Source organism: Chiloscyllium punctatum, chromosome 36, assembly GCF_047496795.1.
Source record: "Chiloscyllium punctatum isolate Juve2018m chromosome 36, sChiPun1.3, whole genome shotgun sequence".
Classification (NCBI taxonomy): domain Eukaryota; kingdom Metazoa; phylum Chordata; class Chondrichthyes; order Orectolobiformes; family Hemiscylliidae; genus Chiloscyllium; species Chiloscyllium punctatum.
The window spans coordinates 45,182,151-45,253,384 of record NC_092774.1 but is presented as its reverse complement, the minus strand read 5'-3'; the positions used below and the strand labels follow the sequence as shown (position 1 = coordinate 45,253,384).

Sequence of the window (71,234 nt, the reverse complement as noted above, 5' to 3'; positions counted from 1 at the left end):
GCCATCTTTCTGCGGGGCAGTGGGCGGAGGGGCGCACGCGCGACCACCACGGTCTCAGGCTCTTGCTCTGGGACTCACGTGGTCAGCATGGAGATCAATGCGTGTCCCCCCCCTCCCCCCCACCTGCTGTCTTCCAAAGGCTCAGGATCCCTCTGTGAGAGAAACATTCCCGGCTCTTCCCACCCTACCTCTTGCAAAAATGCCATCCCGTATTCCCAATTTCTCCGCCTCCGCCGGATCTGTTCCCAGGAGGACCAGTTCCACCATAGGACACACCAGATGGCCTCCTTCTTTAGAGACCGCAATTTCCCTTCCCACGTGGTTAAAGATGCCCTCCAACGCATCTCGTCCACATCCCGCACCTCCGCCCTCAGACCCCACCCCTCCAACCGTAACAAGGACAGAACGCCCCCGGTGCTCACCTTCCACCCTACAAACCTTCGCATCAACCAAATCATCCGCCGACATTTCCGCCACCTCCAAAAAGACCCCACCACCAGGGATATATTTCCCTCCCCACCCCTTTCCACCTTCCGCAAAGACCGTTCCCTCCGTGACTGCCTGGTCAGGTCCACACCCCCCTACGACCCACCCTCCCATTCTGGCACTTTCCCCTGCCACCGCAGGAACTGTAAAACCTGTGCCCACACCTCCTCCCTCACCTCTGTCCAAGGCCCTAAAGGAGCCTTCCACATCCATCAAAGTTTCACCTGCACATCCACCAATATCATTTATTGTATCCGTTGCTTCCGATGTGGTCTCCTCTACATTGGGGAGACTGGACGCCTCCTAGCAGAGCGCTTTAGGTAACATCTCCGAGACACCTGCACCAATCAACCAAACCGCCCCGTGGCCCAACATTTCAACTCCCCCTCCCACTCTGCCGAGGACATGGAGGTCCTGGGCCTCCTTCACTGCCGCTCCCTCACCACCAGACACCTAGGGGAAGAACGCCTCATCTTCCGCCTCGGAACACTTCAACCCCAGGGCATCAATGTGGACTTCAACAGCTTCCTCATTTCCCCTTCCCCCACCTCATCCTAGTTTCAAACTTCCAGCTCAGTAACTGTCTCCTTGACTTGTCCGGACTTGTCCGACCTGCCTATCTCCTTTTCTACCTATCCACTCCACCCTCTCCTCCTTGACCTATCACCTTCATCTCCTCCCCCACTCACCCATTGTACTCTATGCTACTTTCTCCCCACCCCCACCCTCCTCTAGCTTATCTCTCCACGCTTCAGGCTCACTGCCTTTATTCCTGACGAAGGGCTTTTGCCCGAAACGTCGATTTCGCTGCTCGTTGGATGCTGCCTGAACTGCTGTGCTCTTCCTGCACCACTAATCCAGTATTTGGTTTTCAGCATCTGCAGTCATTGTTTTTACCTCACTGACTCAGACAGACGACCTCTTCAAAAAGCATTGACCTCTAGTTTGAGAGTCACGTGAGGCAACATCCTCATCCATCCATGCAGTTTATAAAATCCCTCCAGTGTGGAAACAGGCCCTTTGGCTCAACAAGTCCACACTGACCCTCCAAAGAGTATCCTACCCAGACCCATTTCCTATCCTAATACTCTACCATTTCCCCTGACTAATGCATGTAACCTTCACACCCCTGAGCACTGAACTGGCAATTCAGCATAGCCAATTCACCTAACCTGCACATCTTTGGATGGTGGGAATAAACCGGAGCACCCGGATGAAACCCATGCAAACATGGGAGAATGTGCAAACTACGCACAGATAAGACATCCGAGGCTGGAATTGGACCCAGGTCCTTTGGTGCTGTGAGGTAGCAGTGCTAATCACTGAGCCCCGGTTGCACCATCTCAGGATCTTGTAAATTTCAATCAAACCCCCGTCTCATTCTCTAAATTCCAGTGGATACAAGCTAAAACTATCCAACTTTTCCTCATAAGAAAACCCATCTATTCAAGGGTATTGCTCTCTCTGAATCTCCTCCAAAGGATTTTTAATCCTTAAATAAGAAGTCCAATGCTGTACACAGTATAATGATTTCCTCAGTGCTCTGTATGAATGAAATATAACCTTGCTTTTTTAAAAATGAAGTTTGCCTTGTAATAAACAGTAACATTCTCTTAGTTATTATAGTCACTTACTGCCAAGCAACTTTTTGTAATCTTGCAATTTTTTATTCATCATTTGGCCAATTGATCTTCTGGTGTTTAAATAGTGGATATCCCTGCTCATCCAGTTGTTGGGAGGTGTGGGGGTGAGGTGTGACTTGGGGGTGATGGTGGTTCACATCCACCACCAAGCCCGGTCTTTTAAGGTGGTGAGGGTTGAGGATTTGGGATTTATTGTCAAACTTCCTGCCTCTTTCACCTCTTCCTTTCTCTTTTTCTTTGTCACTTTCCACACAGCCCAAAGTCTTGAGGAGGCTCACAGCAGGTGGCAGCTTCCCTTCCTTGACGAACATTACCAAACCGGACGGATTATTTTGGCAATCTGGAAGCTTTCATGTTAACCTTTTCCTCAGACCCTCAAACGACCAGATCCATTCAGCTGTATCTCACAACTTGCCTTTGATTGGTAGTTGGGAAACCAATCAAACCATGTCGAGGTTTAGGAAGAATCATTTGATCTGAAGCGTTACCTCTGATGTCTCTCCACAGCTGCTGCCAGACTTACTGAGCTTTTCCAGCAATCACTATTTTTTTGCAATCCATGTCGGGTTCGGATGGAGATGTCGTATTTACTATAAACTCGGTATTGTGAAATTTTCAACATGGAAGGAGAAAGCACTCTTCACAGTTGCAAGAAATCGTTCACGTGTTCCTTGTGTGGGCAAGACTTCAACCAACCATCTGACCTATTAGAACATAAATGTAGTGATGATGGGCCGAAACTATGGAAATGTGAGGACTGTGGGAAGGGATTCAAATCCCCATCGACGCTGGAAAGCCATCGGCGCAGTCACAGTGCGGAAAGGCCATTCACTTGTTTCATTTGTGGGAAGGGATTCACTCAGTCATCCCATTTACTTGCACACCAGCCTGCGCACACTGGGGAGGGACCGTTTACCTGCTCAAACTGTGGGAAGGGATTCACTCGGGTATCCAATCTACTGAGACACCAGTGCACTCAGACTAGTGACACGGCGTATAAATGTCCAAACTGCGGGAAGGTCTATAAAAATTCTGGGGAATTGACGCACCATCAGTGTATTCATACTGACGAGAGACCGTTCAAGTGTCCTTATTGTGGGACTAGGTTCAGGCGATCATCTTACCTCACAGTCCACCAGCGAATTCACACAGGGGAGAGGCCGTTCAGCTGCTCTGAGTGTGGTAGGGGTTTCACTCAGCTCGCTCACCTGCTGACGCACCAGCGCGCACATACCGGGGAGAGACCGTTTCCCTGCTCTGACTGTGGGAAGAGGTTCACTCAGCTTTCCAACCTACTGAGACACCAGCGAGTTCACACCGATGAGCGACCGTTTAAATGCCCGGATTGTAGCAAGTTCTTCAAAAGTTCCAGGGAACTGATCTCCCATCAACATACTCACACTGATGAGAGACCGTTCAGATGCTCTCGCTGCGGGACTGGGTTCAGGCGATCATCTCAACTCACTGTGCACCAGCAAATTCACACCGGCGAGAGGCCATTTACCTGTCCTGAGTGTGGGAAAGGATTCAGTGACTCGTCCAACCTGCAGATACACCAGCGGGTTCACACCGGGGAGAGACCTTTTAAATGTCCAGACTGCGCAAAGTGCTTTAAAAGTTCCGGAGAGCTGATGTCCCATAAACATGTTCACACAGACGAGAGGCCATTCAAGTGCTCTCACTGTGGGGCTGGGTTCAAGCACTCCTCTCAACTCACTGTCCACCAGCAAATTCACACGGGGGAGAGGCCATTCACCTGCTCCCTGTGTGGGAAGGGGTTCAGTGATTCATCCAACTTGCTAATACACCAGCGGGTTCACACCGGCGAAAGACCTTTCCAGTGCCCAGAGTGCGGGAAGTGCTATAAGAGTTCGGGGGAACTGAAATCCCATCAACGTGCTCACACGGACGAGAGACCCTTCAGCTGCCCTCGCTGCGGGGTGAAGTTCAAGCGGTCATCGCACCTCACTGTCCACCAGCGGGTTCACACTGGGGAAAAGCCGTTCTCCTGCTTCAAGTGTGGGAAGGGATTCTCTCAATTATCGCATCTCCTGCGACACCAGCAAACTCACAAGTAACTACAGGGACTGGGCTTTGGTGTTTAGTCACGTCCAGAACCGAAGCATATTCGTAGTCGTCTGCTCCTGTTGGTTTTATTGAACTCCAGTTAGACATGTCAAAATTCCAAATATAAGTCAAATAAATTGGCTCAGTATTAAAGACAAAGTGTTGAGTCTTAATCTTTCTAACATGTATGTGGGTCTCTCTTAGCCACTGGAATTGACATAATCTGATAAACTGCCTGTGTTGCTGCTCCCATTCCGCTCACCACTGGGGCCAAGTTGCCTCGAGTGTTCCACTTGCCCGTGCCTTGAACTTCCTCTGAGCATCTTTCTCTGCGATCCCCTGTCATGTGCTCTCAGAACTGATCTTGCCCTTGTGGCCCTATTCTCACACAGCCTCTGACCCTGACTCGGGTACACGTTAGATTAGATTCCCTACAGTGTGGAAACAGGCTCTGCGGCTCAACCAGTCCACACTGACCCTCCGAGGGGTAACCCACCCAGACCTATTTCCCTCTGACTAATGCACCTAACACTATGGGCAATTTTAGCTAGGCCAATTCGCCTGATCTGTACATCTTTGGACTGTGGGAGGAAACCGGAGCACCTGGAGGAAACCCACGCAGACACGGGGAGAATGGGCAAACTCCACACAGACAGTTGCCCGAGGCTGGAATCGAACCTGGGTTCCTGGTGAGGCAGCAGTGCTAATGACTAAGCCACCATGATCTGCAGCTAAAAGTGACCATGGCTGATTATCCAACTCCGTACCCGTTGATCCCTTTGGATTCACTCGGGTATCCAATCTACTGAGACACCAGTGCACTCATACTAGTGACACGGCGTATAAATGTCCAAACTGCGGGAAGTTCTATAAAAATTCTGGGGAATTGACACACCATCAGTGTATTCATACTGACGAGAGACCGTTCAAGTGCCCTTATTGTGGGACTAGGTTCAGGCGATCATCTTACCTCACAGTCCACCAGCGAATTCACACAGGGGAGAGGCCGTTCGGCTGCTCTGAGTGTGGTAGGGGTTTCACTCAGCTCGCTCACCTGCTGACGCACCAGCGCGCACATACCGGGGAGAGACCGTTTCCCTGCTCTGACTGTGGGAAGAGGTTCACTCAGCTTTCCAACCTACTGAGACACCAGCGAGTTCACACCGATGAGAGACCGTTTAAATGCCCAGATTGTAGCAAGTTCTTCAAAAGTTCCAGGGAATTGATCTCCCATCAACATACTCACACTGATGAGAGACCGTTCAGATGCTCTCGCTGCGGGACTGGGTTCAGGCGATCATCTCAACTCACTGTGCACCAGCAAATTCACACCGGCGAGAGACCATTTACCTGTCCTGAGTGTGGGAAAGGATTCAGTGAACCATTGAACCAAGGGGGGAATTTGGATATGATTCAAATTTAAGGCTACTGCTAACTAGTTTGTGCGACTTCAGTTTGCGGATTTATCTCAAATCCACAGTTTCTCTGATTTGGTGGGAGAAATCACATTCGGCTGTGCATATGAGCACTTCTGACTATATACACAAAAGAAAAAGCAGGCACAACAGCTTCAGGCAGTAAGATGTGGACAGTGTTCTGTCTCTCTTCTGTGGCTATGTTTGTGCTCAGGCGTCATTGGCTGAGCATGAGGTGTCCACCGGTGCTCTCAATGTCTTTATGGAGAGGTGTGCCCCAGAGTGGGTACAGTGGTTTATTTCCCCATCCAACTCCATTTTTAATTTAGCCCCTTCCTGTTCTCCCTATCCCCACTCTCCTTTCATTCCCTGTAATTGGCTCTCATGGGTTTTGAGAAGATTTGTAGCTCAGGTAAGGTTCTGGATGTAGGTTTGCTCGCTGTGCTGGAAGGTTCATTTCCAGACGTTTTGTCACCCAACTAGGTAACATCTTCAGTGGGGATGGTTGGGTTGGTGATGTCATTTCCTGTGAAGTCATTTCCCAAAGAAACCCAAACATATAAGTCGAAAGCAGGATTCATGAATGGTGTTTCGCCCAGAGGCCCACTGAAGATGTTACCTAGTAGGGTGACGAAACGTCTGGAAATGAACCTTCCAGCTCCGCGAGCAAACCTACATCTGTAATAGGCTTCGCATGTAAACTTCTAATTGACTGCAGAGGTGATTATTGGTGGTGGTTAATAGGTAAAAATAGTGATTCGTTGGTGGGGAAGTCAATCGGTTGTGAGGGATAACACTTACAGATGTGGGAAAAGAAAGCAGATGCAACCTCCCAATTGACTACAAGGGTGATGGTTAACAGTTAATATCAAAAAGAAAAGTAATGGTGATTTGGTGATGGAAAGGAAGACATGCAGTTGTGTGTATTTCTGGACTGAAAAAATAACATTTCTGGATTTAAAAAAAAAAGCATTATGGATAAGTCGGCAGAATCGTCCATTCCGGGTTGAGACGAGCTCATCTACGCTACAAGTGGTGGCTCTATTTTGGTGTTAACTCTACAGCACGTTCCTTTCCATTAGGCTTCCTAAATTATTACATTTTGGAGTTAGTGGTATGTGAGGTTTGTCTGTGTGAAGATGAAAGAACAATGAGAATTCACAGCCCAGGAACAGGCCCTTCGGCCCTCCTAGCCTGAGCCGATCTAAATCTACTGTCTAAACCTGTCGCCCAATTCCGAAGCATCTGTATCCCTCTGCTCCCCAGCTACTCACGCATCTGTCCAGACGCATCTACTATGCCTGCCTCTACCACCTCTTCTGGCAATGCATTCCAGTTGCCCACCCTCTGCCGCGTGTATCCCCCTTGAACTTTCCACCTCTCACCTTGAAAGCGTGATCTCTCATTATTGAATCCTTCACCCTGGGAAAAAGCTTGTCCCTATCCACCCTGTCTATACCCTTCATGAGTTTGTAAACCTCAATCAGGCTCCCCCCTCAATCTCCTTTTTTCTAATGAACTTGTAAACATTTCTGTAATCGTAACGAATGTTAAAAACAAAACAGCAGAGAATTTTATGAGTGTATAGTGATGTGCCTTTGACTGTATTAGAAGATTTTATGATTTTATTTTGCTTCGGGTAGCACCTAAAGCTTGGAGAAAACCCCTTTGTGTTGGGCAGTTTTCGCAGAAGTCTTGGCTGAAACTGGATGCAAAAAGCTGTCCCCAAAGAAGGAAATGTTCCAGAACTGTTAAGAAATAGTTACATCAATTTAAGAGTTTGGTTTCAATGCTCCAGACCATAAATATTTTGTTAAAACCCTGAACAGGATATTTGAAACTGAGAAAGTCTAAGCTCAGTGAAATGCAGGTTTCCCGAAAGAGTCTGTCAGATCCTGAAGATGGAGAATGAAGGCCACTGTTACATTAAGCCCAACGGGTATGATGGAGAAGGGAATTCTCCCTGGTATGAATGCTGTAAAGGAATGCTGTTGGGATTATATATTATATATATATAAAATTATTGTGACACGGCAGTGAATCCTTCTATTAATTAAATCAAACACACAGAAAAGCTCACTTCATCTCGTAATCAGTTAAAGTAGTGATAGAGAACTCCCAGATTCCACTATTTAAGGAAATCCAACTCTGACTAGATTTGGTTGGGATATCTGGTCAGCATGGACGAGTTGGACCGAAGGGTCCATTTCCGTGCTGTACATCTCTATGACTCTATGAACATGAAACAACAACTATTCACCACTCTGAGCCCCCCCCCCCACCCCCTTTCTCTTAACTGCTTATTACCTGCCTCCAACTCTATAACAGTATGTTGTTCCAATAAGACACTTCTTAAAATTACACCAATTTAATTTCAAAACCACATAGCAACTGTCATTTTCAATGTTTCTTCTTCTGGTTGATGATTTCCCTGGGTCATCATCTTTCTTTTTACTGCGAGTATGTTTCATATGAAAAGGTACCTTTGATAGAGAATGTTTCCTAGTTTCTTGAGTCTCTCTCGAAGGCAATTGCTCACTAAGAACCTTCTCTCCCTTTCTCTCTCTCTCTCTTTCTTTATCTTCTAACTCCATTTGCCTCTATAGCAATTTAAGTTTCTCTAACTCTCCTGCGCTTCTCTGTTTCTCTGATACCCTAAGTGCTTGACCAACGCCATTACAATTTCAGCTTTTCTTTTGACCCTGGTTAAACCTAATTCTAACCTACTTGCTCATTCTAAAAGTATGTCCTTCCTATCTTTCTAAACTTACTTGGCAAATTTGAGCAGCATCTTCAAACCCCAGAACCTCTTTAGCAATGTTAAGAGCCATTTCCCTCACTTTTAATTTAACCAACCACAAGTAACTAAGATGAAACAAATTGTCTCGGAGATCTCGGAGACAAATTGTTAAAGATCTCGGAGACTAGGCGGCAAGTGTCTAAATCTGCTGGGATCTTTTGTAACCCAAATCTGTTCAAATCTCAGACTGGATCTATTTAAACCTATCCAAATGGGTGGCACAGTGGTTAGCACTGCTGCCTCACAGCGCCACAGACCCGGGTTCAATTCCTGCCTCAGGCAACTGTCTGTGGGGTTTCCTCTGGGTGCTCCGCTTTCCTCCCACGGTCCAAAAAATGTGCAGGTTAGGTGAATTGGCTATGCTAAATTGCCCATAGTGTTAGGTGAAGGGGTAAATGTAGGGAAATGGGTCTGCTCTTCGGAGGGTCAGTGTGGATTTGTTGGGCTGAAGGGCCTGTTTCCATACTGTAAGTAATCTTATGGGTGGCACAGTGGTTAGCACTGCTGCCTCACAGCGCCAGGGACCCGGGTTCAATTCCCGCCTCTGGCAACTGTTCGTTGTGGAGTTTGCACATTCTCCCCGTGTCTGTGTGGGTTTCCTCCGGGTGTTCTGGTTTCCTCCCACAGTCCAAAGATGTCCAGGTTAGGTGAATTGGCCATGCTAATTTGCTAGTAGTGTTAGGTGAAGGGGTAAATGTAGGGGAATGGGTCTGGGTGGGTTGTTCTTCAGAGGGTTGGTGTGGACTTGTTGGTCTTTGTCCTATTTTATGTATCATATGAGAGTTGGTACCAGAGGACCAGTAGTGATGCTGTGCCAACGAAATCATCGCTGAAGGTTGGGATGTCAAATGACCCGACTTTCTCATTGTCTTTGTGTTACAGTTGCAAATACTTGTGTCAAGTGGTTGAAAGTCGGGTCATTTGACATCCCAACCTTCAGCGAGTCACAACAGAGAGACAAATCCCCATTCTTTGAATTCGATAATGGCCTTGGGAATGTGACAGGAGTGAAAGTGCAGCTGACATACCCATAAACTAGGCCACCCCCTGATCTCCCAATGTGGCTGGTTAGCCTTCTCAAGTTACTTTCACATGAAGAGGGGGTGGGGGCGGGGCTGACTGGAAACTATCCCTTTGCAATGCACTATTCTATTCTACAGGACTCGAAACCAAACATGGAGGTGTTCAACACAAACTGCCAAGCATAAGACTACCTTTTTGTATTACTGCTCTGAAAAGAGAAAGAGGGAGTGTTGTAAATGAGTCAACTGTATGCAGCATATTATTGAGGGAGAATTCATTCTAAACAAGGACAAGTGTGTCACTGGGGAGAGCTTTGCAAAATCCACATGAAAAGAAAATGTGGATAAGGGTGTGGGTTGGGCGCAAAACTATGAATGCAGTGTAAAAGTAGTTTACAGACATCGAAGGAGTTTGCTGGGAACCATTCACATGGGTTGGTACACACAATTCAATATTTTAATGCTGAAGCCAGGGTAAGTGGGAGGATTTTGGTGATAATTCAGTAAGATTTGAAGTAATGATTGATAAGGACAAAGATAGAGCCAAAAACAAAGGATCTGAACAGAGAAAAGGGCAATTCTAATATGATAGGACAGGATCAGACAAAGGGGATTGGGAGCAGTCACTTGCAGGAAAATCCATACCAGAGCAGTTGGAGAGTCAGACTGCACGGTAAAGGTGAAGGATGGAAATAGAGAACCCTGGATGTCAAGAGATGTATAAAGTTAAAAATCGTACAACACCAGGTTATAGTGCAACAGGTTTATTTGGAAGTACTAGCTTTGAAAGCGCTGCTCCTTCATCAGGTTCCCCTCCCCCCACCTTACCCCAGTTCCGACCTTCCAGCTCAGCCCAGCCCTCATGACCTGTCCATCTTCCTTCCCACCTATCAGCACCACCCTTCCCTCCGACCTATCACCTCCATCCACCTATTGCACTCTCAGCTACCTTCTTCCCAGCCCCACACCCCCATTTATCTTTCCACCCCCAATGCTCCCAGCCTCATTCCTGATGAAGGGCTTTTGCCCGAAACATCGATTTTCCTGCTCCTTGGATGCTGCCTGATCTCCTGTGCTTTTCCAGCACCCTGCTATTGACTTCCAATTAAACCTGTTGGACTATAACCTGGTGTTGTGAGATTTTTAAACTTTGTACACCCCTCTCCCACAATGGCATCTCCAAACTAAGGGATGTGTAGGTTTGGATAAGCAAGAGAAAGTTAAGCTTTAAGGCAGACATCGAGAACTCAGAAAATGGATGCCCTAGAGGAGTATAGAAAGTGTAAGGGGTAATAAAAACCAGGGCAGCAAAGAGGGGACATGATATAAAAAAAAAACTAGGCCACATTAAGGAAAATGCAAAGCCTTTTCCTGTTTAATAATATATTAAGGGCAAGAGAATGATCAGGGAAAGAGAATCCATTAGGGACCAGATTGACAATGTTTGCAGCTAGAGCAGAGATTTTAAATGACTCCCTTGCATCTTCTGACAGAAAAGGATGATTTAAGTATGGAATTCAGAGAAGGTGGGGGTAACTGTGATATATTTGAATCAAGTAACATTGAGAGGGAAGAGCTTTGAGCAACTTTAGCAGGACTGAAAGTCGATAAATCCCCCAGGCCCAGATAAGACAGATCTCAGGCTGGCGTAGGAGGCAAGAGAGGAGTTTGCAGGGGCCCTGAAGTTAATTTTGGCAACAGGAGGTGTGCCAGAGGACTGGGCAACAGTTATTGTGGTAGCACTGTTCAAGGTTGTGATAACCCACGAAATTACAATCGGATCAAAGCAAAATACTGCAGGCGCTGGAGAGCTGAAACAAAACAGAAAAAGCACTGGAGAGAAACAGCTCATGTTTCAAGTTTGGTATAACTTCTTCTGAAACTATCGGAAAAGGTTTTGAGGGACAGAATTAAACAAGGGAGTGCACACTGAATGCGTGTCCTCGGAATCACAGGGACCTTAATGCATAGATCCTTGAGGGCAGATAAATAAGGTGGTTAAGAAGGCACTTGAGAAATACTGTGTGTAATACAAATGATCGTGCTAGAGGAAAGATGTGATTGCACATGAAAGGGTAAGAGATACTTCACCAAGAGGTTGCCTAGGTTGGAGTGATTCAGCTATGAAGACAGACTAGATAGGGGGAGGTTGTTTTCCTGAGAGCAAATGAGGCTGACGGTTTACCTGATTGAAGAGTACGAAGTTCTGAGAGTCATAGGATAGACAGGGGGAAACTTCCCCTTACCAGAAAGGTCAACAGTTCGAAGGCAAGCAGCAGAAAGTTCACAGAGGATCTGACGAAAGATTTATTTTCAGTCAGAGGGAGTGGTGGGAATTCATGGTTTAAAAGAATAAAAGAGGCAGAAACCCTCACATGGAAAAAGTGTTTAGATAGAGTCATAGAGATGTACAGCATGGAAACAGAGTGTATAAGTCCTGCTAAGATTTGCTTTCCCAAAATTTAGCACCTCGCATTTATCTGAATTCAACTCCATCTGCCACTTCTCAGCCCATTGGCCCATCTGGTCCAGATCCTGTTGTAATCTGAGGTAACCCTCTTCGCTGTCCACTACACCTCCAACTTTGGTGTCATCTGCAAACTTACTAACTGTGCTTCTTATGCTCGCATCCAAATCATTTATGTAAATGACAAAAAGTATGAGCACTTGAAAAGCCATAACATACAAAAGTTATGCATCAAGTGCTGGAAAACAGGATGAGAATGGATAGGTGATGATTAGCAGGGAGATGAGGAACTAAAGTGCCTCTTTCAGTGCGGTAAAACCCCTTTCTCTCTCTCTCTACCACTGTTTGAAGCACTTCCAATGCGATATTGTTGTTGTTGGGTTTGTTATACATCAAGCTTTGCTTTTTGCTTCAGTAACACTTCATCTCTGCTCAGTCGGTCTCAAATTAGTTTATCTTGAGTTCTGTCTTTACCAAAATGGGATCATAAGGGATCATATGCAGAAACATCCAAACTTCATCAACATTAACACTGATGTGTATTTAAAATAATATCAGTTGCAGCTGTGAAAAATGTACATCAATAAAAAGTTTCAGTAAGAATTAATCAGCAGTAAGGGTAGATGTTAAATCAGTTTTCAGATATTCAATTGAAGAATTTGTATTGAAAGCTTGCAATTTTATTGCAAATTAGATTCCTGCTATAAGTTCCTTAGTTAATGTGAAAATTCACAGACAGCGAAAAGGGACAGTGCAGCCCTGAAAAATCAATGATATATCCAGAATATTACACTCAACCCATCATAGGATGGGGCTGTGGCAGTCCTGATGAAGGGCTTTTGCCTGAAACATCGATTTTCCTACTCCTAGGATGCTGCCTGACCTGCTGTGCTTTTCCAGCACCACTCTAATCTCTAACATCTGCAGCACCTACTTCTGCCTAGAAACATATTCCAACTGTGGGGACACAAAGTTCAACTATGGATGTGATTAACTGTTGAATCCAAATCTTAGTCACCCGTGTATTCACTGGGTGTCCAGGCAGATTCTTGTGACTGAATGAATCCCTTCCCACACAAGTGTTAGCTTCTTCCCAGTGGAAACTCACTGGTACGTATCAAGGGTGGATAACTGACAGAGACTTTGTTAACGGAAGTGCAGCTCACAACTTCTATTCAGTGTGGCCTCGCTGGCTGGACGAAGTAGCAAATCCCTTCCCACAAGTGAAGCAGGGGAACGTCCTCTCCCTGCTGTGAACACACTGGTGCTTCAACAGGCTGGTTGACAGAATAAATCCCATTCCATAAACGGAGCAGGCAAATGGCTTCTCCCTGGTGTGAACTCGCTTGTGTACGCTGAGATTGAACTGACTTCTTTCCACAGGATATGCAGGGGAGTGGTTGCCCTACAGGGTGGGCCTGCCAGGTTCCGTGCGATTGGATGACTGCCTGAATCTATTGCCACAGAACCTGCAGCGGAAGGGCCTGTCCCCAGTATGAACTCCCTGGCGTGACGCGAGACAGCTTGATTGAGTGAAAGCTTTCCCACACACCGAGCAAGCGAATGGCCTCTCCTCAGTGTGAAGCCGCTGGTGTAACATGAGCCGACCAGACTCAGTGAATCCCTTTCCACACACGGAGCAGGTGAATGGCCTCTCCCCCAATGTGAATGCACTGGTGTTGCGGTGCATTGGATAACCGGGTGAATCCCTTTCCACACACACAGAGCAGGTAAATGGCCTCTCCCCAGTGTGGGGAGCCTGAAACTCTTCCCACAGGAAGGACAGCTGAAAGGCCTCTCTCCAGTATAAATCGCCTGGTGTAACCTGAGGCCGTCTGATTAAGTCAATCCCTTCCCACACAGAGCAAGTGAATGGGCTGTCCCCTGTGAGACTACATCGATGAGTCTCCGGATGGGTAATTGAAATCTTTATCACAGTCTTCACATTTCCATGGTCTCTCCATGGTGCTGTTGTCCTTCTGTGAGTCCAGGCTGGATGATCACTTCGCGTCAAAACTGCACACGCAGCCATGGACATTATCTCTTGCTGCTGTAACTTTTTTCAGTCCGCATAACTAGCATGGAAAATAAAGAACATGAAAGCATGGGAAAGGTTAAAGCATGAAGACCACTGGCAATCTGTGGTCTGTGGAAGGCAGGATGGGATAAGAATAGTGGGATGCTCTGACACCAATTAGCAGAGTAAGGTTAAGGCCGAAAGGTCACTATGGCGAGATGAGATAACACAAGTAATAAAGCAAGTTTCTCTGTTAAGTGTTATTATGACGGGATTGGGGCCATAAATATTTGTGACATGACATTAAAATATCTAATTAATAGTTAGTAGAATCAGGAGACTATTGTAACAGATGGAATAGCTAAATATCTATCATGATAGGTTAGTCTGCAATTGAAGATCACTGTAGCACAGTTAGCAATAAATATCTAACCGTGACATTAGAATAGCATTAAGTAGAATGTCCAACTAAAGAGATAATGGGAACTAACATCACGGGTTTATTGTGTAGCTAGAGTGAGGTACTTTGATTAATATAGTTGGACATGCTGATAAGCTAACAGAAACATGATTAAAAAAATAAAATCCCCACACCGAGGTTTGTGGGCATTCGAGAATCTGCTTTCTCAGTGTCACAGTTTTTTGTTTGCAAATAAAAGACCTACTTTTTGAAGAACTCTTTATGTCTCCTGGTGATTCTCTATATTTTGTCCACAAGCTGAAACTCTTTCCACAATCATTGCACTGGAACACGGTCACTTGATTGTCTTTATCTTGGTGCTGTTCCAGTTACACTGATGTTTGAAACCTTTTCACAGAAACAGGATAGACAAGCATTTCTCTTCCTGCATTCAAACATTGATGATTTCCAGGTCCTGATGAAATCAAAACTTTCACTTAGGACTTGACAAGAAGTTGGTTTTGAACTTCCCATCTGAAAATCCTCCCCTACTAATATCCCTGAAAAAGGGGTTTTTGGATTTACGTAACTCTTTAGTGGAAGCACAGAATAGAAATTCTGAACAGATGAACAGGCTGGGGCTGTTTTCTCAGGAGCGTCGGAGGCTGAGGGGTGCCCTTATAGAGGTTTACAAAATTATGAGGGGCATGGATAGGATAAACAGGCAAAGTCTTTTCCCGGGGGTTGGGGGAGTCCAGACCTAGAGGGAGACCTATGGGACAACTTTATAGAGGGTGGTACGGGTATGGAATGAGCTACCAGAGGAAGTGGTGAGGCTGGAACAATTGCAACATTTAAGAGGCATTTGGATGGGTATATGAATAGGAAGGGTTTGGAGGGATATGGGCCGGGTGCTAGTAGGTGGGACTAGTTTGGGTTGGGATATCTGGTCGGCCTGAATGGGTTGGACCGAAGCTGCAACTTCCTCTGGCAACTCATTCCATACACGTACCACCCTCTGCATGAAAACATTGCCCCTTAGGTCTCTTTTACATCTTTCCCCTCTCACCCTGAACCTATGCCCTCTAGTTCTGGCCTCCACGACCCCAGGGAAAAGACTTTGTCTAGTTATTATGCCACTCAATTTTGTAAACCTCTACAAGATCACCCTTCAGCCTCCAACGCTCCAGGGAAAACAGCCCCAGCCTGTTCAGCCTCTGCCGGTAGCACAGATCCTCCAACCCTGGCAACATCCTTGTAAATCTTTTCTGAACCCTTTCAAGTTTCACAACATCTTTCCGACAGGAAGTAGACCAGAATCGCACGCTATATTCCAGTGGCCTAACCAATGCCCTGTACAGCCGCAACATGACCTAACTCCTGTACTCAGTACACTGACCAATAAAGGAAAGCATACCAAATGCCATCTTCACTATCCTATCTACCTGCGATTCCACTTTCAAGGAGCTATGAACCTGCACTCCAAGGTCTCTTTGTTCAGCTACACTCCCTAGGACCTTATTATTAAGTGTATAAGTCCTGATAAGATTTGCTTTCCCTCGCATTTATCTGAATTAAACTCCATCAGCCACTTCTCAGCTCATTGGCCCATCTGGTCAAGATCCTGTTGTAATCGGAGGTAACCCTCTTCGCTGACACCTCCAATTTTGGTGTCATCTGCAAACTTACTAACTGTACCTCTTATGCTCGCATCCAAATCATTTATGTAAATGACAAAAAGTAGAGGGCCCAACACCGATCCTTGTTGCACTCCACTGGTCACAGATCTCCGGTCTGAAAAACAACCCTCCTCCATCACTACCCTCTGTCTTCTACCTTTGAGCCAGTTCTGTCTCCAAATGGCTAGTTCTCCCTGTATTCCGAGAGATCTAAACTTGCTAATCAGTCTCCCATGGGGAAACTTGTCGAACGCCTTACTGAAGTCCATATAGATCACATCTACTGCTCTGCCCTCATCAATCTCCTTTGGTACTTCTTCATAAAACCCAATCAAGTTTGTGAGACATGATTTCCCATGCACAAAGCCATGTTGACTATCCCGAATCAGTTCTTGCCTTTCCAAATACATGTACATCTTGTCCCTCAGGATTCCCTCCAACAACTTGCCCACCACCGAGGTCAGGCTCACCGGTCTATAGTTCCCTGGCTTGTCTTTACTGCCCTTCTTAAACAGTGGCACCACGTTTTCCAACCTCCAGTCTTCCGGCACCTCAATGTGACTATCGATGATACAAATATCTCAGCAAGAGGCCCAGCAATCAGTTCTCTAGCTTCCCACAGAGTTCTCGGGTACACGTGATCAGGTCCTGGGGATTTATCCACCTTTAACCGTTTCAATTCATCCAGCACTTCCTCTTTTGTAATCTGGACATTTTGCAAGATGATTTAGTTTAGGAAAATAGAAAAAGGTAAAAACCAACAACACCAGGTTATAGTCCAACTGGTTTATTTGGAAGTACTAGCTTTTGGAACGCTGCTCCTTCGTCAGGTGGCGAGTAGGGCAGGATCATAAGAGACAGAAGAATTTACAGCAAAAGATTATAGTATCATGCAACTGACGTAACTTTTTTCAAGTCACATTCCCAAGGTAATTTAAAGGTTTTATTAAAAAAAAAGTGACATCTCTGCTCAGACAATGCACTTTTCCAAAATAAAACCTTAGTTATCTCAGGAATATGACTTGAAAGAAGATCTGCGATTTACATATTAATGAACTGACAACTGCAACCCATTCTAAAAGATGAGACTCAACAGCAATCTAGGTTTGTTGATTATGTCATTTTAATTGCATGACACTATGATCTTGCGCTCTCAGTTCTATGTCTTATGATCCTGCCCCACTGATCCTGCCCCTCCTGACCAAGGAGCAGCACTCATCATAATTTGGGAAAAGCAATGGGACATTCCCCACCACTGCAGCCACCCGCTCCAGCTAACAATCAGTGATTGACAGCAGATTGGCACCAATAGGAAGAGCGGGAGAGCGCTGGAGGACTAGCAGTCCTCCAACCAATCAGCTTGAAGGCTAGCGGCAGGACGCGGCTCCCACTGCGCATGTGTCCTGCCGCGCGCCGCCCTTCGGCGGCTGGTTGATGAGGCCTAAAAATCCGAGCGAAGCCCGTGCAGTAGCAGCAATAGCTGTTGTCGTCGCCGTCTCTGAAAGTCACACTGCCAGGTTTCGAGGTTATATAGAAAAAAAAATCGCTCAGTATATTCACGGAGCCTCAAGGTTCACTACATCGCATGCGCCGGCTCGCTGGAGCAAATGCAATGACGCCAGGTGTCAGTCAAAGACGAAGCACCGAGATGAGCCCGCCTTCTCATTCACTCCCATTGGTTGGAGGACCAACCGCCGCCGCTCTGTCCTCCAGCCCTCCCGCTTTGTTCACTCCCATTGGTTAGAGGGCCATTCGACGCAGCTGTCCTCCAGGCCCGCCCCCTCATTCATTCCCATTGGTTGGAGGACCAGATTCACGCGCTCAGTCTTCCAGTCCCGCCCTCATATTCACACCCATTGGTTGGAGGACCAACCGCCGCCGCTCTGTCCTCCAGCCCTCCCGCTTTATTCACTCCCATTGGTTAGAGGGCCATCCGACGCAGCCGTCCTCCAGGCCCGCCCCCTCATTCATTCCCATTGGTTGGAGGACCAGATTCACGCGCTCGGTCTTCCAGTCCCGCCCCCATATTCACACCCATTGGTTGGAGGACCCCAGCAATGCCTGTCTTTGTTGGCTACTTAGAACAATTCATCTTCCGTAGTTACACCGGCACCACTCCCCACCTCTTCCTCTGCTACATTGATGACTTCAGTGGCGCCACCTTGTGCTCCCGCGAGGAGGTTGAGCGATTCATCAACTTCAACACATTCCACTGCACCCCCGCCCCCCCAACCTTTAATTTACCTGGACCATCTCTGACACCTCCCTTACCTTCCCGGACCTTGCCATCTCCATTAATGACAATGGACTTGACACTGAAATTTTTTTTACAAACCTACCTACTCCCACAGCTACCTGGATTACACCTCTTCCTACCCTACTTCCTGCAAAAATGCCATCCCACATTCCCAATTCCTCTGCCTCCATTGTTTCTGCTCCCAGGAGGACCGGTTCCCCCACAGAACACACCAGATGGCCTCCTTCTTTAGAGACCGCAATTTCCCTTCCCACATAGCTACAGATGCCCTCAAACACATCTCATCCGCATCCCACACCTCCACCCTCAAACCCCACCCCTCCAACCCTACCAAGGACAGAACCCCCCTGGTTCTCACCGTCCACCCCACCAACCTTCACATACACCACATCATCCGACGACATTTCTGCCACCTCCAACCAGACCCCACCACCAGGGATATATTTCCCTCCCCACCCCTTTCTGCAAAGACTGTTCCCTCCGTGACTACCTGGTCAGGTCCTCATCCCCCAACAACCCACCCTCCCATCCTGGCACCTTCCCCTGCTACCACAGGAATCACAAACCCTGCGCCCACACCTCGTCTCTCACCTCCATCCAAGGCCCCAAAGGAGCCTTCCACATCCAAAGTTTTACCTCACATCCACCAATATCATTTATTGTATCCGGTGCTCCTGTTGCAGTCTCCTCTACATTGGGGAGACTGAATGCCTCCTAGCAGAGTGCTTTAGGGAACATCTCTGGGACACCTGCACCAATCAACCCTACCACCCTGTGGCCGAACATTTCAATTCCCCCTCCCACTCAACCGAGGATATGCAGGTCCTGGGCCTCCTCCACTGCCACCCCTAACACTCGACGCCGAGAGGAAGAATTCCTCATTTTCCGTCTTGGAACACTTCAAAGACAGGGCATCAATGTGGACTTCACCAGTTTCCTCATTTCCCATTCCCCCACCTCACCCCAGTTCCAACCTTCCAGCTCAGCACTGTCCCCATGACCTGTCTTACCTGTCTATCTTCCTTTACACCTATCCACTCCACCTTCCTCTCTGACCTATCACTTCCATGCCACCACCATTCACCTATTGTACTCTATGCTACCTTCACCCCAGCCCTACCCCACTCCCACTCTCATTTATCTCAGCACCCTGCCTCTATTCCTGATGAAGGGCTTTTGCCCGAAACGTTGATTTTCCTGCTCCTCGGATGCTGCTTGACCTGCTGTGCTTTTTTAGCACCACTCTAATTTCCAGCATCTGCAGTCCTTATTTTTATCCGGACCAAACAGCTGCGTCTCGGTCCTCTTTTGCCCGAAACGTCGATTTCGCTGCTCCTTGGATGCTGCCTGAACTGCTGTGCTCTTCCAGCACCACTAATCCAGTATTTGGTTTTCAACATCTGCAGTCATTGTTTTTACCTCCGGGCATACCCGCCCCTTTATTCACTCGCCTTGCCTGGAGGACCAACCGCCGCAGATTAGTCCTCCGGCCCCGCCCCTCATTTGCCTCCACCTTCCACTTGATTGGAGGACGAGCCGCTACAACAGTTTGATCTTCCAGCTCCGACCCTCATTCATTCCCATTGGTTGGAGGACCAGTCTCTCTCGATTGGTCCTTCAGCGCCCCCCTCACCAATTTCCGACTGCCCCCCCCCCCCGGCCGCCTTCAAGCAACCCGGACTCCTGAGCATAGGGGTCATGGGTTGCAGTGTTAGTGTCCTTACCTCTGAGCCAGGAGGTTAGAGTTCAAATTCCAGCTGATCCGGAGGTGTGTAATTGCATCCCTGAACAGGGTTGATATTAATTTTGATAGGGTTCGTGTGGAGCAAGACGAGTCCCGTTGTTGGGGAATATAGCAAATGCTGGAGATCACAGCGGGTCAGACAGACCCCATGAAGTTGAAGAGATTATGTCCGAAACATCGACTGGCTGTGCCTTGGATGCTGCCTGACCTGCTGTGCTTTTCCAGCACCGCACCTAACGACTCAGCACCCATGATGTGTCATATTATACCCAAAATGTTAGCTTGCTCTCTCTCTCTCTCAACGGATGCTGTCTGACCCACTGTGATCTCCAGCATTTGTTGTTTTCGGCACAGATTCCAGCATCTGCAGTAATTTGCTGCTATTGCACACCAAGATTTGGACAAGCTTTCAGAGCGCTCCTCTTTCGTCAGGTAACTGGTGAGGCAGGATCATAGGACACAGTATTTATAGTAAAAGATCCAAGTGTCCTACCACTTTACACTCACAAACATACACAATACACACTCTCTCACAAACACTCACACCTCTCCCCACTCACAAACCCACACACACACATACATATGAGGTGAATTTGTCCTTGCAGAATTACATTTTATTTTACTCAAAAACTGCACGAATCTATGTAAGATTCCGTAAATCCCTTTTTTATAACTAGAATCAGTCTGAACGTTGAGGTGCAGACAGTTTAACCTCACACCTTCAATGCATTATCTGAGCTGACATGGCATCTGTTGTTAAAGTTCACTTGAGAACGTAAATTCAAAAAGTTCTGGGATAACATACGGAAGAAATGAGATCAACAAGATCATTTTTTAAAAAAATGAAAGACTTAACAAACAAGCCAGGTTATAGATAAGATTCCCTGCAGTGTGAAAACAGGCTGGTGAGCTCAACCCCGCCCTCAAAGAGTAACCCACCCAGACCCATTTCCTTACATTTACCCCTGACAAATGCACCCAACACTATGGGCAATTTAGCAAAGCTAAGTCACCTGATCTGCACATCTTTGTGGAAAGAAACCCACGCAGTTCTGGGAGAATGTGTAAACTCCACATGAATAGTGGCCCAAAGGAGGAATTGAACCCAGATCCCTGGCTCGGTGAGGCAGTAATGCTGACCACTGAGCCACTGTGGTCTTTGCCAACATATCATTTCAGTTGCATCACAGTGTAAACTTGTGCCATAAATTCTGTTGTATTCCACAACTACCCTGATGAAGGAGCAGCTCTCGGAAAGCTAGTGCTTCCAAATAAACCTGTTGGACTTTAACCTGGTGTTGCATGGTTCTTAACTGATGTATTTAACAAAGAATCGTTCCAAAAGCTTGTACTTGCCAATAAACCTGTTGGCCTATAACCTGGTTTAGATCAGAGTGGTGCTGGAAAAGCACAGTAGGTCAGGCAGCAACCGAAGAGCAGGAAAATCGACATTTCGGGCAAAAGCCCTTCATCACGAATAGCCTGATCTGCTGTGCTTTTCCAGCACCACTCTGACCCAAACTCTGGTTTCCAGCCTCTGCAGTCCTCACTTTTGCCTGGACTATAACCTGGTGTTGTGTGATTTTTAACTTGGTCCACTCCAGTCCAACATCATTATCAAGACTTGGGGTCGGGTGAAATCTACAGAGTAGGCAGCCCCGCCTCTCATTCGCACATATTGGTTGGGGGAGCGAGCAGGCGCAGTGAAATATTGTCCCGCCTCATGTCCTACTGGTCGTGCCCGCCATCCATCACTCAGGGCATTGTGACGTTATGGAGCTGTCTGGCAAGCAGGGAGCAGGTAGGTCGGTTGGTCAGTGTGAGTGATATTGATTAGATGTGAAGACCCTGTGACGAGGGGAGAAAGCCTTATCCCCATTTTGCAAACATGAGCTCAAGAACTGAGCACAGCAAGTGTGGGAGAAAACTGAGTGCAGAAATTGTGCAATGGGTTTGAACATCAGCCAGTCGTAAGAGTGAGTGTTTGGGGTGTGGATTTATACCCCCTCCCCTCTTTTTGTTGGGGAAGGAGAGAGAGACAGGGGGAAAAAAGACGATCCATACAAACTGGAATGATCTGTTCGGAATTCCTACTTTCCATTGGCCACGAAGGGTTTTGTGTTCTGCTTTTCCCAAAAGGGATAATTTACGTTGCGCAGGCTTCTGGTTCGCTGACGTCGTTTAAAAAAGATATTGGCAATCTTTACCCATTCTGGCCGCCATGTGATCCCAGACCCCAGGAATGTAGTCGACTCTTAACTGCCCTCTGGGTAATTAGGGATGGGCAATAAATTGAGCTTCACTAATTTGGGCTGTATTTTTTTAGATTAGATTACATTACGTTACAGTGTGGAAACAGGCCCTTCGGCCCAACAAGTCCACACCAACCCCCCGAAGCGCAACCCACCCATACCCCCTAACCTAACATTACGGGCAATTTAGCATGGCCAATTCACCTGACCTGCACATTTTTGGACTGTGGGAGGAAACCGGAGCACCCGGAGGAAACCCACGCAGACACGGGCAGAACGTGCAAACTCCACACGGTCAGTTCCCGCCTCAGGTTTGCTCAACGTATCACTGAAATGTTTTGCTATAAATTCTGTGTCTTATGCTCCTGCTTCAGCTCCATCTGATGAAGGAGCAGCACTCCGAAAGCTAGTGCTTCCAAATAAACCTGTTGGACTATAAGCTGGTATACTGAATGATGACAGGATTCACCCTCCTCTTCTCGCCCCCCCCCAACATAAAGCAAAAAACAACTACGTAAGCTGAAGATCTGAAATCAAAAACAAGTTGCTGGAGAAGTGTTTCGACTCCAGCCAGTAGGGGGCCTGTTTGCTCTCCGCAGATGCTGCCAGGTTTGCTTTGGCTTCGCAGCAATTTTTGTGCTTTTGCCAACTGGTCTGCAACCCTGATCCGCACTCAGCGGGCCCCCTCGCCCCATTCATTCCTAATGTATGGAGGACCATCCGAACCCGGTTGGTCCTCCAGCCCCGCCCCTCATTCTCACCGATTGTTTGAGGACGAGCCTCTCCGCCCCCCACCCGCTTGGTCCTCCAGCACCGCCCCCCATTCATTCCTGTTGTTTGGAGAACCAGCCTGCTGTCCCGGTTGGTCATCCAGCCCCGCCCCACAGAATTGTTCGGAGGACACAGCCACAGCCAATTGCTCCTCTAGCCCATCCCCCCACTCTCTTATTGGTCCAGGGCCACCGTCAATCTCGCAACTGCAATCCGGAGCATGCGCAAAGCTGCCGCTGGGTCCAAGTCGGTCGTACGCGTGCGCGGGATGACTAGGCGGGGCGATTTGTGCTCATCCTCTGCGGACCGGGTTAGTCGCGGTCAAGTGGAGGGCGTCGTTTCCGCGCCGCGGGCGGTGGGGAAGGCCTCCTCGGCACCCGGTGTCGGTCTCGACCTTCAATTGAAAAGCTGCGGCGTTTCAGCCAGCGGGTGACGCTTGAGATGCACCTCTCGGCAGCCGCGCTTTAGTCTGGCCCGCCATCTTTAACGGCAGGAGCACGCGGCGGCACCTGAGGCTCCACCCCTCAGACCCCCTGCCGAATGTTGGGGAGATCAGGTCCGTCATCAGTCTTCCAGCCCCAGCCGGCTCGTTCCGATTGGACGAGACCTCATGTCAATCACTACCAAGTCATTGTGAGCTGAGCGTGCGCACTTCATTTCCACCTTCAAGTGGGTAATGCAGACTGTTACCTTGGATATTGTCCTGGCTCCTTTGCACGGGTGGTCCCTGGCCAATCTATCGTTGGTCAGACGGCAGTGTTGAGGTTGTACTTGGCAAGCGAGACACCAACTAGAAGAAAGTGTGGACTGCAGCTGCTGGAGATCAGAGTCGAAAAGTGTGGCGCTGGAAAAGCACAGCGGGTCAGGCAGCATCCCAGGAGCCAGGAGAATTGAAGTTTTGGGCAAAAGCAACTTATCAGGATCCATCGGATGCATCAAGTTGAGTCAGGAGAGTTTCTGTTCCTGGACTGGCTAATAACTCATGTTTGTAAGATATAGGAGCAAGACCAGGGTGATCAGCCCGTTGAGTCTGCTGTGCATTTCGATCCTGGGTGATGTTTTCCTTGCTCTCCATTTTCCTGCCCTTTCCCCATAATCCTTCAATGTCTTACCAATTAAAAATCAGTCTAACTCCCTCTTAGGTTGGCACAATGTCCCAGCATCCCACCGCACCTTCATAGAATTCCTACAGTGTGGAAACAGGCCATTTGGCACAAAAACCCCACATCGACCGACCGAAGAGTAACCCACGCAGACCCATTTCCCGACCTTATCACTGCATTTCCCTTGACTGATGCATCCAGTGTAATTATCCCCAAGCACCATGGGCAATTTAGCATGGCCAATCTGCCAAACCTGCACATTTTTGGACTGTGGGAGGAAACCCACGCAGATGGGGAAGAATGTGCAAACTCCACCAAGACAGTTGCCTGAGGCTGGAATCGAAATGGGTCCCTGGCCCCTTTGGGGTAGCAAATTTCACAGATTCACAACCCTTTGGGAGAAGTGGTTTCCTCACCTCTCTTTAAATTTGCTATCCCTTATCCTAACATAATGACCTCTTGTCCTAGAATGCTCCACAAAATGAAGCATCTGCTCTATTTTATGCCTTTTGTCATTTTGAATACCTCAATTGATCTCCCTCATTTTTCTAGATTCCAGGGAGTATAGGTCGAAACTGTTCAATTTCTTTTCAATATGACAAACCCCTCCTGTGTGAGATTAATCTTGTCACAGAGTCATAGAATGTACAGCATGGAAACGTACCTTGCAGTCCAACCCGTCCATGCCGACCCAGATATCCCAACCCAATCTAGTCCCACCAGCCCATATCCCTCCAAACCCTTCCTATTCATACACCCATCCAAATGCCTTTTAAATGTTGCAATTGTACTAGCCTCCACCACTTCCTCTGGCAGCTCATTCCATACATGTACCACCCTCTGCATGATAAAGTTGCCCTTTAGGTCTCTCTTATATCTTTCCCCCCTCACCCTAAACCTATGCCCTCTAGTTCTGGACTCCCTGACCCCAGGGAAAAGACTTTGTCTATCTATCCTATCCATGCCCCTCATAATTTTGTAAGCCCCTATAAAGTCACCCCTCAGTCTCCGACGCTCCAGGGAAAACAGCCCCAGCCTGTTCAGCCTCTCCCTATAGCTCAAATCCTCCAACACTGGCAACATCCTTGTAAACCTTTTCTGAACCCTTTCAAGTTTCACAACATCTTTCGGATAGGAAGGAGACCAGAATTACATGCAATATTCCAACAGCGGCCTAACCAATATCCTGTACGGCCGCAACGTGACTTCCCAACTCCTTGTGAACCTGCCCTGAACTGCCTTCAATGCCCCCTACATCTTTCCTCAAATAAGGGGTCCAAAACTGCACACAATACCTCCGGTGCAGTCTCACTAATACCTTGTATAGTTGCAACAATACTTCCTTTCCTTTATATTCTATTCCTTTAGCTGTAAAAGCCGATATGCCATTGGTTTTCTTTATTATCTATACCTGCATGCTAGTTTTCTGTGACTCATGAACGAGGATAGCCAAATCCCTCTGCACCAGAGCACCTAAATGTCTCTCCCCATTTAGGTAATAGATTGCCTTCCCATTTTTTTGACTAAAATACATGACTTCACACTTCTCAATTTTAAACTTCACATTTTGGCCTACTCTCTGAACCTATCTATATCTATTTCTAAGATTCTTAATACATCTTTGGAATTTATTGTCCCACCTAATTTTCTGCCATCTGCAAATTTGGCTCTAGAGTCTTCTATCCCTGTATCCAATTCATGAATGTAGATTGTAAATAGCTGAGGTCCAAGGACCAAACCTTGTGGCAAGCCACTAGTGACATTTTGCTATCCAGAAAAAAAAACATTTATCCTGATACTCTCTCTTCTGTCCATCAGCCAGTCATCAATCCAAGCTCATAAATTTGCCTGAATCCCATTTGATCCAACCTTGTGAATAAATCTTTTCTGTGGCACCTTATCAAATACAGCGGCACGGTGGCACAGCAGTTAGCACTGCTGCCTCACAGCGCCAGAGACCCAGGTTCAATTCCCGTCTCAGGCGACTGACTGTGTGGAGTTTGCACATTCTCCCTGTGTCTGCGTGCGTTTCCTCTGGGTGCTCCGGTTTCCTTCCACAGTCCAAAGATGTGCAGGTCAGGTGAATTGACCATGCTAAATTGCCCGTAGTGTTAGGTGAAGGGGTAAATGTAGGGGAATGGGTCTGGGTGGGTTGCACTTTGGTGGGTCAGTGTGGGCTTGTTGGGCTGAAGGGCCTGTTCCCACACTGTAATTAAGTAAGTAATCTAATCAAAAATGCCTTCCAGAAATTCAGATATATTATTTTCACTTTGCTTGTTACAGCTTTGAAGGAATCTAGCAAATTAATCAAACATGATTTGCCCTTCATAAACCGTGCTGATTCTAATGGAAAGTATTTTGACTTTCCAAATGTCCTGATATTACTTACTTGATAACTGATTCTAACACTTTCCCAACAACCGATGTTAAATTAACTGGTCCGCAACTTCCCACATTTTGCTTGCTTCCCTTTTTGAATAAGAGTGTTACATTAGCATTTTTCCAATCCACTGGAACCTTTCCCGTGTCCAGGAAATTTCGGAATACTGTAACCAATGGATCCGCAATCTCCACCGTGCCTTCCTTTAATACCTTGGGATATAGGCCATCAGACCCAGGGGATTTGTCTGCCCTCAATCCTAACAGTTTGCTGAGTATCTTTTCCCTATCGTCGTTGATTGTTCCCTTTCTGTTGCCTCTGACTTGCCCGTTCCAACAGAAATGGCACTATTGTCCTCCACCATAAAAACTGAGGCAAGGTATTGATTTAACATCTCTGTCATTGCAATATTCCCCACGATTAATTCTCTGGTTTCATCTTCCAAGGGACCAACATTCACCTTGGGGACTCTCTTGCCTTTTATATACCTATAGAAGCTTTTGCTATCCTTTTTTTGGTGTTTTGTGCTAGTTTTCTTTTGTAATTTACCTTAACCTATTTTTATTAAACCCTTTGTTTATGCTTGAAAGTTTCCCAATCTTCCAGCCTGTTACTGGCCTTTGCAATGTGGTATACCTTAGTTTTTGACTTTATATTGTCCTTGACCACCTTGTTTGGCCATGAATTCTTTTACCACCCCCCCTGCCCTGCCCCCCCCCCCCCCCCCCCCCCCCCCCACTCCTTGTCATCTTTCTTCCTCATTGGGATGTATTTTAATTGTGAGGAATTGAGTAGCTCCTTAAAAATCTGCCACTGAGCATGCACAGTCTTACCTTTTAGCCTTCCTGCGGAGTCTTTGGGCCCAATCTGTCCTCATGCCTATGTAATTTCCTTTGTTTAATTCCAGAATGTTACTGAGGGATTCCACTTCCTTTCCCCCCAAACTGAATTTTGAATTCTATCGTACTATGGTCACTAGTCCCTAGAGGATCCTTAACTATGATATCACCAATTAATCTCTCCTCCTCACACGATACCAAATCCAGAGTATCCTGCTCCTTGGTTGGTTCCACAACATGCTGCTCCAAGAAACAATCTCCAAAACAATCAATGAACTCTGCCTCCAGGCTACTCTTGCCAATTTGAGTCTTTGTGCATGATTATTGCTGTACCTTTCTTGTAAGCCTCTAATATTTCCTGGTTTATACTGTACCCCACTGTGGAACCACTATTTGGGGATCTATAGATTACTCCTACCAAGTACTTCTGCCCTTTGTTATTTCTTCTTTCTACCCAAACAAATTCTACATCTTGATCACCGGTGCTTATGCCATTTCCCATTCTAGCACTGATCCCGTCCTTCACCAGCAAAGCTACACCACCTCCTTTTCCTTCCAGTCTATCTTTCCGAAATGCTGAGTAACCTTGGATATTCAATTCCCAGACCTGGTCTCCTTATAACCATGTCTTAGTATTGCTACCAAATCGTACCCTTTTGTTTCTATTTATGTCATCAACTCATTAATTTTGATTTGAATGCTTCGTGCATTTGGATACAAGGTCTTTACATTTGTTCTACTGGTAAATTTCCCTACTTTTATTTGATAATTCCTTGGTGCATAAAGACATTCATTTGTTCTGTTCCCCCACCTTTATTGTCTGGTAACCAGCTGCTGCTTTGCTGACCTGCACTCTTACCTCCTCCTTTTAATTTGGGTTTTCTAATTCTAATTTCTCCTACAACTGAACCCAACCCCCGTTTAGTTTAAAGCCCTGTGTACAGCCCTAGGTATGTGATTTGGTGGGATTCTGTTCCCAGCAAGATTCAGATGAAGACTGTCCTATTGGAACAGGTCCCTTCTTCCCCAGTACTGGTGCCAATGTCCCATGAGTTCAAACCCATTTCTCCCACACCAGTCTTGAAGTCACGCATTTACCTGCTTAATCTTATTGATCCTGTGCCAATTCGCTTGTGGTTCAGATAGTAACCAGAGATTATTACCTTTTTTGGTTCTGCTTTTTAGTTTAGGTCCTAGTTGTTAATGTTCCTTGAGCAGAACCTTTGCCCTAGTTTTATCTGTGTTGTTGGTACCTACATGGACCATGACCATTGAATCTTTACCCTCCCACTCTTAAGTTCCTCTGCAGCCCAGATGAGATATCCTGAACCCGAGCACCAGGTAGGCAACACAACCTTTGGGACTCTTGATCCCGGTCACAGAGAACAGTGTCCATACCCCTAACCGTACTATCCTGAATTACAACTACATTTCTCTCCCACCACTTGAATGGCTCCCTGATCCCTGTGGGGCAAGAGTGAGGACTGCAGATGCTGGAAACCAGAGTTTAGATGAGAGTGGTGCTGGAAAAGCACAGCAGGTCAGGCAGCATCTGAGGAGCAGGAAAATCGATGATTCAGGCAAAAGCTCTTCAGGATTTGATTTTTTTCCTGCTCCTTGGATGCTGCTTGACCTGCTATGCTTTTCCAGCACCACTCTGATCTAACCCCTGATCCCTGCGGTCAGTTGGCTCATCCTCCCTGCAGTCCCCATTCCTGTCCACAGAGGGAGCAAGACTCCTGAACCTGTTGGACAAGGACAAAGGCTGAGACTACTGCAACTCTACCACCTGGTGCCCTCTGCCTGCCTTACTCTCAGCCACACACTCCTGTCCCTGACCACAGGCTGATTTTGAGCTAATTAGTCTAAGGGGTGAGACTGTCTCCTGCATCACAGCACCCAGGTAACACTTCCTCCTCCCTGATGTGTCACAATATTTGAAGCTCAGACTCCAGCTTATTGACTCTGAGACGGAATTCTTCCAGCAATCAACATTTACTACAGACGTGGTCACTGGGATCAAAAATGGGGTCCACCAGCTCCCACATCATGCAGGAACAACACGTCACCCGACCCTCCATCTTTATTTAATTAGTTTTGAATTTGCTTTTTAAAAATGTTTTAGCTGTTTTTATACCTCTGCTTATTATCTCAATCTGAATGCGTGTTGGAACCAATAATTTAACAAAGATTCAATTCAACACCGATTCAAACTACTGTGAACTGCTTTTCCAGGGTGTTGCAAGTGGAGGATTTGCAGACAAACTGGAGTCCAATCATCACAACACACTTTGAAAGAAGCACTCGATTCACCAGGATCTGAAATGTCATCTGTCTGAGTGTAAGCATTGAGTTGGAGGCCATTTCCACTCACTGTGTTTAAAAAAAGAAAGCTCTTGCTAACATCTCAGTTGCTTTCCTTAATGCCAAAAATCTTAATCCTGAGTCCCAAATTCATTTTACAATCAGAGTCGTTTTTCTTTAACTGCCTTATTTAAACGTGTCAGAACTACTGTATTAGCAAATCGCTCCTTAATCTCCTTGGTTCCAAGTTGAACAACTCCAGTTTCTCCAACCTAACCTTGCAATTAAAATCTCATCCCTCAAATTATTCTGGCAAATCTCCTTTGAACCTCTGTCACGTCTTTGGTAATGCAATTATCATTGGTTTGTGCACATCCAAATGCTCTGGGTTAATGAGTGGGATGATATTGCAAACCAATAATTGTGTAGCAACATGGCATTTCTTCATGGCCATTTCCTAACCTGTGGGATTTATGGAATTATGGGAAAAAAAATTATTACTTAAAGTGTAAATGACTGCAGAAACCTGAGGAACAAAGATGCTCTCGTGCATGAATCACATGAAGTAGTATGCAGGTATGCCAAGTAATGAAGAGTACTAATGGGATGAAATCCTTTACTTTGAGTGGAATTGAACTTAAAACGTAAGGAATTTTTACTTTGGGTATACAGGGCATTGTTGAAACCACTGTGTGAATAGCCTGCGCTGTTTTGGTCTCCTTATTTTGGCAAAGATGTAAGTGTAAAGGAGGTGATTCAACAGACGCTTACTAGATTGAAAGCTAAACTCAGTGACTTATGAGCATAGTTTGGACAGTTTAGGCTTGTGGTCGCTGCACTTTAGAGATTGACGGGTGATTTTATTGAATTGTAAAAAGCACTGAATGATCTTGACAAATGTGGATGCGGAAAGGATGTTTCCTCTTGCAGGTTGGTCAAGCATCAGCAGACACTGTTTAAAAATAAGGGGTCCACCTTTGTAGGACAGAGGAGAATATTTTTTTATTCTGAGGCCTGTACAACTTTGCAAAGGACTATCTCTCAAAAGGCAGTGGAAGCAGGGTGATTGAGTGTTTTTAAGATAAAGGTGGCTAGTCTCATGCCAGGCAAGGTAATCAATGATTACCAGTGATAGATGGGAATGTGCAGTTTAAAACAAACAGATCAAAAGTGATCTCATTGTGCAGTGCAGCAGGTTTAAGGGGCTGAATGGTTTGTTTTGTATGTTCATTTGACTCCAGTCCTTTCTAGCCTCAGGCTCCAGTTAGAAATGTTAAAGTTTGAAAGCGAGAATTGTTACAGAGGTGAGTACTTTTTGCCCAGTCAACTTAGAACCTTTGATGCTGTGCTCTGTTATCTGTGAGAAGTTTCATATCTCTGGGGATCTGAAACCAAGCCTGACCATTGCTCTGTTTCATGCCTGCCCTCCCTGATCACCTCTCTATACTTTTGAACTTTCTCTGTCTTGAATAGTAGGCATTTTTATCTCTGTTTAGTAATTCACTGTTCTTCCAACTCTGTTTATATGAGGTTATACATGGAGGAGGGGTGGGAATTTTACAGTTTTGGGGAATCAGTAAAGGAAAGATTGTTCCATAAAATCTAGAATTGTCTGTTCTGAATTTCTATCCTGGACAGACAGTGATGGCTTTTGTAAACTGGTTTAACAGGGGGTAACAAGGAGAGGAATTATAGACAGGAAAATCAAAGCATTCGTCATTTCAAGATCTGACCGATTCAATCAATTCATCAGGATCTGAATGTCATTGGCTTTTGAATTTGGAAGGAGAACATTTTCCAAGAATCGTGTCTGGAAAAGCACTGAGAGAAACCCACCCAGGTGAGAGTGTTCCAGTGAACTAACCGTGGAAAGAGCTTTCAGCAGTTACCCTGACAGGAATAACCAAAATCACCAACGTTCTTATCCAGGACAAACTCTGCACGCGTTGTCTGTGTGGATGAGGAATCCACTGATAATCCAGCCTGGAGCCAGACAAGGACACGTGCGCCACGGAGAAACCGTGGAAATGTGGCGACTGTGGGAAAGGGTTCGATTACCCATCCCAGCTGGAAATTCATCGACGCACTCATACGGGGGAGAGACCGTTTATCTGTTCGAAGTGTGAGAAGGGATTCACGCATTTATCCAGCTTGCAGGCACATCAGAGAACTCACAGCGGGGAGAGACCGTTCACCTGCTCTGTCTGTGGGAAGAGATTCACCCAGTCTTCCAACCTGCTGAGGCACCAGCGGGTTCACACTGGAGAGAGGCCGTTCGCCTGTTCGGAGTGTGGGAACGCGTTCACTCAGTTGTCCAATCTGCTGCAGCACCAGCGGGTTCACACAGACGAGAGACCTTTTAAATGCCTAGACTGTGCGAAGTGCTACAAAAGCTCCAGGGAACTGTCATGCCACCAACGTGTTCACACCAATGAGAGACCGTTCAGGTGCTCTCACTGCGGGTCTGGGTTCAGGCGATCGTCTCAACTCACTGAGCACCAGCGAATTCACACCGGGGAGAGACCGTTCAGATGCTCAGAGTGTGGGAAGAGATTCACTCAGTCATCCAAGCTCTGGAGACACCAGCGTGTTCACTCTGATATGAGAACTTTTAAATGCTCTGACTGTGAGGAGAGCTTTAAAAGCAGCAATGACCTACTGAAACACCAGCGCAGCCACACTGGGGAGAAGCTGTTCACCTGCTCCGAGTGTGGGAAGAGATTCACTCGGTCGTTCACCTTGCTGAGACACCAGCGACTTCACGCTGGGGAGAAGCTGTTCATCTGCTCCGAGTGCGGGAGGGACTCACTTGGGCATTCACCTTGTTGCAGCAGCAGCGAGTTCATTCCGAGGAAAGGCCGTTCACCTGATCTGTGTCTGGGAAGGGATTCACTTGTTCTTCCCCCACAGCTGAGAGACTCGCGAGTTCCTGTGTGACTGCAGGGGTTGGATTGTATTTTTTTGTTGCTCCAGGGATGAAAGTCGGGCTTAATTCTGATGTGGGAAAGAAATGAGCCTGAGTTGCTCTCTCACATGGTTCAGAGCTCCCAGACACGGAGCACACCGGCTCTTTTACAACTGGTTTTTGGGGTTGGCACGAACAACGGGGAATGCCGAAAACATTCTCCAATCAGAAACTGGGATTGAACTTGGATTTGTTCCTGACTGAAAGTTGACCGTCCGAGAATGACTGTGGCCGCTATGGTCTGAGGATTTAAAATGTCTGTGTGATATTCCTGATTCTCCCAGTGTATATAGGGGCTATGGCAACAGCAACGTGCATTTATGTAGAAACTTCCAAATTGTAAAACCGCTCCAGGTGCTTTGTCGTTGATCCATAATTTGCTCAGAGGTCAGTTTTAACAAGTGTTTGAAAAGAGAAGGGAGAGGGAGAGAGGTTCTGAGAGGAAGTTCCAGAGTTTTGGGACTTAGTAGATGAAAGCGCGACCAACAATGGCGGTGTGGGGTTGGCAGATGTAGAGGAGCGCAGGGAGCCGGGAGAGTCTTGGGGCTGAAGGAGGTTCCAGAGACTGTTGTTGAGTAGTGGCTGTATCCACCGAGCCTCCAGTCCAGCACAGAAATGGATCCATGCAGTTTGTGACCAGTGCTGGGAAGGATTGGTCTGCTGCCTTGAACAGAATGAGAAATACCGCATCTGTGGATTTACACCATGTCACTGGTCTGCAGCAGAGTGGGACAACATGTGACATTGGTTCAGGAGAGGGTTCATCATGGAGAAAGCAGACGGGGAATTGGGAAGTCCACTCAAAAAGCTCTCCAACGTCTCACTGTTTAACTCCAGCTCTTAGGCAGTACCTGACACACTGCCTCAGTCTCTGGATGAGCCAGTCCATCCCATGATTATTATTAAAATCTGCTTCTGTACAGGTTACAGATGGGACAGTCTTTCCCAGGACCCTCAAGGGTGCTGAAAGCCAAAAAGACATTGAGAGCGGCCTGCCTGAAGGACCTGGGAGTGCAGGATGCAATACTGTGCTCATTATGGGGCCTGTGCTTTGGAGCTCCTTGACTGTTCCTCTCTGTGGTGTTGAGGTGCTCGCAAACAGGCACGTGGTGGGCAAAGTTTCACAGTTTGAGATCCACTTCCCTTAGAGTGAGATCCCTAGGATGGGACTGTACTCTGGATACTGCAATTGGCTCTGTGCAGCCCCTATCCCAGTAAGGGACAATAGGAGTCATCAAGGCTCAAGCACCTTCTGAGAAACGTTTAATTGACCTTGAGGAAGATTTTGTTTGTGAAATGTCAATCCAGCCCCAGTCCCTGCTGGGTGAAGACCTGCTCCTCCAATCACAGGCCACTGCTGGTAGGTTCCTTGCTGAGCCAATCATAGGCAAACCTGGCACGAAACAGCCTTTGGTTGGAGGAACAGTGAGAAGTTGTTCCCGCAGGCAGTGATGTAGTGGCAGTGTTAGGGTACGTGGGGTTTGAATCCCACCAAGGCTGACAGTGAGATTTAAATTCAATAAAATCTGGAGCAAAGAGCTGGTCTAATGACTAACACTATCAACTGTCATAAAAACACATCTGATTTACTAATGATAGTTAAGGGAAGAAATTTGCCTTCCTTGCCCTGGTCTGCGTGTGACGTCAGATTCACTGCAACCTGGTTGACTCTTCACTGCCCTCAAGACAATTAGCAATAGGCAATAAATGCTGGGTGCCATCCATATCCCAGGAACAAATCGAAAAAGGGAACTGGATGGAGGTGGAAAGAGGCTGTGGAAAGAGAAGGGAGCTGCAAGACAAGAGGGAGATGTTGCGGGGGGGAGGAGAGAAACAGGCTGCAAAGAGAAATAGGAGAGAGTGAGGAAGGCTGCAGAAGGGCTGGGAGAGTAACTGGGAAACAGCAAAGAAGAGGGAACTATTTTAAACTTGCCAGTTAAAGGAACATTGAGCTAGCTGGAAACTGAAAAAAATTTGGAATTGGTGAGGTAATGAGTTACTTTCATATTAATGTGGAATATCGAAGGCTGCAAATGTTGAGAAGCTACTATCGGGCACGTGCAGTTCTGCAACGAACACCAAGAAAATTGCTCAATTTAAGTCTGAGATTGCGATGCCATTAAAATCTTCCTGCACTTGTGATGGAACCTGTCACCTCACCAGTGTGTGGAAGATGTATTTAGGCTGATGCCTTTTTTTTCTCTGAAGAGCCATGTACGTCAGTTATTTTGGGAAGAAAAATGTGTTGTTAACTCATGCTTGTTATCTTGTGCCAGTTCAAATAATCTGTTACCTCTGGGAAATCAATGCTTTCCTTATTACATTATATTTAATGGTGGGCTGAGGAATCTTGACGTTATCGCTGAAGTATTCTATTTCTGCGTGAATCTAAGTATGGCATCTGTCGGCATGAATACAGAGGGTAATCTTAATACGTGATTGCATCACTAATAAAGAATTAAACCGAGCCTGATGATCTGCCTGGAATATTGTGTGCACCTTGGTCTGCCTAATGAGGAAGGATGTGATTATCACAAAGGGAGTGCAGCAATGTTTTGCCAGACTGATTCCTGGGATGGTGGGACTGGTAGCTAAGCGGAGGTTGATTCAGTTAGGGTTATGCTCACCGGACTTCTGAAGAATGATGAGGAATCTCATAGAATCTTTTTAGGTTTCTAACAGGACTAGAGAGGGTAGGTACAGGAAGGATGTTCCTAATTCCAGGGGACATCCAGAACCCAGCAGTCCTGGTCTGAGGATACAGATTCAACCATTTCGGACTGAGGTGAGGAGAAATTCACCCAGAAGGTGGGTGAGCCTGTGAAACCTGCTACCACAGAAAGCAATCAAAGCCAAAACATTGAATGATTTCAAGAAGGAATTAGATAAAGCACTTGGGGCTAAAGGGATGAAATGATATGAGGGGGAAAAGCATATTGAGATAGATAGCAGCCACGATTATAATGAATGGTACAGTAGGCTGGAAGGGCTGAAAGGTGATCTTTACCTTGTCGGGTCTACACCTAACTCCAAACCCACAGCCAGTGTGTTTGATTCTTAATTGCCCTCTGGGCAATTAGGTATGGGTAATAAATGCTGGCCTGGCCAGTGATGCCCACATCATGTGAATGAATTAAAGGAAACAAAATAGCACATTATTGCAGGTGAATAGTTTGCTGTTAATTTACTTTTTTTTCCCCCCCCATTTTTAAAATTAGAAGTGAAACCAGTCATTGTACAACACTAGAGTGGATCACTGTCAGTTCAAAATATTCTGATTTGCTTATGGATTTATAATTTGCAGTGCCTCTTGAGAGTTTCAAGTCTTTTGGATGCTGTGACTGTCCAGATATTGATTTTGGGCCAGGTTCAAATGAACAAAGCTGGTTGCATAGCATGAATGACAAAAGTTGTGTGTAATTGACTGATAAGGCTACGTTTGGAAAGCAGACACTGAAACCCAGGCTTCCAGTGGACTTTCTAAACAGAGGCATGGCTCAGTTGGCTGAACGGCTGGTTCGCGATGCACCAGTGACACAAACAGCGTGGGTTAAATTCCTGAACCTGCTGAGGGTATCGTGAAGGGTCCCCCCTCTCCACCCATCCTCTCTCACTTGAGGTGTGGTGACCTTCAGGTTAAAACTCCACCAGTTGTGTCTCTTCAGTGAGAGAGCTGCCCTATGGTCTTCGAAGATGATAGCAACTTTACCTTTCCGTAGAGTAGAAAGGGAAAACCTAGGCGAAAGGATGCCCAGTTAGAGCATTTAAAAAGCTGACTGACGCTAAAATATTAAAAGTAGAGCCTTGAAGCTGCTTGTGTCAGTGAATGCAGAGACATCAGGGAAAGGATTGAGAACAGCATGTACCAGCCTTGAGATAAGAGGAAAGCAAAGCAACGATGAATACACGGAATATCATGTGATTCGGTGAGGCGATCATTGCTCACATGAACTGTGACTGGCCACTGGAAGACCCTCTCAAGTAAAAGCCAGAGTCAGAAAATAAAGATCCAATGAGAGACAAGCATGAAGGGGAAAGATTGAGACTGTGAAAGCTGTAAAAAAAAAACCCCTTGTGTCTCTCCTGTCCAGTTGTCGATGTGAATAATGTACTCCACATTAAATTGTAAATTGCTGCACTTGTTTGTCACTATAGATTACTCGAAAGCAGATAAACCTGTCTTGAATTTGTCTCAATAAAGTAGATTTCCAATTAACTCTGTTTCCGATTCTCCTCTTGCCTGCAAAGATGAGACACCCCATCCCAAAGAAAGAAAGAATCAGAGCTGAATATCAGTCCAGACTGGGAGCTATTGGGTGGGTAAGTGGTCGAAGGAATGTTCAGTGGATAGGGAGAGTGTTGTTGCCACTTTTGGGAAGGAGTCCTACCTGAAGCAGTGACTAGCAATTTCTCATTTTCAGATGTTAATGGACCTGCAATTTATTTCCCCTTTTCCTTACTTTTAAATTGCGGCAATTACCCACTAATAAGGAAGCAGCACAACGTCCTTCCACCTCCTTTATAGGAAATCCTGGAGCCTGGACAGTGCTGGGCTGTGAGTGGAGCATGCTCAGTGCGGGACATGTTGGAGTCCGTTGAGGAATGGGAAGTGCAAGCACGAGTTCCAGTTTTTGCAGTGTTACCAGGCGGATGATGACCATTCGGTCTGTTGTGCCTTCATCTGCTCTCCAGGTGAGCTTTCACTTAGTGCCTTTCCCCTGCTTTCTACCGGTACCTTTTCAGGTAATAATGCCTTGACTGAAAGTGCATTCCAGATATTACACATGAAGAATCTATTCCTCATGTCCCATCTTCACTTCGAGAATACCCTCCAGCGTGTTGTGCGGCACAATCACTGTGCTAATACTTGGAGCTGATCAAGGTACAGTTGCAGGCACTGGATTCTGCACAGGCTTTAGGCCGTGAAACCATTCTGGCAATGATGCTGAAGACTCATGTTGCAGTTCTTGTGTGTTCCTAGCCAAGCTGCTCAAGTGCAGTAACATCACTGGCATCTACCCTACATTGTAGAAGATTTGCCCAGAAATGTCCTGTGCAGAAAACACAGGACAAATCCAACTCAACCAATTGCTGTCCTATCAATTTACTTTTGATCATCAGTAAAGTGATGGGAGAAGTCATTGCCAGTGCGGTGGAGCAGCATTAGCTTAGCAATAGCCTATTCACCGAGTCCTGTTTGGGTTTCACCAGGGCCACTCGGGTCCTGACCTCATTACAGCCTTAATTCAAACCTGCCTCAAAAGAGCTGAAAAAAAAAATCCCCATTGCCATTCAGTCTAGACTTCTCTCTGTTACTACCTCCATTGCCATTCAGTCTAGACTTCTCTCTGTTACTACCTCCATTGCCATTCAGTCTAGACTTCTCTCTGTTACTACCTCCATTGCCATTCAGTCTAGACTTCTCTCTGTTACTACCTCCATTGCCATTCAGTCTAGACTTCTCTCTGTTACTACCTCCATTGCCATTCAGTCTAGACTTCTCTCTGTTACTACCTCCAAAAAAAAACACGTTGGTATTTGCACACCTCAACAATAGCTGATTTTAAAGTTGCAAAGCTTTCTTGATCCTCCAGTTATAGCAGTCTAATCTTCATTTCAGTTTCTCGTATCAAAAGTGAAAAAATAAAGTCTGTTGAACACACCCTTAAAGAGAAAGAAGCACTTTTTAAAATGTTTCATTTCCAGGAAACATATGCAATTAACACAAAAAATTACACTTACTCACCCTCTTTTATTCTTTATAGAGGATTCCAATAACTACTTGTTGTTTACTTTCCAAATTCTTAAGCTATTTCAGTTCAACTCATGTACTGGATAATGCTTCAGCTATTAAATTATTGTTTCCAGCAATGCAAACAATTTTTACATTGAATGGTAGATTACACCCCCAACTGAATGGTCTTGCAGTTCATGTAGGTGAAAGTGAGGACTGCAGATGTTTGCATTTCATGTGTTGAGTTTCTCTGTAAACCATCAGCAGATTATGATCAGTATATATGTTTTTCTTTGCAATTTAAAAATATTCGGGGGCCAGAAATGATCTGAAATTTCACCCCTACCACCAAAAAAAAATTACTTCTGATATTAGTTTAATTTCTTAGAAAAGGAATCGACTGGCTTCTCTCTACTGCTGATTCATCATCACTGCAACTATTCCCTAGTCACTAGTATCAATTGCAATTTTAAATAGTTTTGTAAAGTCAGGGGCAGTTTAACAGAGTCATTTATTAAGATTACTTTCAGTTTGTCAAGACCTGCTTGGCACTGTGTTCCCATACAACCTTGACCTGTTTCCCTAACAAATATGTTAAGATATTATGTTGAAGTTAGCCATGAATTTACGATAAAACCCAACACGTTTCAAAAAATGTAATAATCTCTTAGTTTTAGGAATAGAAAATGCTATGAGAGCCTTCAGTTTTGTTCTTGGCAATATTTGCCCTTGCCCTGCAAAATGCCCTTGGTAAGATAACCTCAGTTTTGCAAATTCATTTTTGGTGAGATTTATTACAAGCCAGCTAAATGTAATGGCTTAAATCAGCCTTCTAGTTGCTTTATATGTTCATCTCAGACTAAAGAGTTTGGCACCTTATCTACAGCTTGATTCATAAGTCTTTGGAGCGCAGCTGAAATATTTTTAAACGGAAATGGCGTAAGTCAAAATGGATGTAATCCATTTAGAGTCATAGAGTTGCACAGCACAGAAACAGACTGTTCAGTCCAACTCCTCTACACTGACCAGATATCCTAAATTAATCTAGTCTGATTTGCCAGCATTTGGCCCAAATCCCTCTAAACCCTTTGTATTCATACACCTATCCAGATGCCTTTCAAATGTTGTTATTATACCAGCCTTCACCACTTCCCCTGGCAGCTCATTCCATACACATACCACCCTCTGCGAGAAAAAGTTGTCCCTTCGGTCCCTTTTAAAATTCTCTCCTCTCACTTTAAACCCATGTCCTCTAGTTTTGAACTCCCCTAATCTTGGGAAAAGACCTTGGCTGTTCACCCTATACATGCCCCCCATCAACCCACCCTCCGTTCCCGGCACCTTCCTTTGCCACCGCAAGAGATGTAAAGCCTGCATCAATACCTACCCCCTCACCTCCATCCAAAACCACAAAGGATCCTTCCACGTCCGGCAGAGATTTTCCTGCACCTCCACACACGTCATCCACTGTGTCCATTGCTCCCAATGTAGTCTCCGAGAACATTTCTGGGACCCATGCACTAAACAAACCCACTGCCCTGTGGCTGAACGCTCAACTCCCCCTCCCACCCTGCTAAGGACCAGTGAGTCCTGGACCACATCCACCACCAGATGGTAGTCACCGATGCCTGGAGGAAGGATGCCTTATCTTCCACCTTGGGACCCTCCAACCACACAGGATCAATGTTGAGCAGTTTACTGATCTCCCTTCCCCCCCCCCCCCCCCACCTTATTCCAGATCCAACCCTCCAATGTGGCACTGCCCTCTTGAACTGTCCTACCTGTCCATCTTCCTTCCCACCCATCAGTTCCACCCTCCACTCTGACCTAACACCATCACCACCCACTTTTATCTACCTAATGCATTACAAGTTACCTTGCCCCCCAGCCCACCCCCCCTCCCATTTATCTCTCAGCCTCCATGGGCCTCCCCCACTTTCCTTATGAAGAGCTTATGCTCAAAACGTCAATTCTCCTGCTCCTCGAATGCTGCCTGACTGGCTGTGCTTTTTCAGCACCACAATTGTTGACTCTAATCTCCAGCATTTGCAGTTCTCACTTTCCCCCTTTCACCCTATCCATGCCCTTCATGATTTTATAAACCTTTATAAGGTCACCCCATAGCTTCTGGTGCTCCAGGGAAAATAGCCCCAGCCTATTCTGTCTTCGCACAAACTGTCCAACCCTGGCAACATCCTTGTTGGTCTTTTGTGAATCCGTTCAAGTTTCACAACATCTTTCCTATAGCAGGGAGACAATTGCATGCAGTATTCCAAAAGTGGTCTAACCAATGCCCTGCACAGCTGCAACATAACCTTGCAACTCCTATACTCTATGCACTGACCAATAAAGTCAAGCAAATCAAATGCCTTCTAACTACCTGTGACTCCACTTTCAAGGAACTATGAATTTGCACTCCAAGGTCTCTCTGTTCAGCAACATTTCCCAGGACCTGACCATTCAGTGTATAAGTCCTGGCCTGACTTTCCATTCCAAAACACAGCGCGAAAGGCTGATATATTCTTAGCTTGCTGGTACCCATTTAATCGAAAACATTAGAAAGAAATGAAGCACTGCTAAACATATCAATAAGACCTAAGAATTTGGTGTGAATTTGCTCTGGTTAATATATTTACTTTTCTGCAATCTATGCAGAATCCAGTTAGGAATTAACACCACCAGTCAACTCCAATTGCTTTTATTATAGTCAATCAGATGATTTTCTAGCATGTATTCGACCAGAGCTTTTTTCTTTGGTCTTAACGTCCAGATCTTCATGTTGTCCTTTTAACTATGAAAGTATGCGATCCAACTGTCCCATGTTTTTCCAGCAAGTAGTAGATGGTTCGCTTTGTGAACTATCTATCTCTTCTTCTCCTTCACTTTTACTGTCTTTGTTATCCTCCACTATTATTACCATCTGAAATACTTGCCCGTCTCTATGATATCGTTTTAACATGTTCAAATGCATAACCGATCCTTCTTTCTGCGATCCAGATAAGTCGCGTTATAAGAAGAAAACCACCCTGACTTGTTCTTGCCTATCGGTGACTCCAGAACCACAGCAGTGCAATTGATTCTGGATGGACATTAAATGCTGGCCTGACCAGATCCAATGAACAAATAAAAGAACACCTGAAAAGTTAAACTGTACACTTCAATTAAAATATGAATTAACATCAACTACAAACGAAATGTGATTTGTACCCACCAATTGCAAGCAATCAGTTTTTTAAATGTTTTCTCCTTATTAATCTTTTAGTCATTCTGTCGATTATATCCCGCCTAGTCCTGTGATCTGACACCCATTTCTGAAATTAGTTTGCTCTGGTACTATGTTTAACCTATTTCTTAGTTAAGCACAAATGGTAGGTCATCCATTTGTATTTTTTCATCATAGCAATATTTCTCTGGACTACATAGGTCACCCCTCTCAATTACCACAAAGGGAAAGGTCCAGTTCTCTGCTGGGATTTGATAAATTTGGTTTCCAAATGGTTTCAGTCCATGAGGTAAAATAGCCATGCTCCTACCAGACCATAGGGCTACTCCCTCATTAGAAAAACCGCTAGTTGTGGTTTAACCTGAGGGTCATCATGCCTCAGGAGAGGGGACAGGTTGAGAAGGAGAGTCCTTCAGACGTACGGGAATTGAACATACAACCAACAGAGTTAACCTGCCCTGAGTCCATGAGAAGAATCCACCCTTCATTGACTCCCATTGGTTGGGGGTCCAGCCTTTTTCAGGTAGGAACTCCAGTCCCGCCCTTCATTAGCACCCAATGGTTGCAGGGCAAGTCCCCTGGGTTGTCCTTCGGGCACGCCCCATCATTGACCGCGATTGGTTGGAGGACCAGCCATTTGCGGATTGGTCCTCCAGTCCTCACTCCCTCAGTGACGCCCACTGCTTGGATCCAGACAGGCTCCCCCCGCCTGACCTTGTCTGATTGGCGCAGGGCAGCCGTCAATCAGTCTGCGGTTATGGTCTAGTGGGTCCGCAGTGCAGTTGTGGTGTGGAGGGTCCGCAGTGCGGTTGTGGTGTGGAGGGTCCGCAGTGCGGTTGTGGTCTGGAGGGTCCGCAGTGCGGTTGTGGTCTGGAGGGTCCGCAGTGTGGTTGTGGTCTGGAGGGTCCACAGTGCGGTTGTGGTGTGGAGGATCTGCAGTGCGGTTGTGGTGTGGAGGGTCCGCGGTGCGGTTGTGGTGTGAAGGGTCCGCAGTGTGGTTGTGGTCTGGAGGGTCCGCAGTGCGGTTGTGGTCTGGAGGGTCCGCAGTGTGGTTGTGGTCTGGAGGGTCCGCAGTGCGGTTGTGGTGTGGAGGATCTGCAGTGCGGTTATGGTGTGGAGGGTGCGCAGTGCGGTTATGGTGTGGAGGGTCCGCAGTGCGGTTGTGGTGTGGAGGATCTGCAGTGCGGTTATGGTGTGGAGGGTGCGCAGTGCGGTTATGGTGTGGAGGGTCCGCAGTGCGGTTGTGGTCTGGATGGTCCACAGTGCGGTTGTGGTCTGGGGAATCCGCAGTGCGGTTGTGGTGTGGAGGGTCCGCAGTGCGGTTGTGGTCTGGATGGTCCACAGTGCGGTTGTGGTCTGGGGAATCCGCAGTGCGGTTGTGGTGTGGAGGATCCGCAGTGCGGTTGTGGTGTGGAGGGTCCGCAGTGCGGTTGTGATGTGGAGGATCCGCAGTGCGGTTGTTGTCTGGAGGATCCGCAGTGCGGTTGTGGTGTGGAGGGTCCGCAGTGCGGTTGTGGTCTGGAGGGTCCGCAGTGCGGTTGTGGTCTGGAGGATCCGCAGTGCTGTTGTGGTGTGGAGGGTCCGCAGCGCGGGTGTGGTCTGGAGGATCCGCAGCACGGTTGTGGTCTGGAGGGTCCGCAGTGCGGTTGTGGTCTGGGGAATCTGCAGTGCGGTTGTGGTGTGGAAGATTTGCAGCGCGGTTGTGGTGTCGAGGGTCCGCAGTGCGGTTGTGGTATGGAGGGTCCGCAGTGCGGTTGTGGTGTGGAGGGTTCCGCAGTGCAGTTGCGGTGTGGAGGGTCCGCAGCGCGGTTGTGGTGTGGAGGGTTCCGCAGTGCGGTTGCGGTGTGGAGGATCTGCAGTGCGGTTGTGGTGTGGAGGGTCCGCAGTGCGGTTGTCGAACTGTTTCAGGCCCGAGATGTTGAATGCTGGAGCACTTCAGAGACGGGCTCGGTGAGTGGGGCGGGAAGGGATCGAAGGAAGCGAAGGTGCGTGTCCGGTGAGATGACTCCAAACGGCACGACGTGGCTTCAAACCCCGAGTAACAAGCTCCCGTGTCGCTCCGCAGCGGACGGGGCTTCTCTTCGAAGGGCCCCGGTTAACAACCGCCACTTTTGTGGTTAAAAATCACACAACACCAGGTTATAGTCCAACAGGTTTAATTGGAAGCACTAGCTTTCGGAGCGACGCTCCTTCATCAGGTGATAGTGGAGAGCTCAACCGTAACAGAATTTATAGCAAAGATTTAGTGTAATATGACTGAAATTATACATTGAAAAATTGATTGTCTGTTAAGCCTTTCATCTTCAAAGTTTGTGAGAAGATTTGTAGCTCGGGTGTTCATTGTTGTGGTTCTGTTCGCTGAGCTGGGAATTTATGTTGCAGACGTTTTGTCCCCTGTCTAGGTGACATCCTCAGTGCTTGGGAGCCTCCTGTGAAGCGCTTCTGTGATCTTTCCTCCGGCATTTGTAGTGGTTTGAATCTGCCGCTTCCGGTTGTCAGTTCCAGCTGTCCACTGCAGTGGTCGGTATATTGGGTCCAAGTCAATGTGCTTATTGATTGAATCTGTGGATGAGTGCCATGCCTCTAGGAATTCCCTGGCTGTTCTCTGTTTGGCTTGTTCTATAATAGTAGTGTTGTCCCAGTCGATTTCATGTTGCTTGTCATCTGCGTGTGTGGCTACTAAGGATAGCTGGTTGTGTCGTTTTGTGGCTAGTTCATGGATGCGGATCGTTAGCTGTCTTCCTGTTTGTCCTATGTAGTGTTTTGTGCAGTCCTTGCATGGGATTTTGTACACTACATTGGTTTTGCTCATGTTGGGTATCGGGTCCTTCGTTCTGGTGAGTTGTTGTCTGGGAGTGGCTGTTGGTTTGTGTGCTGTTATGAGTCCTAGTGGTCGCAGTAGTCTGGCTGTCAGTTCGGAAATGCTCTTGATGTATGGTAACGTGGCTCATCCTTTGGGTTGTGGCATGTCCTCATTCCATTGTCATTCCATTGTTTTCCTTAGGCATCTGTTGATGAAATTGCGGGGGTATCCGTTTTTGGCGAATACATTGCATACGTGCTCTTCTTCCTCTTTTTTGCAGTTCTGGTGTACTGCAGTGTGTTGTGGCCCTTTTGAATAGTGTCTTGATGCAACTTCTTTTGTGTGTGTTGGGGTGGTTGCTTTCGTAGTTTAGGACTTGGTCTGTGTGTGTGGCTTTCCTGTATACCTTTGTGGTGAATTCTCTGTTCGGTGTTCTCTGTACCACCACGGCTAGGAATGGGAATTCCTGGCTAACTCTCTATATTCTCCCTTCGTAATCTTTTACCTTCCTATATCGCTGGTTGCAATGTGTACAATGACCTCCTGCTGGGCTGTCTTTTCCCCCATAAGAACATTCAGCACACTCTCTGAAACCTCCTTGATCCTGGCACCAGGGGAGCAACACACCATTCTGATTTTTCTCTGCTGGCCACAGTAAAATGTGTCTGTACCTCGGACTAGAGAGTCCCTTAACACAATTCATCTCTTGGAACCTGACGAACTCCTCGTTGCATTCGAGCCAGTCTCAATACGAGAAACTTGACTGTTCGTGCTACATTCCCCTGAGAATCCATCAACCCCTACGTTTTCCAAAATAGCATACTTGTTTGAAATGGGGATAGCCATAGAAGATTCCTACACTACCTGCCTACCTCTCTTACCTTTCCTGGAGTTAACCCATCTACGTGATTGTATCTGTGACTTTTCTCTCTTCATATAAATGCCATCCATCATATCCCTTGCTCTTGTAAGTTCCTCATTGCCTGTAAGTGTCGCTCCAACCGTTCCATTCAATCTGATAGGATTCAGAACCAATGGCATTTATTGCAGATATAATCCTCAGTAACGTAAACTCTCCCTAAGCTCCCACATCTGACAAGAAGAGCATATCACTCTACTAAAGGGCATTTTTGCTTTGAATAAAGGTAAAAGAACATTGTGAAATCTGAAACAAACATAGAGAATGCAGGTCAGACTCAGCAGGTCTGGCAGCATCTGTAGAAAAAAAGTAGTTAAAAGTATTGAGTCCAGTGTGATTTCCTCACAACTCCCGTTTGAATGCCTCGGTTGATGTATCAAGATTGAAGCAGCCCACTTGGTGCTCAGTCGGATAGAGTTCTGCTTCTTGATTGTTGATGGAGCTCCACTCATCTAGCCAAATGGAAAATATTGCATCACACTTTTGACTTGTGCCTTGTAGATTGTGGACGGGGTTGGGGAATAGGACGGAATTCTCAGTCTCTAACTTTCTTGTGTAGCCACACTATTGATATGGCTGGTTCAGCTCAGTTTCTGGTCAGTGTTAACCCTGGGATGTTGCTTGGAGGTGGTGGAGGGGTCCAATTACAGCAATGCTATTAACTGTCAATAGCAGATAGTTGAATTGTGGACACTTTGGAGAGGGTGCGGAGAAGGTCTTTGAGGGTGTTGCCTGGTATGGAAAGTGCTAGCTATGAAGAGAGGACGAATAGGTTAGGATAGAGTGGATAGAGATAAGTTTTTTCCCAGGCTGAAGGATTCACGAACAAGGGGTCACGCATTCAAGGTGAGAGGAGGAAAGCTAAGGGGAATACACATGGAAAGTATTTCACACAGAGGATGGGAGGTTCCTGGAACGTGTTGCAAGCAGAGGTAGTAGAGGCAGGTACATTAGATTAATTTAAGGTGCATCTGGACAGATACACAAGTAGGTGGGGAGCAGAGGGATACAGATCCTTAGGAATTGGGCGATAGGTTTAGATAGTTGATTTGGATCAGCGCAGGCTTGGAGGGCTGGAGAGCCTGTTCCTGGGCTGTAACTTTTCTTCTTTGGTCTTTGTCATTTGTTGGAACTGGCTATTATGTGGCACTTGAGTGGCTTGGTGTCACTTGCCTGTTAGCATCCTGAGACCATAAAATATAGGAGCAGAATTAGGCCATTCAGCTCACTGAGCTTTCTCTGCCATTTGATCACGGTCGATATGTTTCTTAACCTCATTCTCCTGCTTTCTCCCCTTCCTAACCAAGAATCTTAAATACACTCAAGGACCTGGCCTTCTGAGGCAATGAGTTCCACAGATTCATCACTGTTTGGCTGAAGAAATTCCTCCTTATCTCCTTTTCTAAAGTGTCATCTCTTCACTCCAAGGCTGTGCACTCAGGTTCTAATCTCTCTTACGACTGGAAACATCTTCTCCACGTTCACTCTCACTATTCTTGCATCTTGTCTAGTTCTTGCCACAAATGAACACTGGCTTCTTAAATATCTGAAGAGTTACAGTTGGCACCGAGTATTGCGCAGTCACCAGCGAACATCCCCAACGCTGACCTTGTGATGGAATGGAAGTCATCGCTGAAGTAGCTGAAGGTTTGGGCCTTGGACATTTTCCCAGCAGTGATGAACTAGGGTTGAGATGCCTCCAACAACTCCAACCGTACTTCTTTGTGGTAGGGTTGGATGCAATCAGGGGAGAGTTTCCTTCCTGATTCCCATTGACCTCAATTGTGTTTTTGATGCCATATTTGGCCTTTAACTCAAGGGCATTCATTCCACGCCATTCTGGAGTTCAGCTTTATTTTTTCCACTTTTACATTATGGCTAATGAATCCAAAACTTGGGTTGCCTGGCAAAACACTTGAGCTTTGTTGGTGGGGGGGGTATAATGTCGCTGGTCTAGTAATCTGCAACATGAGGCTAATACTCATGCGTTCAAACTGCACTATGGAAGATGATAACATCTGAATTCAGTGCACATCTGGAGTAAAATGCTAATCCAATAGCCAAATTGTGCCTGTGTAACCAATGTCAATTGTCATAACACCTCATCTGGGAATCCTGGGAATGAAATCTGCCATCCTTAACTAGTGTGGCCTAGAAATGACACCAAAAACTAATGACAGGGCTTGGATGGAGTGGTTAGAAAGCAACTGTTCCCGTTAGTTGAAGGGTCAATAACAAGAGGGCACAATTTTAAGGTGAAAGACAGCAGATTTGGGGGGATTTTAAGGGGAAAAAGAGGGTAGTGGCAATCTGGAACTCATTACTGTCTTACCCCTCTCTCTTCCCACAAAAGCCTGGTTCTTGTGTGGACCCAGATCTATTGACAGCGTTGCCTTCACGATGGACATTAGTGAACTAGCTGGCTTTTTATGACAATCCAGCATCTTCGGTGGTTTAGGGTTGGTGCAACAATTTACCAGATTGATTCAGCTCAGTTTTACAACCCATCTTTGATGTTTTTTTCTTGATTGTCTTTCATCCCTGTTTCTTTGTTTTACGCTGATTTCACAGGGTATGAGAAGGAGTGGATTTGCCGTCTTGAAACACACCAAACGTCCCGTCAGGATTGGATAGAGCAGCTCAATTCATTGCAACCTGAAGATCATCGGATTTTGAACATGGAAGGAATCAGTACCACTCAGAGTGGGGAGAAACCGTGCACGTGTCTTGTGTGTGGACAAGGTTTCAGCCAGTCATCTGACCTGGCGGAACATAAGTGCAGTCACAGTGGGCAGAAACCATGGAAATGTGGGGACTGTGGGAAGGGATTTAGTTTTCCATCAGAGCTGGAAATCCATCGACGCAGTCACACTGGGGAGAGGCCGTTCACCTGCTCCAAGTGCGGGAAGGGATTCACCACCTCATCGCACTTGGTGACCCACCAGCGGGTTCACACTGGGGAAAGGCCGTTCACCTGCTCCGAGTGTGGAAAGCGATTCAGTCAGTCGTCCCACCTCCTGTCGCATCGGCGCATACACACCAGGGGAAGGCCGTCCACCTGCTCTGAGAGTGGGAAGAGCTTCACTCAGTCATCCCAACCACGGACGCACCGGGGAGTTCACACCAGGAAGAAGCTGTTCACCTGCTCGAGTTGTGAGAAGACATTCACTCAGTTGTACAACTTGTTGACACATGAGCGCATTCACACTGGGGAGAAGCCTTTCGTCTGCTCCAAGTGTGGGAGAGGGTTTGCTCAGTCATCCAACTTGTTGAGACACCAAAGAATTCACACGGATGACAGATCTTTTAAATGCCTGGACTGCAAGAAGTGCTGTAAAAGTTCCGGGGAACTAATGTCCCATCAACAAGCTCACACAGACAAGGCACTGTTGAAGTGGTCTTGCCGTGGGGCTGGAGTCAGGGGATCATCTCAGCTCAGTTTACACCAGCGAGTTCACACTGGGAAGAAGCCTTTCTCCTGCTCTGATTGCGGGAAGGAATTCAGTCAGTCATCCAGCCTTCTGAGACACCAGCGAGTGCACACCGGGGAGAGGCCGTTCTCCTGCTCCGAGTGTGGGAAGAAATTCACTCAGTCGTTCCACCTGGTGACACACCAGCGGGTTCACACCGGGGAGAGGCCAGTCGCAAACTCCAAGTGTGGGAAGGGGTTTGCTAACTTATCCAACCTGCTGACCCACCAGCGGGTTCACACTGGAGAGAGGCGGTTCTCCTGCTCAGAGTGCGGGAAGGAATTCACTCATTTGTCCTACCTGCTGAGACACCAGCGAGTGCACACTGGGGAGAGGCCGTTCTCCTGCTCCGACTGTGGGAAGAAATTCACTCAGTCGTCCCAACTGCGCACACACCAGCGAGTGCACACTGGGGAGAGGCCATTCTCCTGCTCCGAGTGTGGGAAGGGATTCACTCAGTCATCCCAACTGCTCGCACACCAGTGGGTGCACACTGGGGAGAGGCCGTTCTCCTGCTCCGAGTGTGGGAAGGGATTCATTGAATCGTCCAAACTAACGGTACATCAGTGTACTCACACTGGAGAGAGGCCATTCACATGTTGCAAGTGTGGGAAGGGATTTACTCAATCTTCCAGCCTGATGAGACACCAGCGGATCCACACTGACGAGAGACCTTTCAAGTGTTCTGACTGTGGGGAGTGCTATAAAAGTTCTAGGGAACTGATGACCCATCAATTTGTTCACACTGGCGAGAGACCCTATAGCTGCTGTCAGTGTGGGAAGGGGTTCAGACGATCATCTCAACTCACTGTACACCAGCGAATTCACACTGGGGAGAAGCTGTTCTCCTGCTCTGAGTGTGGGAAGGAATTTCTTCAGCCTTTCCAACTGGTGATACACCAGCGAGTTCATACTGGGGAGAGGCCCTTCACCTGCTTGGAGTGTGGGAAGGGGTTCACTTGCCCATCCCATCTGCTAATTCATCAAAGAATTCACACTGGCGAGAGACCGTTCGCCTGCCCCAAGTGTGGGAAGCGGTTTGGTCACTCCTCCAGCCTGGTGAAACACCAGCGAGTGCACACTGAAGAGAGGCCTTTTGAATGTTCAGATTGCAGGAAGTGCTTTAAGAGTTGCGGGGAACTGATGTCCCATCAACGTGTTCACACGGATGAGAGACCGTTCAGGTGCTCTCACTGCAAGGTTGGATTCAGACGGTTATCGAACCTCATTGTACACCAGCGAGTTCACACGGATGAGAGACCGTTCAGGTGCTCTCACTGCAAGGCTGGATTCAAACGGTTATCGAACCTCACTGTACACCAGCGAGTTCACACGGATGAGAGACCGTTCAGGTGCTCTCACTGCAAGGCTGGATTCAGACAGTTATCGAACCTCACTGTACACCAGCGAGTTCACACGGATGAGAGGCCGTTCAGGTGCTCTCACTGCAAGGCTGGATTCAAACAGATATCGAACCTCAATGTACACCTGCGAATTCACACGGATGAGAGACCGTTCAGGTGCTCTCACTGCAAGGCTGGATTCAGACAGTTATCGAACCTCATTGTACACCAGCGAGTTCACACTGAGGAGAGCCAGTCCCAGCCTCAGTGTGTGGGAAGAGATTCAGTCAGGCATGCACCCTCCTGAGCTACTAGTGAGTGCATACTGGGGTCGTGCTGCACCCCTGCTCTGAGTGTGGGAAAGACTGTTTCTCGCTCATGTCAGAGTAAGGTTGATGAGTAAGTCCAGGACAATTTTGTTGTGGTGTCATGATCTATTTCCATCGTGGTCCTGAATTGCAGTGCTGTGTTTGGAGTCAGTATTGTGGATAAAAGTTAAAAAAAAACAGCTTGGTGTGCTGTATACCCATTGTTGACTATTTTTCTCTATTTCTTAGCACAAGTTAATTCCCTTTGGAAGGGCTGTCCCTTACTCCTGCCTTCCCCGTCCTCATTTCCAGCAAGAGGTTTGATAAGTTCTTGGTCTTCTTTGTTGCTAAAATTCGGGTCTTTCGATCATCTGTGACATAGATTGCTCCAACCAAGCTTAGAAAGTGCATCTTTCTCTTGTGCCAAGCCTCGTTCGTTCTTATCACTAAATTGCTGACCACGAAGCTTGCCCCGTTTGCTGACAATTGTTCCGGATCAAGAGAAAATATAATAGCACTCTAACATCACTCAAGATCCTTGACACCATGGGAATAAAGCAGCCTGTATGATTAGCACCACATCTGCAAACATTCACTCTCCCTGTGCCCTGGTAAACAATGCTTTGAAGAAATTCGCCAAGCCAACACCTTCCGAATTCACAGTCTGTACCATGTAGAAGGACATTGGCAGCAGACACATGGAACACCACCACCTTCAAGCTCCCTTCCACGAACCCTCCCAAGGGGCAGGATGGTGGCTCAGTGGTTCGCACTGCTGCCTCTCAGCTCCAGGGAGACCCGGGTTCGATTCCAGCCGTGGGCAACTGTCTGTGTGGAGCTTGCTCAATTCTCCCCGTGTTTGCGTGGATCTTTCCTCGGAGTGCTCCAGTTTTCTCCCACAATCCAAAGATGTGCAGGTCAGGTGAATTGGCCGTGCTGAATTGTCCATAGTGTTCAGGGATGTGCAGGTTAGGTGCATGAGTCTGGGGTAAATGTAGGGGAATGGATCTGAGTGGGATACTCTTCGGAGGGTTGGTATGGACTTGGGCCGAAGGGCCTGTTTCCACATTGTAAGGATTCCAGTTCTAAAGCTACTCACCATCCTGATCTGGAACAATATCGTGATCTTTCATTGTCACTGGATCAGAGACCTCGAACTCCCTCTCCAATAGTATTATGTGTATAACCGCACCAAGTAGACCTCCAGTCGGTCAAGAAGGCAACTCGCCACCTCCTGTTTAAGGTACAGACAATGAATGCTAGTCTAGCAAGTGCTGCCCATTTCCCTTGAATGGATAGAAAGAAATTCACCAAAAATCGATAGCAGCTTCCATGGCCATTTCTATTTTGAAGGACAAGCACAGCAGATCCATGGGAACATCGCGACCTGCAAGTTCCCCTCCAGCCACTCTGGGTCATGACTTGGAAATTTATTGCTATTCCTTCACTGTCGCTGTGTCAGAATCCTGGACATTCCCTCCCTGAGGGCATTGCTTGTCTAACTGCAGCAGTTCAAAAAGATGAAGCACCTTCTCAAGGGCAACTAGGGATGGGCAATAAATGCCGGCCAGTCAGTGATGCCTACGTCCCACAAGTGAAGGAAAAGAAATCCTGGAACCCGAAAGACTCGAGCTCAAGTTCTCTGCCATGTGATGCCACCATGACCTATCCCCTTAGCACATGAACATGAGAATTCAGAGAATGAACTCTGCTCGACATTTCTCATCATGACTGTTTGAATCATTAACGAGGAACCATTTAAATTTAATGAGCATTTGACTCTTTCCCCTCACATGCTGTCAGTTCTTCCCCTCCACCCCACACACACTTCCTTTAAGTGGGACAACTGATCTTCAAAATTCCTGTGGAACACTTGAAAAATGTATGTCATTGTCTTAGAGGGTGAGCACTGGGTTGGTATTTATAAATACCATTTTAAAAAAAAGCCTGTACTTTTGATCATGACTGAAATTGGGAAAAGGACTGCTCATTAATTAAAAGAAGACGTGGAAAGGATTAGTACACTTTTAAAAAGCAAGTTACCTGATATCTTCAAGCAGTGGGGAAAGTCTAGTTGCAGATGAACTGATTGATCTGGGAATGGTGACCAGTTAGTTGATGACAAAAACCTTTTTCCTGACAACAGCGATGTGTTTGGCTCCCAGGTAGCTGACCAGCTTATGGGTGTAATTATTTTAGCAGAAAACATTGGGCCTCTGAAAAGAAAGGCGCTGCCCTTTTCTCTGCAGTTAACAAAATACAATGAAGCCAGAAGAAAGCCATTTTACTTTCTCTCAGTTGATACACGCTATTGCTGTTAATAAGTCTGAGACTTTATAAACGTGAGCCAGTCATCACGTACCTCCTGCAAGCCAGTGAAAATACCTGGGGAAGAAAGATCAAGGGCCTGCCAACCAAAGGAAACACCTCAGTGAACCCTGAAAGACAAGGATTATTGAACTGCTTTCCTCAGTCTGTCCCTCTGTCCATTATACTCTTGTTCTGATTCTTTGTAAGTGGGACCATATGTGCAGGATTAAAAATCACACAAGACCAGGTTATAGTCCAACAGGTTTATTTGGAAGCACTAGCTTTTGAGGCACTGCCTCTTCATCAGATGCCTCAAAGTCTAGTGCTTCCAAATAAGCCTGTTGTGTAATTTTAACTTTGTCCACCCCAGTCCAATACCGGCACCTCCAAATCATATATGTGCAGGGGCTGCTTTATAAAGGGATTGGTGTTTTAACTTGCAGACTATATGTTCGTAAGTGTTGACATGTAGCTAGAAACTGTTGATCTGTAATAAATAATTATCGTTAAGTACAAAAACCTGGTCCCTGCCTATGCTTTCTGCCAACTTGGTTGTAAACGTCTGGTAATTTAGGGAGTTTTGAAGTGCTTCTGTAAAAATGTTGTGATGGCTTGGGCAATAGCAGGACTTGATTTCCCACACATTCTCCCTGGGATGTGTAGCGCTATGCAGCTCCAAAGGACAGCTGCTTCTTGGGCAATACAGTAGTGAACACCAAATGAGGCAAAACAAAATGGAGAGGTAACCTTCTGACATTCTACTGAAGATATCTTGTCAGAGAGAAAGCAGCTGAACTGAAATCCTTGTTCCCTGGGTGTGTGGTGCATGTGTGCGCGTGCAAGTAGTGATGTCGCAGTAACGTCACTGTATTGGTAATTCAGAACTCTAGGCTAATGGTCTGGGGAAATTGGTGAGTCCCACTATGGCTGGTGTTGAAGTTTTGAATTCGGCTTTTAACAAAATGTAGAATTAAAATCTGGCCTTGTGGCGGCAGTGTAACCACTGTCCATTGTTGCAAAACCCATCTGGTTCACAGATGTCCTGTAGGGAAGGATATCTACTGTCCTTATGTGGTCTGGCTCTGTCATCTGACTCAAGACCTGCAGCAAAGTGGCTGACTCCCAACTGCTGTCTGGGCAATTAGGAATAAATAATAAATGCTGGAATAGTCAGCAATACTCATCCCATGAACGAACTTAAGAAGAAAAAACCTGTGCTATAGATATTTACTGATCAATCTGTTCAGAGATGTTATAACACACCTCAGAAGCAGGTGGGACTTGAACCTCAGGCTTCCTGGCCCAGACGTAGGGTCACTGTCACAGTGGCACAAGAGTCCCCGAATAAAGAAAGTGTGTTCGACAGCATCCTTACCAGTGGAGTACTTCCTCAATATTGCTGTTTTCTGTTAATTTTTACACTTAAGTTCCGGAATGAGACTTGAACTTGGAATTGTCAGAAGCAAGGCACTACCCATTAAGCCACCACTCACTGTCATACATTTGTAGTGTACATAATTCCTAATTGTTCAGAGTTGTTTTGAATATCTTTGAAGCAGGTTAGACTTCATCTCAGGTTTCCTGACCCAAAGGTAGCGACACTATGACTGCACCACAAGGGCCCGAATCTACGGTACATACTTTTGAATCAACAAAATTAAATGACACGACTTCCCAAGTATGTGGAACTTGAACCCAGATCTCCTTTCACAGAGGTAGGGTCACTACCAACATGCCATAAAAGTCCAAACCCTGTGGTGTACTCTGAGAACAATGAGCACGCAGTGGCACCTCTGCACAAGAACAGTGCTGAACTGTTGATGTGCAATATTATTGTTAAGGAAGTAGACTTCTGGACCAGGATTTGCATTACACTGGTTGGATGGCAAATTGACTTACTTCCCCACATATTTCTCAGCCTTTATTTTTCCAGAAGATCATCCTCAATCTCCAGTGCTAGCTCTTTTAGTGTCAGGACACCTACCCATTGATAACTCTGGCTCTTTGCCTTCATGTCTTACTTCTCCTCCCACAACACCAATAGGGTTCCACTGTTCCTCACCTTTGACCTCAGCAGCATCCACATCCAAACAATCGTAAGCTGCCATTTCCACCACTTCCAATAGGGTGTCACCACCAGGTACATATTCTGCTCCCTTCCCCGGCAGCCTTCTGCAGGGACCATTCCCTCCTGGACACCTTGGTCCACTCCTCCTCCACTCCCAATGCCTCTCACAACCCAGGTCTAAGTCATGTCCATTTAATTCCTCCCTCCTCACTATCCAGGGCTCCAGCCCCCACCTTTCAGGTGAAGCAGCAATTAACCTGTACTTTCCTCAATCTGGTCTACTGTACTGCCTACTCACAATGTGGTCTCCTCTACACTGGGGAGATAGGGTAACTGACTTGCAGAACACCCACGTTCTGTCCCCAACAAACAACCCCGAACTTCTGGTCACCTGCCACTTGAACACACCACTTTGTTCCCTGGCTAACACCTCTGTCTCAGGCTTGCTGAAATACTCCGGAGAAGCTCAGTGCAAGCCGGAAGAACATCTCCTCATTCTCCGGTTGGGGACCCCACTTCAGGACTCATTGTTGAGTTCAATAATATAAAGGCCTGAGCATCTTCCTGGAATCCCACAGACCAGGCCTCGTCATCACACCGACTGCCTACACACTTGACCCATTGTCAATTACTAATGGCCCCCATTAGCAGCTATTGATTCTCCTCGGCTGACCATTACCCATTCCTTTACACAAAAAAGGCAAAAGAACTGCAGATGCTATAAATCAGAAACAAAACCAGAAATGAATGGAAAAGCTCAGTAGGTCAGGCAGCATCTATGGAGAGAAATCAGTTAACATTTCAGGCTGAAATGCTGAGGAATATTCTGAGGAAGGGTCACTTGACCGGAGACATTAATTCTGACTTCTCCCCACAGATGCTGCCTGACCTGCTGAGCTTTTCCAGCAATTTCTATTTTTGTTACCCGTTCCTTTGTCCAAATGCTGTTCTCTGTCTTTGGATCCATCTCCACCCAACGTTTACTACTACCCCCTCTCCCACTCCATCTTCAGCATATGTAGCAATCTTTTCTGAGATACATTCTGGATTAGTGGTGCTGGAAGAGCACAGCAGTTCAGGCAGCATCCGAGGAGCAGTAAAATCGATGTTTCGGGCAAAAGCCCTTCTGAGGGAGGGTGACTGGATCTGAAATGTTAGCTCAGCTTTCTCTCCACAGATGCTGCCAAAACTACTGAGTTTCTCCAGCAATGTCTATTATAGTCACTAATTTACATCTGTTTATTGAACTTAGCCTGCAACACTGGTAGAAGTCCCTTACCTTCAACTACAATTACAATTATACCAAAGTCGTATCCAAGTCTAATTGGTGTGAAGGTGCAGGATGCTGGCCTATTTCCCTGAAGTACTCTGACTTCCATCACAGGGAGGAATTTCTTCATCTAACTGCAGCTTCAATTCTGTGTGTGTGTGTGTGTGTGTGTGTGTGTGTGAGTGAGTGAGTGAGTGAGTGAGTGAGTGAGTGAGTGAGTGAGTGAGTGAGTGAGTGAAAACGAACGAACTGTGAGGTGGCGGTTCAATTCCAGCCTTGGGTGCTCATTTGTGTGGAGTTTGCACATTCTCCCTGTGTCTGTGTGGGTTTCCGCCACAGTCCAAAGATGTGCAGCTCAGGGTGAATTGGCTATGCTAAATTGCCTTGTAGTGTTAGGTGCATTAGTCAGAGGGGAAATGGGTCTGGGTGGGTAACTCTTCGGAGGGTCGGTGTGGATTTGCTGGGCCGAAGGGCCTGTTCCCACACTGTAGGGGATCTAATCTAATCTAGAACAAACTGAAGTCCAGAACGCTATCTTGTGGCTGGTCTCCTTCATCTTCTGTACATTTGAACCCCTTCATTTCAGCTTCACTTTCAAGAGAAATGAAGGATCTACACCATCTCCTTGTAATGATGATCGGAAGATATGCAGATCATAAAAGCTTACACTGAGGGGGTAACATATTGGCGTGGATAGGAGATCAGTCGACTAACAGGAAACAGAGTTTAGGCACAAATGGGTCTTTTTATGGTCAGTAAGATGTAACAAGCGATGTGCCACAGAGATCAGGTTTTACAACTTATATAAATTTGTACATTTACTTGGATAAAGGGGTTGGTTGCAAAATTAGTTGATTATGCAAAGATTAGGTAGGAATGTAAGTTGTGAAAAGGACATAAGAAGGGTTCAAAGGGATACAGATAGGTTAAGAGGGCAAAGATCTGGCAAATGGAATATAATGAGGAAAAACATGAAATTGTTAATTTGACCTGAAGAATGAAAAAAGCCTATTGTCTAAGTGGTGAGAGATTACAGATCTCTGTGATGTGGAGTGATCTGGGTGTCCAGGTGCACAAAACACAAGTTTAGTAGGCATGTGTAGCAAGTAATTCAGAAAAATAATAGGATGTTATTGTTTATTGTAAGAGGAGTAAGTAAGAAAATCATGTTTAATTTATACAGAGCATTGGTGAGGCCACATTTGGAGAATTGTGCACAGTCAAACAGTCTTTTTTTTAATTTCAAAATATACTTTTTTCATAGAAATAAATCTTTGGTACCTGCACAATTTGTCATGTCGTTCATAGATATATACATTGCACGTCTTAACATTACAAAGAACAGATTGAATTAATCGAATTTACAGTTATCCTATTTACAGTTCCCTTTATTAACCATCCAGTCTCTTATTATTTAGCTGTGGCTTCAGCGGAACCCACCTAGTGAGTGGGCCCCCTGTTATACGATAGCAAAGGAACCTTCTTTAACTCCAAGTTTATGGGGTTACCATTGTCCATTTGACTGTCCTGTCTCTGGGGTAGCTGTCTGCATCCCCATGGTGAGCACGAACTGCTGGACCTTCGCTGGGCTGAAATAGCTATCCAGCTCCTCACTGGGGTCATTTACCCGCTCTGGTGTCATTGAGCCAAGGCAAGGGTCCGCACCGTCCAGTTCTGTGTCTGACAATGGGACTGTCAGAGGATCACAGCTCTCGGTTGCCTGTAGTTGTGGGGTAGTGGGTACCCCGTGGTTCTCACTGGGTGGAGGGTAGACTTCGGGGGGTCCGTTGTTTCCTGGTTGGGAGGAAATGCCCTCCTCTTTACCGACGGCGCTCTGTCTCTTCTTCTGGTGATGATGACCTTCTTTGCGCCCATCTTCCCCCTCTGAAGAGCTGGCCGTCCCTCCCTCATGCAGCTGTCTTTTCCCCCTTTGCTGGGAGGCTTTGGGGGCCTGGCAAGATTTCCTCTTCCTGTTTTTAACAGGTATCCACTCCTCTGCCTGCTTGATTACCTCCTCCTCCATTTCTTCCATCCGCCCAGCTAGAGCTAGGATCAGCTGCTGTGTCTCCCCGCTGGCTGCCGCCTCCTCCACTCCAGCCTGTTCTTCTTTCTGGGTGTCACCAGACTCCGTTTCCCTGCTGTCTGGGTGGACCTTACTGGTCTTTGGGGGTCCACGGCTCACATTGCCAGCTCCAGCCATCTGTGCTTAAGTGCCCCCCCCCCCCCCCCCGTCTTGGGCAGGTCTTGTACATGTGGCCCGCCTCTCCGAACAGGTTGCAGCTCTTTTCTTCCTGACAGTCCTTAGTCAAGTGACCCTCCTGTTTGCAGTTCCTGCAGATGGTGACTTTGCAATCCGCCGCCACGTGTCCCGACTTCCCGCAGGTTCGGCACACTTTCGGCTGCCCTGCATATGTCAGGTAGCCTCTGCTCCCTCCAATTGCGAAGCTCGAGGGTGGGTGGAGGATGTTCCCACTGTCATCGGCCCTCAGAGTTACCCTGACCTGCCGCTTACTGGTCCAGATCCCAAAGGGGTCGATCACATCGGTGGCTTCTCCCTCAACTTGGACGTACCTTCCCAGGAAGGTCAGGACATCAGCCGCTGGAACATAGGGGTTGTACATATAGATTGTAACAACCCGATTCCTCTGTGCAGGAAGCACACACAATGGGGTCGCTGACAAGATGGAAAACAGCAGCTCCCCTTCCTTCCAGGGAAATCCTGCAGGCAGTACACATCCGCTGCGGCAAACCCACAGCATCCCAACAGTACTTTCTTAATAAACAGGATGCGGTCGACTGGTGTATGATCCTCTATCTTCTTCACAGTCACCCTGACTGTGTTTCAAACACCCTGCCCAGGGCTGCGGGCAGCTGTTGAGGCCATAGCTCTGAGGTTGGCTGGTCCCTGAATTGGCGTTAGGCCAAAGCCAGCATGAATATCCACCAATAGCAGGTCAGCACAACCAAACGATCCTCCAACGTCCAATCATGATCCAGCGATGATCTCCACTAGCTCTGATGACTCGCAACTCGATCCCTGTCCTGATAAGAACAGCCTCGTGCGGGGAGAACCCGACAGATTCAGGCTCCAATTGCACGGTGATCGGAAATCATTCTGACGCAGCTCCTTCTGCACACAATTCAGTTGCTATTCTTAAAGGCCCAGATAACACTTTACTCTACATCAACCATCTCTCGCCTGAGATTCCTCTGAAATCTTTATGCGTCTCAGATTCTGGACTGCTACCCATTCAGGATTTTCCTCCCTCCACCAGTGTCAGATTTGCATTCAGCTGCCTGGATACTGAGCTCTGAAGTCCTTCCCTCACTCTTCTTATTCTCTCTCCTCTCCTTTCCGAAGCCCCTTCTAACCTGACTCTTTGCCCGAATGTTTGCTCACCTGGAATACTGTGCACAGTTTTGAGAAGGGATGTAGCTGCATTGGAGGCAGTTCAGAGGAGACTCACTAGATTGATTCTGAAGGCGAGGGATTTGTCTTATCAAGAGAAATTGAATATTTAGACCTATGTCTTCTAGAGCTTCGAAGAATTGGAGGAGATTGGAGTTCTATAAAAATGCCAAAGGGGATTGACAAAGTAGATGTAGAAAGGATGTTTCTTCATGTCAGGCAATCTCGAACAAGAGGTACAATTTTAGGAAAAGGGTTAACAAATTTAAAGTAGAAATGGGGAGAAATTATTTCTCTGAAAGAGTCATGAACCTGTGGAAATCACTGGCACAGAGTGTGTTGGATGCCAGGACATTGAGTAAATGGAAGGAGAAGACAGGGACAGATTTACAATTAGCAATGGGTTGAAGGGTTATGAGGAGTGACCCGAACGTGGAGTTGAGGCCAAGATGAAATTAGCTATGATCATACTAAATGGCGCTGCAGACTCGAGCTACTGAATCCTCCAATCCTGCACCTAGATCTTATGCCATAATACTTCCTTCTGGAGAACTGAAATTGGTTTGATAACACTCAGTCACACGGCACAGAAAACGACCCTTCGGTTCAACTTGTCTGCGCCGACCAGACATCCCCACCTGAGCCCGTCCCATTTGCCAGCATTTGCCTTCCTATTCATGTACCTACCCAGATACCTTTTGAATGTTGTGATTGTACCAGCCTCCACCACTTCCTCTGGCAGCTCATTCCACACACACATCACTCTTCGTGGAGAAGTTACACCTCAGGTCCTTTTTAAATCTTACCGCTCTTGCCTTCCTGGCTGTTATTAGACAGAGGAGGGAATCAGTTTAGCTCAGTTGGCTGGATTGTTGGTTTACAGAGCAGTGTGATGACATCACCAGTTTGAAGTTACGATGGAGGACCCTCCTTTTCAATCTCTTCCCTCGCCTGAGGTCTGGTGGCCCTCAGGTTAAATCCCCACCAGTCGCTTCTCTCTCTAATGAGAGAGCAGCCCCTATGGTCTGGTAGGACTATGGCCACACAACACAACAACAGACCGAGGAATGGACTCTCTAACCTCAAATAGTACTGATCTTGCTATAATGCTGATCTCGCCTACTGCACGCCCTGTGTAATGTAACCTGTCTAAGCTGTTAATTTACAACCTTTAATCTGTACATCCCTGCTTACTATGATTTGCTCATAAACAAAGCTTTTCGCTGTACTTCGGCGCACATGACAATAAATCAATTAGTTTAAGCCAACGCATTGAGACTTTGTCTCATTGGGAACCTGATTTGTCAAACTGAATTTTTTCTGTGGCTTTAAACAGAGGAATCCCCATGGGGCTGGCGGGAACATTTCAACATGTTACTGAACAGTGCACCAAAAATTCAAGAGCTGATATACTAGAAGAGGTGGGCAGACAGGGAAGGGATCCATTAGATAAACGAGTCCTTGGTTTCAATAAATGAACTGGCAGAAAGGTCATACTGTCATTGTTGAATAAAAAGGGAGTAAATTATGTCTTGAATTTTAATCAATCACGTTGTAATCTGGAACTCAGATGAGAACCTGGGTTGGAAGGAAAGACTGGGAGCAATGCATAACTACAGGAAGCCTTAGAATGAGAGTGACAAGTCATTCAGAACTGACCCACATCACAGCAGCAATTCTGTCGACATCTGTAGTAAGATGGATGGAGGTACTTAAAGTAGAGACTTTATGACTGTTGGAGAATGATGTATCAAGGAATTCATGAACTGAGGGCAAGAGTGAGGGGAAAGAACGGGATCTGGAAAGCAACAGACCCTTCATTTTCCAGGAGAAGTGAGCTCTGTTTGTATAAATGTCAGATGTTACACAGCACAGGGTCAACTGGTGGATTCACCCACGATGAACAATTTCCAACTTATCCCATTAAAAGCTTGGTGGATTGTGCAGAGAGTCAACCTAAGTTGCTCTGAGACAGGCTTGTGTTACAGAGAATGAAAAGCAACACACACACACACACACTCCTTCTTCTATTGGATGGCTAAAGCAATGTACCTTACTGGAAATACCAACATTTGTTGTCCACCCCTAGTTACACCTGAAATGAACGGTCATTTCAGGTGGCAGTTAAGAGTCAAGTGTGTTGCTCTAGGTCTGGGGTCAGATGTAGGCCAGACTGGGTAAGGACTGCAGAGTTCCTTCACTGAGGACATCTGTGAACCAGATGTGTTTTTATGACAATTAATGACGTTTTCATGGTTCCACTATGGATTAGACTAACTTGTAATTCCAGATTTATTTCTTGAATTTTAAATTCTACCAGTTGCCTTGGTGATTTGGATCTGAACCAACGTTCTCAGTGCGTTACTATAAGAGCCCTTCAGGCTTTTGCCCAAAACGTCAAATTTCCTGCTCCTCCGATGCTGCCTGACCTGCTGTGCTTTTCCAGCCCTATGCTAATCTAGACTCTGGCTTCCCGCATCTGCAGTCCTCACTGTTGCCTAGGAGGTCGAGTAGGCCATCTGGCCCCCTTAAGCCTGCTCAGCCATTCAATAAGTTCACGGCTGATCTCGTTGTGGGCTCAGTTCCCACTTACTTGCCCCATCGCGATCACCCTTAATTCCTTTACTGTTCAAAAATCCGTCTCTGCTTTGAAAAGATTCAACGAGGTCACCTCAATTGCTTCACTGGGCAGGGACTTCCACAGATTCACAACCTTTTGGGTGAAGATGTTCCACCTCAACTCAATCCTAGATCTGCTCTCCTTTATATTGACTCTCTACACCACCTCCCCTCCCCGGTTCGAATTTTATCCATTAGTGGAAACAACCTCCCTGCTTCTGCCTTGTCTATCCCCTTCATAATTTTATATAGACAATAGATGCAGGAGTAGGCCATTCAGCCCTTCGAGCCTGCACCGCCATTCAGTATGATCATGGCTGATCATTCCCAATCAGTATCCTGTTCCAGCCTTATCTCCATAACCCTTGACTCCACTATCTTTAAGAGCTCTATCCAATTCTTTCTTAAATGAATCCAGAGACTGGGCCTCCACTGCCCTCTGGGGCAGAGCATTCCACACAGCCACCACTCTCTGGGTGAAGTAATTTCTCCTCATCTCTGTCCTAAATGGTCTACCCCGTATTTTTAAGTTGTGTCCTCTGGTTCGGCACTCCCCCATCAGCAGAAATATGTTTCCTCCTGCCAGAGTGTCCAATCCTTTCATAATCCTATACGTTTCAATCAAAACCCCTCTCAGTCTATGTTTCTATCAAACTTGTCACGCATTCTTCTAAATTCCAATGAGTAAAGTCTCAGTCTACTCAATGACAAAATATAAAGTATTCACGGTCAATACTGCCACAAACCAAGTAGACTTTACTCTCCGGGAATTGTATGCCCTCCAATTCCAGCACTTTCTCAGAATCTTAAATCTACATTGAACAACATAGAGGCAACAACAAAATATTAAAATTGAGCAGTCTACTATCTTCGGCCCCAGTAGGGGATAGATTCCAATACAGAACAATAATTGGATAATTACAGCCCCGACTTCCCTCTTTATTTTACAGATGAGACTAATTTCCCTGGTCTGGGCAGAACTCCCTTTGGCAGCCAGTCTAAGACAGCATTGCGAGGGGAAAGGACATAATAGTAATGTTGGCCCTGACTACGGGATAACCTTTGAGAATGCAGGAGGAAGAATCTTTCTGAGCCGAGGTCAAGTATGTAGACAGTAGGAGGCCATGCAAGGAAGATCTGAATAATTCCAGTGACTTTACTATTGAGGAATGTTTAATAAAGACACTTATATACATACATTAAAATTAAGAATCTTCGATACAATCAACTCCAGGATGTCATCTCAAGGATAGGATCAGAATCTGCGTACCGACATGAATACGTTAGTGTATTGGAAGTGGAGCAGAGCCAGGGGAGGTGTTTCAAGGTATATTGTCCCAGCAAGGTCCTTGGTCCTCTGCTCTGATATTGCAGTCAGTGCCACAAATGTCCCCACTGGCAGTTTGTGCCTGAAGCTGTTGGATTTTTACCTAAACAAAGGCCTGGACTGATTTCGGCCTTTGGTGCCTTTTAACTCCTCACTCAGACTCTGCCTCTGACTCAATATTCTGTTCCAGTGCTTGGCTTGATTTTCTCCTTTGTTGGTGCGTGTCCAATCCTGTGCCTTCTGTTCCCAGTGTAACTAATTGCAGTCCTTTCACAACACTTCACTACCGACCACCACTTTATTTTTCAATTTTTCCACCAGTTCCCTCAAAAACGTGCACTGTTAAACTGACTGGAAGGTACACACATGTGCACAAAAGGCTTCTCCGGCATGACTTTCCAAACCCAGGCAGCAGATCCATGGGAACAGTACCATTCCTCTCCAAGCCACTCTGCAGCCTGACTTGGAAACACATCGCCACTCCTTCAATGTCGCTGGAACTCCGTCCCTCATGGCATTGTGGATGTCCCTACACCAAACAGACTGTGGCTATTCAAGAAGACAGCTCACCAATCACTTTCGCCAGGGCAGGACAGTTTGCACATTCTCCCCGTGTCTGCGCGGGTTTCCTCCAGGTGCTCGGTTTCCCCCCACAATCCAAAGATGTGCAGGTTAGGGTGAATTGGCCGTGCTAAATTGCCCATCGTATCCAGGGATGTCCACGTTAGGTGCATTGGTTGGGGTAAATACAGGATAATAGGGTAGGGGAATGGGTCTGGGTGGGTTACTCTTCGGAGGGTCAGTGTGGACTCGTTGGACCGAAGGGCCTGTTTCCACACTGCAGGGATTCTATGAACTAGGAATGGGCAATAAACATTAGTCTTTCCAGTGACTCACCACATCCCAGAAAGAAATTTAAGACAAGACACAGACCAACTGATTTTAGACCCAAGTCAAATCTTACTTTTGACTCTTGAACTCCTTAGAAAGCCTATTGAGTGTTTACTCATAACTCCCATTGCACTCACCTATAACCGACAGGTTATTTTCCATTTCTTATAACATGCCAACATCATTGTATACCCCCGGCTTCACTTAAGAACTTCTTTGTTCGCAGTTACCTCAGAACACTGCTTCTCAAGATTACGATCTGGGCCACTACGACCCCACTTGCAGCACCACTTGTAAATTTAGGTCCAGAGCCCAAAATTACTGGCGCAGGGGCTGAGGGGTGTCAAACTCATTATTGATATTAAAAGAGGTTTTTGAGAGGCAAGAGTTTAAATACAATGCATAAGCTAAACAGTCAGAAAAAGCTTATAGCCTTCACAGGTAAGAAAGGTTGATTGGTCCCCAAGGATAATGCAGTGTGTGTGCTGGCTTCTGTTACTGGTGTTTTCTCTGAACAGTTAAATAGTGGGGGCAAAACTGAATTAATTCGAATTCTCTTTCCTATCCTCTCTTGAGCTTGCTTTCATGGTCACACAGTTTGCAGGTGTCCAGAGTTAAAACTGTCTGGTTTTACAGCCTGCGCTGGAGACAACTCCTAGGCAGAGGTAACAGGTATAACGCGTGTCTGTCAGCCAGAAAGCAACCGTAGAAGCTTCCCTCATCAGATTGTGACAGAGCGAAGGAGACCTATTTGTACAAGACTCAAATCATTTTTTGAGCTCCCATAAGTTAAGAGAGACTGATTTCTTACAGTCCATTACTTGGCTTGGATCTGCCTCCAATTTCTAGGTTTCTTTACCAGATGGGAGGGTAACACATTGAGGACTCGATTCTCCCCAAATTCCCACTAATTTTCTTCACCATGGACAAAGGAGGGACCATTGCATGGAACGTCCAGGTCAGTAAGAATTGTCAGCAAGGATTGATCTGCACCGGATCACTGGAGGTGTTAATCAGTGGAACGTTTCAAACATTGAATCATAAAGCTTGTATCAAAGATCAGTGCAGGATGAGAGGGACAGTTACAGTGGGACACTGCAGTGCTGAGAACACCATCAGCTGCAGATTCAGGGTGTTAAACTCCAGCCCGGTTAAGAGATAACATCAGCAGAAACATACCCAACTGGAAGAATGGATGTGATAACAGTAGAGTTTGAGCCACAGTCATTTGTGAACTCGCTGATGTTTTAGCAGTTGGGATGAATCAATGAATCCCTTCCCACACTCTGAGCAGACAAAAGGCCTCTCCCCAGTGTGAACTCGCTGGTGTCTTAACAGTTGGCACGAATCAGTGAATCCCTTCCCACATGCGGCGCAGGTGAATGGCCTCTCCCCCGTGTGAATGCGCTGGTGTACAGTGAGGCTGCCCGAATGCCTGAAGCTTTTGCCACAGTCAGTGCAGCTGAATGGTTTCTCCTCAGTGTGCACTCGCTGGTGCTTCAGCAGAGTGGATGAGAGCCTGAAGCTCATTCCACAGGAGGTGCAGCTGAATGGCTTCTCCTCAGTGTGAACTCGCTGGTGTGACACCAAGTTGGATGAATTGATGAATCCTTTCCCACACACGGAGCAGGTGAATGGCCTCTCCCCGGTGTGCACTCGCCGGTGTAACGCCAGGTTGTATGACTGCGTGAATCTCTTCCCGCACAAAGAGCAGCTGTACGGCTTCTCTCCAGTGTGGACCCGCTGGTGCAACGCCAGGTTGGAGGACTGAGAGAATTCCTTTCCACACACTGAGCAGGTGAACGGCCTCTCCCCGGTGTGAGTGCGTCGATGAGTTTCCAACTTTGACGGACATGTGAATCCCTTTCCGCAGTCCGCACACTTCCACGGTTTCTCTGCGGCATTGCTGTCCTCTTGCCTCTCCAGGGTGATGAACAGTTGAAGTCCCGTACACACTCAAAACAAGTGTACGGTTGCGAACTGTGCACCACTTTTTGCTGTCCATGAAACTAGTTAGAGCTTTTTCCACAGTCAGGTCACGAGAACACGCTCACTCAGATGCGTGCCTCTGAGCTTTCTCTGTTAAATATATGTTTGAAATCTCACCCCTCAGGCAGAATGGAGAATCATTTCTCTTTGCACATTCAGAAGGTGATGATATTGAAGTCCTGACGAATTGGGTGACTCTGTCAGGTGCTGATGTGATGTTCATTTTGACTTGTCCTCTGTAAATTCTCCCCTCTAATCCCCCCTGTAAAAAGAGTGAACAAAAATCACTTAAACTACAGGATAAAAATTCAGAACAGGCAATTCCAGTGTTCTGTGGAATACTTTCCTCTCTTGTTGCTCCAAAAGCTGTAAAATCCTATCCTACACACTCTTGTTCTCCTGGACTGGAATATCAATAAAGTGTGGGACAATTGTCTCTTATTCTCACGAATCAACTGTCACAGATGCATATATCTGTGCATTGGTAAGGGCAACTACTGCACAGTTCTTGCAATGCACCAAGCTATGTCTTCACATTGAGCATAGCCTCCCATCATGTTGGTAGAGAATAGCACCTTGCTCTTTATTCTGTCATAGGTTGTGGGTGTCGCTGGCAAGGTCCGAAAATGTTACCCATTGCTAATTGCTAAGTGGCTTGCTCAGCCCTTTCAGACTGCAGTTTAGAGTCAAGTTTGGAGTTGCTATAGATCTGTGGTCACATGTCGGCTAGACCAGGAGGAGCAGCAGATTTCCTTTCTTACAAGTTATTTGTTAACGAGGTGCGCTTTCTATGAGAGTTTCATGAGCACCAATACTGCAATTAATTTTCAATCCCAGCTTTATTAACTGAGTTGGAATTCCATCGGTTGCTGAGGTGTTTTGAATCCATATCCACAGACCATTAGACTGGGCCTCTGTATTACTACTTACAGCTACACCAGTGAGAGAACCAGGAGAACTCTACTCAACCAAAGTCTGTAACCTCAGGGCATGCAACGAGGTGTTAACCTGGTGAGGCAACAACCAAGACTATTTGAATGCAAAACAGTGGAAGCAGTAAGTGAGCGAGCGAGCTGATCCCACAACCTTCACATCAGGCTTACACTCCACAGTCCTGCTGCATCCAGTCATGAATGGTGGTGGACAATTAAACAACTCACTGGAGCAGGGCCCCCACAAATATTCCCACGCTCAGTGATGAAGGAGCTCGGCACATCACTGCAAATGACAAAGCTGAAGTTTTTCTTTCATCTTCAGTCAGATGTGTTGAGAACATGATCCATCATGGCCTCCTCCTGAGGTCCCCAGCATTACGGGTGCCAGTCTTTCGACAATTCAGTTCACTCTATGCGATGTTGAGAAACAGCTGAAAATAATGGATACCATAAACGCTATGGGCCCTGTCAACATTTCAGTGACAGGACTGAAGATGTCCTCCTGAACCAGTTGCTACACCCAAAAAGGACTTCCTACTCTCATGATTTCTCATTTCTAACCAAAATTTTGGCTTCCTGGGGTTAGGGTCATCACTTACTCTGTGCTAACACCAACATTAACTTAAACCCCTTCCCAAACCTTTTCCTGGATTTCTAGATGTCATGCACCCTTTAAGATTTGGGGCACAGACCATGTCATTTTGCAGCCATACCTCTGTAATGGCTACCAGATCACATTTACTAATTTCTGTTTGGGCTTTCAGCTCATCTGTTTTGTTTTGAATACTATGTGTATTCAAAGAGTGTATTTAATTTTATCTTTTTAGTTCCTTTGTAAATTCTAGTCTTTATTTGTTGTTTCTCAGATTTTCACTCGATCTTGGTCTCTTTGCTGTATTATTACTTTCCTCATTGGCCTTGACTCTATTCTTTAATTTACCGCACCTTCCCAAATTTGATCCTTTGCCCACATTATTAAAATCCTTACCACTTCCCTGGTTAAGAGGAGTCAGCAAGAACACTGGTCCCAACATAGTTCAGGTGGTGACTATCCCACTGGTACAGATCCCACCTTGCCCTGTACTGGTGCCGATGCCCCATGAACCAGGACCAACTACTCCCACACCAGTCCTTCAGCCACGAATTCATTTCTCTAACGTGATTTTCTCCATGCCGATTTTTACACGGGCCAGATAATGCAGAGATATATGCTTCTAAATGTGGCACCTGGCTTATCTTAATGACTATGAAGAATATCCGTCTTTGTCCTGATGACCTGACCATCTTCCTCCACTAGAAATTCCTGTACCATGGTATCAGAGTCATAGGGATGTACAGCATGGAAACAGACCCTTTGGTCCAACTTGTCCATGCTGACCAGATATCCCAACCCAATCTTGTCCCACTTGCCAGCACCCGCCCCATATCCCTCCAAATCCTTCCTATTCATATATCCATTCAGATGCCTTGCAATTGTACCAGCCTCCAACACTTCCTCTGGCAGCTCATTCCGTACATGCACCAACCTCTGCCTGAAAAAGTTGCCCCTTAGATCTCTTTTATACCTTTCCCCTCTCACTCTAAACCTATGCCCTCTAGTTCTGGACTCCCCCATCCCAGGGAAAAGACCTCGTCTATTTATCCATGATCATGATCATGATCATGATCAGTTAGCTCAACAACCCTGCAGCCTCACACTCATCCTGACAGAAATCAGAATTGTTATGGTGCAGGAGGAGGTTAGATGGCCCCTTTGGAGGTAAAAGAACCTCGAACCTGTTGGGAAATGAAAAATGGCTGAGAATCCTGCCTTCTGGATCCCATTACTTGTCTCAACTCTCAGTCATGCACCCTTTTTTTGGCTATTGTCAAATTCAGATGACCTAATCAGAGGTGTGACAGCCTCCTGGTACAAAGAATCTAGGGAACTTTTCTCCTTCCTGATCAATCACAGGGTCTGTAGTTCACCCTCCAGCTCATAAACCTTCAGCCAAAGCTGCTGAATCTCAAGTAATTATTATAGACTTCTTGCTCTGGACTAAACTGGCATCCAGGAGCTCTGACAGGCTGCTACTGCGATATTTCACCTAAAAGAAAAATACCACTGAAAATCTAAAATAAAAACAGAATGCTGGAGAAACTCAGCGGGTCTGTCAACATCTGCGTAAAGAGAAACAGAGGTAACGTTTCAAGTCTGACATCTCTTCAGCACAATCACATTGGACTCAAAGCATTAACCTATTTCTTGCTCTGCAGATGCTGTCAGACTTGCTGAGTTGCTCCGGCACTTTCTGTTGTCATTTGTGTCCCCGAGGAATCTCAATGTGGTCTAAGGGACTATTTGATTGTTTTAGTCGATTTTAAAAAATATTTTATTCAACTTACCCTCCCATGCGATGTTGAACCTTAGGAACAGAACAGACCTCATAGCTGACATTCACCAAATAATCAGGTTCTTCTGCAAAAAAAAAAGGGAGGGCCGTTAAAACATGGGCCAAAAAAACTGCTGGCCAGTCCATTTACCCACGTTCCTGGGAAAGATCAAATCAATAGAAAATTTGTGCAACTGGGCTTAACCATACATTACTGTGTGGAGCAGGCCTGCAGCTGCAAATGGGCGGGACTGGCCCGGATAGTCCCCTCTCATTGGCTTCCTCGTCCAGGAAGACAGTGCCCCTGACAAACATGGCGGCCCGTCGTGCGAACAGCGAATGCATCCCACCCGCTGCTGCCCCTGAAAATGATGGGCGCCGCGCACGCGCCGTTCGCAAAAACGATCGCCGTTCAAAGATGGCCGCCGTCAACCCCCGCGGCCTCAAAGAGACGTCGCCGCGGTCGCCCGGCAGAACGCAAAAGGAGCTTCGCTCGATGACGATTCGGGGTTTGAGTCATACGTCAGCCGGTAATAAAACCGTTTCAGATGGCCGACCTGGCTGGGTCCGGCCTTCCCCCGACTCACCGTCAGTCTCCCTCACTCGTTGCGATCGGCAACGCGACTGCCCGAGTTCGCATGGCGTCGCCCGAAATGCGCATGCGTCGGCGCCCCAGTGATTGGCAGTAGCGCTGGACCAATAGGAAGAGAGTGGGACCATCACAACATTTGAAAGGTGTTTGGATGACACTTGGAAGTGCCATAGCTCAAGTTCTGAAAAATAGGAATTGAATCGATACATGATTGGGGACAGAACTTTCCAACAAGCATGTAGACAGCCAGGGGGCCCATGCGGACGTTTTTTTTGGGCTCTGCTGATGCCTCAGCCAAATATATGTACAAGATTGAAAAATGCACAGGATTGTAAATGACAAGGATAAATTCGAATCTGTGTTTGTAAATGTGGACATATGTATGGCATGATCAAATGTACAGACCATCAAATCATTTTATGAATAAAGTATATTTTTGAAATAAAAAAAAGTCAGCTGGTCTGTTCCCCGGGACTCACACCGAGACGAACATTAACTGTGCCTGGAGGATCATCAACTCGGTGAAGGACGCTCTCTGGGCGGTCCGAAACCTGTTGATCCTCCAGCTGAAGGAGTTGACCCCGACCGAGTGTTGCAGACTGGCACATTCCAAGGTCCAAGACTACGTGTTGAGGGACGCGCTGAAGCTTGGGGCAGCTGCCGCCAAGGCGCGGTGGGGAAAGACCACCGTGTAAGATCGGCCTGCCTAAAGAAGAACAGGGGGCCCATGCGGACGTTTGTTTTTGGGCTCTGCTGATGCCTCAGCCAAATATATGCACAAGATTGAAAAATGCACAGGATTGTAAATGACAAGGATAAATTCGAATCTGTGTTTGTAAAGGTGGACATATGTATGGCATGATCAAATGTACAGACCATCAAATCATTTTATGAATAAAGTATATTTTTGAAATAAAAAAAAATGTAGACAGCCACCCCAGAGACAGGACAGTCAAATGGACAATGGTAACTCCAGTAAACTGGGGGTTAAAGAAGTTTCATTTGCTTTCATATAACAGGGGACCCACTCTTTAGGTGGGT

At 46.5% G+C, this 71,234-nt stretch overlaps 5 protein-coding genes and 1 long non-coding RNA gene across 7 annotated transcripts in view; 4 read left to right on the top strand and 2 right to left on the bottom strand.

Moving 5' to 3' along the window:
- LOC140460998 (uncharacterized) overlaps window positions 1-4,355 on the top strand; it is a 4,634-nt gene extending 279 nt beyond the window's left edge. For both annotated transcript variants that reach the window (XM_072555759.1, XM_072555758.1), the window contains exon 2: window positions 2,385-4,355. In XM_072555759.1, coding sequence (XP_072411860.1) covers window positions 2,750-4,207 — 1,458 coding nt within the window. In that variant the 5' untranslated portion in view covers window positions 2,385-2,749 and the 3' untranslated portion in view covers window positions 4,208-4,355. The remainder of the gene's footprint in view (window positions 1-2,384) is intronic.
- Window positions 4,356-4,956: 601 nt separating this feature from the next.
- LOC140460072 (uncharacterized) lies at window positions 4,957-5,722 on the top strand (the record flags this gene model as incomplete). The annotated part of the gene is made up of 1 exon (XM_072554476.1): window positions 4,957-5,722. A coding segment is annotated over one exon (663 nt), but the record flags the coding sequence as incomplete, so codon positions are not given.
- A 25,901-nt stretch (window positions 5,723-31,623) lies between these two features.
- On the top strand, window positions 31,624-35,084 carry LOC140460071 (uncharacterized; the record flags this gene model as incomplete). Its single annotated transcript, XM_072554474.1, has 1 exon — window positions 31,624-35,084. A coding segment is annotated over one exon (960 nt), but the record flags the coding sequence as incomplete, so codon positions are not given.
- Window positions 35,085-47,968: 12,884 nt separating this feature from the next.
- LOC140460996 (uncharacterized) lies at window positions 47,969-50,410 on the top strand. The gene has a single exon (XM_072555753.1). The coding sequence runs from the start codon at window positions 47,969-47,971 to the stop codon at window positions 50,408-50,410; it is 2,442 nt and encodes an 813-aa protein (XP_072411854.1).
- A 7,875-nt stretch (window positions 50,411-58,285) lies between these two features.
- On the bottom strand, window positions 58,286-70,263 carry LOC140461027 (uncharacterized). The gene is made up of 3 exons (XR_011954456.1): window positions 70,189-70,263; window positions 69,615-69,687; window positions 58,286-60,291 (listed from the first exon to the last, which is right to left on the bottom strand). It is a non-coding gene; the product is annotated as an uncharacterized lncRNA (long non-coding RNA).
- On the bottom strand, window positions 63,243-68,541 carry LOC140461045 (uncharacterized). The gene is made up of 2 exons (XM_072555830.1): window positions 68,511-68,541; window positions 63,243-66,260 (listed from the first exon to the last, which is right to left on the bottom strand). Exons 1-2 carry the CDS (start codon window positions 68,539-68,541, stop codon window positions 65,530-65,532), a joined length of 762 nt encoding a protein of 253 aa, XP_072411931.1. The 3' UTR covers window positions 63,243-65,529.
- Window positions 70,264-71,234: the final 971 nt, after the last annotated feature.

Excerpts from the sequence above, each read along its gene's own strand:
- LOC140460996 (XM_072555753.1), top strand. The coding sequence starts at position 47,969 with ATGGAAGGAATCAGTACCACTCAGAGTGGGGAGAAACCGTGCACGTGT.
- LOC140461045 (XM_072555830.1), bottom strand. The coding sequence starts at position 68,541 with ATGGTACAGGAATTTCTAGTGGAGGAAGATG. Across the intron at positions 66,261-68,510 it reads ATTTCTAGTGGAGGAAGATG|TGTGTACGGGACTTCAACTG; the intron begins GTCAGGTCATCA and ends ACTTGTTTTGAG.